Source organism: Musa acuminata, chromosome BXJ1-9 (genome assembly GCF_036884655.1).
Source record: "Musa acuminata AAA Group cultivar baxijiao chromosome BXJ1-9, Cavendish_Baxijiao_AAA, whole genome shotgun sequence".
NCBI classification, from domain to species: Eukaryota; Viridiplantae; Streptophyta; class Magnoliopsida; order Zingiberales; family Musaceae; genus Musa; species Musa acuminata.
Window position 1 is genome coordinate 37,212,185 of NC_088335.1, and position 72,089 is coordinate 37,284,273.

Below are 72,089 nucleotides of genomic sequence, written 5' to 3' on the forward strand. Positions count from 1 at the left end.
CATCGCTCTGTCCTTGATTCTAACTTATCGGGGTTGTGTCTTTTAACGTGGGCAGGGCAGCCCCAAATCTTAACAACATTAAGATCAGGCTTCTTCCCTTTCCATATCTCATATGGTGTAGACACTACCGACTTAGTTGGAACTTTGTTTAGAAGGTAAGCTGCGATCTCTAGGGCATATCCCTAGAATAAGATGGGTAGGTTAGTGAAACTCATCATGGACCATACCATATCTAATAGCGTATGATTCCTCCTTCCAGAGACACCATTGAGCTAAGGTGTATAAGGAGGTGTCCATTGGGATAATATCCCATGGTCCTTGAGAAACTGAGTAAACTCTATACTTAAGTACTCACCTCCTTGATCTGATCGAAGAGTTTTGATACTTTTTCCAGTCTAGTTCTCCACCTCATTCTTATACTCTTTGAATTTCTCAAAAGCCTTACACATATCCATACCTTGAGAAATCAATTGTAAAGGTAATGAAGTAGGAGTAACCACTAATGACATGAGTTAACATTGGTCCACATACATCACTGTGTATGAGTTCCATCAGCTTAGTGGCTCTCTCTCTAGTTCCACTAAAATGGAGAGTTGGTCAGTTTTCCACAAAGGCAAAGCTCGCAAGTTGCATATGACACATAGTCGAATAGATCTAGATATCCATTATTTAGTAACTTTTGAATCATTCCCTCATAGATGTGACCTAGCCTACAATGCCATAGGTATGCATTGTTCACCTCATCTCGTTTCCTCTTAGACACTTACATTCATGAATGTACCTGAAGCTTCATCAAGCTTTTGTTTTGCTCTTTCTACAAGGCACTCTTTGTAGTTCCTCTTCCAGTGCCCATCTTTGCCATAGTGAAAACACTGGCCTTTGTCCTTTGTTAGGTCTTTCTTAACAACCTTTGCTTTACCTAGTCTGTCCTTGCCCTTTCCCTTCTTAAGGGACCTTTCTGTTTTCCTTTTCTTTTTGGTCTCACCAATGTAGAGAACTGGCTTCTCTTTCTTAATAGTACTCTCTACCTCCCTCAACATATTGAGGAGCTTTGGGAGAGTCACCTCAAGCTTATTAATATTAAAATTCATTATGAATTATGAAAAGAAATCTAGTAGGGACTGAAGCACAATGTCCATACATAAGTTATCCTTTAGGACCATTCCTAGACTTGTGAGTTTTTCTATCCACTCAATCATCTTTAGGACATGGTTCTGAACTGGTGTCCCATCAGTCATCCTAGCACAAAAGAGGCTCTTGGATATCTCATATCGCTGAGTCCTTCCCTGTTCCTCAAACAATTTAAGGACATGTAGGAGAATGGATCTAGCATCCATCTTTTCATATTGTCTCTGTAACTCAGGTGTCATAGAGCCCAACATATAGCACTGAACAAAAGTGGAGTCATCAATGTATTTCATGTAGCGAGCGATCTTATCCTCGCTTGCCCCTTCTTCGGGCGCAGGCATCACTATATCAAGGACGTACACGATTTTCTCCACCGTGAGAACAATTCTCAAGTTACGGAGCTAATCCGTATAATTTGGACCAGTGAGACGGTTGACATCAAGTATGCCATGTAAGGGATTTGAAAGCGACATTTTCTAAAAATAAAGATGCAACATAAATGAATAACATACTAATTTTGCAAGAAATAAACTATCAATATATGGACTTCTATCTTAATATGCTCCCACTAATTTACTAACGAGTCACGCGACACCCTTAGCACATGAACGGAAGTCTCCGGCAGACTTCTAGTGGGGATCAGGATCCAATCAGCGTCTTAGTGTAACCTCGAGGGACTCAACTAATCACACTAAGCCTAAAAGGTAGGCAACTCTTGCCGATCACAACTCCTTGTGATTCCCGTCCTGTTCGGCCTCTGAATCACCATGGCCTCGAGGGACTCGACCAACCATGATGCTCGGTTAAGTCAACACCTTCGTTACAAGATGAGTCTGATTTGATGATATACCCTCGAGGGACTAGACCAAGCATACAATGTCCTCAGGTCACCGGTGACATCTCTATGTTGTAAGCAAGATAGCGAATCACGATATAGGTGAGTCTCGAGGGACTCGACCAACTCAACCTATACCGGGAATTGGTTCCTACTTATAACGATGGAAGGCCACATGGGTCAATCTAATTGCCTCACGTTTACCGACTTAATATTATCGAGAGAGATGTTTCTATGATTTGGTCTCCTAATATGACATGTCACACATATACATATTTAATATATATCTACATCGCATGCAAATATATATAAATATCTAGTATGTGTATAAACAATCACACCAGATGATCATGGACCACAATCTAATGTGATTAGGCCCGAGCCAGTAGGCCTAATCACTCACATCAAAATCTATGTGTGCCATGGTGCATCTCCATGCCCTGTGATCGTCCATCTCATCCTTGTTGGTTCCATCGACATCTTAATGCATCTTTATGCATCGCGATCGTCCGTCTCGTGGGTCCCGCTATCGCATCCACGCTCCCGCTGCATCTCCTCATGTGATTACAACTTAATCATAGGCACGTAGGTCCGACAATAAACGAGAAATATAATGGAGGCTCGCAGACCTCAATAATAATAATCACAAGTACACACATTACACGGTCCATGATCATCCGTCCACACATCATAATCACATGTATAAATAATCATCATCATGTAGGACTACTAGATAATGATAAAAAATAATAATCAATTAAACCTTTTAATTAATTAGTATTTTATGAAATCAATGACATATAGGAAATTTCTAAATTCATAGGGGTATTTTCATAATTTGGACAAAAGACAAAAATTGGAATTTCTCAAATTCCGAGGTAAAACTATCTTTTGCCTAGAAAACCCTAATGCCCTACTCCCCTTTGCTACTACCACCGTCGTCAACCTGCTGGCGACGGCCTGTGCGGCGGAGGGCGAGGCACTACCCTCACCTGTAGACGGCACGCCCGCTGGCGGCGCTGCCCCTACAGGTGGGCGCCCCAGCGGGTGCCGCCGCCTCCACGGGCAGTTCTACCCGCGGGGCAACGCCCGCAGGCGATGCTGACCTAGCAGGTGGGCGTCGCCGCCTCCGCAAGCGGTGTTGTCCCACCGGGCAGCCGCCCCTGCAGGTGGGTTTCGCTTGCGGGAGCAACGATGGCAAGCGCCGCTACCCTACGGCGCCTCACCCCCTAGGAGAAGCGATCACAGGTGCCTCTGCCCGCGGGCTGCCAGCCCAGCCGGTAGCAAGCCTGCTGCAAGCAGGCCGCCGGCCGACTGCTGCAGACGCAGCCCCTGTGTTGCTTGCTTGCGGCTGCACTACACGCACGCAGATCGTGGGTAGCAACTGTTGTTGCCCTTTCTCGCTATTGTGTCAACGATTTTGACATCAAAAGATTCTCCTAAACACAACACACGTAGTTCAAAACCAATCATTCGCACATACAACCTAGCTCTAATACCACTGTTGAGAAATCTTAGGGGGCGACATCAGATGTAAAGCGAAAGAACAAGAAATCAAAATCTCTGATTCCCAAAGAGATGTTCGTCGTCGTGCAAAGATTGGTGCGCAAAATCCGCGAAACTTAAAACTGCGTATAGAGTAGATAGTGTTACCTAGGGAGATCGTATATCCCTGTTTCCTTGCAGGTCTTTAGGAGAGGGTGAAGGAGGTCAAGCATCGTCCTCTCTAGTGGTGATCCACACAACAGGGCTGCGACGACGCTCCTCAAAACTCCAGGCCTGCTTTGAGGTGGAGAGTGGGAGGAGAATAGGAGAGGCAAGCAAAGGCTCTAGCCTTCGAGGCTCTGAATCCCTCATATTTATAAAGGTCCCCTGTCAAACCCTAATGGATCCTCCCATAGTGGGTATTGGATCTGCATCCAATAACCCAAGCCTTTTAGATTACTAGATCTCTATCCAATAATCTCTCATGGGCTCTTATTGGATCTCGTCCATGGGATCCAATAATTCAGGGGCTTATTGGATATCCAATAAGACAAGGGCTCCGTCGGATATCTCATATCCGAACCTCTACTCATCGCAATGCCTACCATTTGTGTGTGACCCTCTAGGCCCAATATCGAGCTGGTCGTGAGTCATACCTATCAGAACTCCTTCTAACTCAGTGAATTATTATCTCTGTAATAATTCACTCGACTCATCGACTACAGACGTACTAGGCCACTACGCCGTAGTCCCCAGACGATATAGGGGAATCCAATCCATTGAACCCGTCTATCCTCAATTACCGTGTACCTATAGTCCCTCAACCATTTAATATCCCAAAGACCGTATATCGAGCATGGTGCTATCAGACCCATACGGTTTCTACTCGAGTCTCGCTCTAATCGGATTCTCCCGGAGAACTCTTTCTCTCTCAACCCGAATGACCCTGGCCAGGGATTTTTCTGAGCAAGAACACATAAGATATTCCTCTCATGACGCCGAGAGTGGATGATCCTCTATCGACACTCAATAGCCCTCGTAAGGTCGACTACTACTCCCAATGACCAGTTGTACTAGATTTGGGACAACCTAACCTATAAGTCTGGTATCAAAGATTGGAGCACTCATAGAGGACATCCTTAGTGTCTCAAGTCTATGGATCAGATATACCACTAGAACTACGGAATCGCTGTCTGACAATAAGGCATCATCAACCATCCAGCATTCTGTAAGCGGATCAATCAATGAACTCATTCTCCAATAAGTACCTGTATCGTATCCCTAGTGTCCCTACACGAGCAGCTATGAGACCAGCTGCATCCATCATATGGACGGGTATACAGCACACCAGTTTATCCGGTTATCACGATGTCCCTCTTGAGTAACCTATGACCGGGATTATTTAGGATATGTGTTTAAAGGTGAATCGATCTCATTATCATGATCTCATTACGATCCGATTCCAATTGCGCAAATCCAAAGACATCACAATATATATATGCATATATGCAATAGTTATAAAGTGATATACGTCAAAATATAATAAGCAAAAAGATTCTGTATCAAGTCACACGTGTCATCACTCACGTGATTGGCTTGCTGGGCACCTATGACTAGCACCTCATCCATCTAATATTCCAGGGATCGTATATCGGGTATGGTGTTGTCAAACCTATATAGTTTCTACTCGAGTCTTGTTCTAATCGGATTCTCCCATATAACACTTTCTCTCTCAATCTTAATAACCCTAGCCAAGGATTTGTCTAAGCAAGAACCCATGGGACATTCCTCTCATGACACCGAGAGTGGATGATCCTCTATCGACAATAAATAGCTCTTGTAAGGTTGAGTACCACTCCCAAAAATTGGCTATACTAGATCTAGGACATCCAAACCTATAAGTTCAGTATCAAAGAGTAGAGCACTTATACAGGACATCCTTGGTATCTCAAGTCTAAGGACTAGATATACCACTAGGACTACAGAATCACTGTTTAACAATAAGGCATCATCAACCATCTAGTATTCCGTAAGCGGATCAATTAGTGAACTCATTCCCCGATGAGCACATGTATTGTATCCCTAGTGTCACCACATGAGCAGCTATGAGACTAGCTGCATCTATCAAATGGACGGGTATACAACACACCAGTCTGTCCGGTTATCTCGATGTCCCTCTCGAGTAACCTATGACTAAGATTATTTAGGATTTGAGTTTAAAGGCAAATTGATCTCATTATCATGATCTCATCATGATCTGATTCCCATTACATAGATCCATGGACATCACAATATATATATATATATATATATATATATATATATATATATATATATATATATATATATATATATATATATGCAATAGGTAATATAAAGTGGTAAATGTCAAAATATAATAAGCAAAAAGACTGCGGGTCAAGTCACACGTGTCATCTCTCACGTGATTGGCTTGTTGGGCACCTATGACAATCTCTCACTTGACCTAAAGTCAATCACCTATGTGTCTGATCCCCATCAGACCCTTGTGATGCTCAAAGATAATTTGAGACAATGACTTTGTTAGTGGATTTGCAATATTATCTTTGTATGGAACTATTTCCACTGCTACATCTCCTCCGGTCACGATCTCTCCAATAAGTTGGAACTTCCTCAAAATACTTCTAATAAGACCTGCATTCCCTCATTTAAGGAATCGCCCCATAGTTATCGCAATGTAAGAAAATCGGCTCTCACTACCCGGCATGACTCTCAAATCTGTGATGAACTTCTTCATCCAGACTCCCTCTTTTGCTGCCTCTACTATAGTAATGTACTTTGCCTATATGGTTGAGTCAGCAGTAGTATCTTGCTTGGAAATGTTTTAGTAGACTGCTTCTCCATTCAGGGTATACGCATACCCCAAATTTAACTTGCTATCATTGACATCGGAATAAAAACTCGAGTCCATGTAACCTTCAACCTTGAGGCTACTACTTTCATATACTAGTAAAAGATCCTTAGTCCTTCTCAAGTACTTAAGGATACACTTTACCGCTTTCCAATACTCTAAGCTTGGATCCGCCTAATACCTGCTCGTGACACTCAAAGCATGTGCTATATCAGGCATGGTACATAGGATTACATACATGATAGACCTTATTGTTGAGGCATAGTGTATCCTATCCATGTTAACCCTTTCTTCAGGAGTCTTTAGGGACATACTTCTAAAAAGTGATATCCCATGTCTCATCGGTATGAGACATCTTTTGGAATTTTTCATGTCAAACCTTTTGACAATAGTATCTATATACCTAGATTAGGACATGACAAGCATCCTCTTGAATCTATCTCTATAAATTTGAATCTCTAAAATATATGATGATTCCCCTATGTCCTACATGGAGAAGTGACTAGATAACCAAGTCTTCATTATGAATAATATTCCTATATCATTCCTAATGATTAGGATGTCATCCACATATAACACTAAGAAGATGATAGCGCTCCCACTTACCTTACTGTACACACAAGGCTCATTTTCGTTTTTAAAGAAGTCATAAGATTTGATTGCCTCATCAAATCTTATATTTCAACTTCGGGAAGCTTGCTTTAGTCCAAAAATGGATCTAAACAACCTACACACCTTATCTGAGTAGTCCTCGGACATAAATCCCTGGGGTTATATCATATACACCTCCTTCTTGAGGTTCCCATTTTAGAATGCGATTCTCACATTCATCTGCCAGATCTTATAATTATAGTGTGCTATAATAGCCAATAGAATTTGGATGGATTTTAGCATTACTGTGGGTGAGAAGGTTTCGTCATAGTCAACACCTTACCTTTGACGATACCACTTAGCCACTAGCATTGCTTTATAGGTCTCTATCTTTCCATCTATTCTGATCTTTTTCTTAAAGATCAACTTACAACCGATGGATATAATACTCTCGGGTGCATCAACTAGGTTCCAAACCTTGTTGGAGTATATAGAATCCATCTTAGAATTCATGGCTTCTTATCACTTCCTGAAGTCTATACTCATAATAGCCTCCTCGTAGGTCTAAGGATCAATATCCTCAACATTCTCTCCTCTAATATATTCCACATATCTCTCAAGAGGATGGGATACTCTATCGGACCTACGTAAAGTTGGAACTTGTGTATTAGGTACCTGAACAAACTCGGGCTATAGAGTGGTGCTTAAGCTAGGTTCTCCAACCTCACTAAACTCTATCATGCTCCCACTATCTCCGCCAAGAATGTGTTTCTTCTCAAGGAACGTCGCTCTCTTAGCTACAAAGACCTTTTGGTACTTGAAATGATAGAAATAACACCCATAAGTTTCCTTGGGGTATCCCACGAACTTGCACCACTCCGTCCTTAATTCTAACTTATCGGGGTTGTGTCTTTTAACGTGGGCAGGGTAGCCCCAAATCTTAACAACCTTAAGATCGGGTTTCTTCCCTTTCCATATCTCATATAGTGTAGACACTATCGACTTAGTTCGAACTCTATTCAGAAGATAAGCTCCGGTCTCTAAGGCATATCCCCAAAATGAGATGGGTTGGTCAGCGAAACTCAACATGGACTATACCATATCTAACAGCGTACTATTCCTCCTTTCAGACACACCATTGAGCTAAGGTGTATAAGGAGATGTCCATTGGGATATAATCCCATGGTTCTTGAGGAATTAGGTTTACTCTACACTTAAGTACTCACCTCCTCGATCTGATCGAAGAGTCTTGATACTCTTTCCAATATGGTTCTCCACTTTATTCTTATACTCTCTAAATTCCCCAAAGGCCTCGGACTTGTACTTCATCAAGTACACATGTCTATACCTTGAGAAATCATCAATAAAGATAATGAAGTAGGAGTAACCACCAATGGCATGAGTTGACATGGGTCCATATACATCGCTATATATTAGTTCCAATAGTACAGTGGCTCTTTCTCTAGTTCCACTAAATGGAGAGTTGGTCAGTTTTCCATGAAAGCAAGGCTCGAAAGTTACATATGACTCATAGTCGAATGGATCTAGATATCCATTTTTTAGCAACTTTTGAATCCTTCCCTCATGGATATGACCCAGCCTATAATGCCACAGGTATGCATTGTTCACCTTATCTCATTTCCTCTTGGACATACTTATATTAATGATATATGGAGTAGTGTTTAGCATAAACAAACTATTATGCAATATTCCTCTCACTAATCTCCTCAACTTTGCCAGAATCTATAATAAATTACAGATGTGATAAGCAATACTGGTATCCAATATTATAGCACTATCATAAAAATCTAACAATTGGAGATTGATCATGAATGTACCTAAAGCTTCTCCAAGCTTTTGTTTTGCCCTCTCTGCAAGGTACTCTTTGCAGTTCCTCTTCCAATGCCCATCTTTTCCATAGTGGAACCACTAGCCTTTGTCCTTTGCCGGTCCTTTTTAGTAATACTTACTTTACTTGGTCTGCCCTTGCCCTCATTAAGGGACTTTTCTGCTTTCCTTTTCTTTTTGGTCTCACTAGTATAGAGAACTAGCTTTCCTTTCTTGATAGTGCTCTCTACCTCCCTCAACATATTGAGGAGCTCCGGGAGAGTCACATTAAGCTTATTTATATTAAAATTCATTATGAACTGTAAAAAGAAATTTGGTAGGGATTGAAGCATAATGTCCACACACAAGTTATCCTCTAGGACCATTCCTAGACCTACGAGTTTCTCTATCCACTCAATCATCTTTAGGACATAGTTTTGAATTGGTGTCCCCTTGGTCATCCTAGCATGGAAGAGGCTCTTAGATATCTCATATCGTAGAGTCCTTCCTTGTTCCTCAAATAGTTTACGGAAATGTAGGAGAATAGATCTGACATCCATCTTTTCATATTATCTCTGTAACTCAGGAATCATAGAGCCTAACATATAACACTGAGCAAGAGTGGAGTCATTAATATACTTCACGTAGCGAGCGACCTCATCCTCACTTGCCTCTTCCTCGGGCATAGGCATCACCATATCAAGGACGTATGCAAATTTCTCCGCGTGAGAACAATTCTCAAGTTAGCCAATCTATATAATTTGGACTAGTGAGGTGGTTGACATCAAGTATGCCATGTAAGGGATTTGAAAGCGACATTTTATGAAAATAAAGATGCAGCAGAAATAAATAACACGCAGATTTTATAAAAATAAATAATCAAGATATAGACTTTTATCTTAATATGCTCCCACTTTTTTACTGGCACATCACGCGACATCCTCAGCATGTAAAATGAAAGTCTCTAGTAGACTTCTAGTCACGTCTTAGTGTAACCTCGAGGGACTCGACTAATCACACTAAGCCCAAAAGGTAGGCAACTCTTGTCGATCATAACTCATTGTGATTTTTGTCTTGTTCGGCATCCGAATCACTATGGTCTCAAGGGACTCGACCAACCATGATGTTCGATTAAGTCAACACCATCGTTACAAGATGAGTCTGATTCGATGATATACCTTGGAGGGACTCGACTAAGCATACCATGTCCTTAGGTCACCGGTGACATCTCTATGTCGTAGGCAAGATAATAAATTATGATAAAGGTGAGCCTCGAGAGACTCGACCAACTCAACCTACACTAAGAATCGGTCCCTACTTATAAGGATGGAAGGCCATGTGGGTCAATCTAATTGCCTCATGTTTATTGACTTAATATTATTGAAAGAGGAGTTTTTATGATTTGATCTCCTAATATGACATGTTACACATATACATATTTAATATATATCTACATCGCATGCAAATATATATACATATCTAATAAGTGTATAAGCAATCATACCAGATGATCATGAACCATAACCTAATGTAATTAGCCTCGAGCCAATGGGCCTAATCACTCATATCAAGATCTATGTGTGCAGCGGTATATCTCCAAGCCCTATGATCGTCTATCTCATCCTCATCAGTTCCATCGACATCTCAACGCATCTCCATGCATCATGATCATCCGTCTCGTGGGTCCAGCTATTGCTTCCACGCTCCCGCTACTCCTTCTCGTGTGATTACAGCTTATTCATAGGCACGTAGGCTCGACAATAAATGAGAAATAAAAATAGAGGCTCATAGACCCCAATAATAATAATTACAAGTACGCACATCACACGGTCCATGATCATCCGTCCACATATAATACATCACATGTATAAATCATGATCATGTAGGACTACTAGATAATAATAAAAATAATAATCAATTAATTTTTTTAATTAATTAATATTTTCTAAATTCAGGGATATGCATGAATTTTTTTGAATTCTGAGGGGTATTTTCATAATTTAGACTAAAGGATACAACCGAAATTTCTAAAATTTCGAGGGGTAAAATTATCTTTTGTTCGAAATGCCCTAAGCCCCTTTCTGTTAGGATCAGAGTGGCACTAAGAGGGGGGGGTGAATTAGTGCAGCGGATTAAAACTCGTAAGTTTGAAAACGATTTCGTAAATGTGTAGAGATTTCGATTCGACAAAAAATGACTTAGTAAAAGTAGCTCGAGTAAAGTAAGGAGATGAAAACCAAAAGCTTGTTACTAAGTAAATAAAGGTTTCAGAAAGTTAAACACTCACACATTCAAAGAACACAACAATTTAAAGTGGTTTGGTCAAATGACCTACATCCACTTGTGAAACCTTCTTCGATGAGGCTCCCAACTTCCACTAGCAAATCACTTTGAAGGGGAAGGATAAATACCCATCTTATAACCTTTTACAAGTGGTTCACACTCTTACAGATTTTCAAAGAGAAAGAGGGAGGTGAACACTTAAGCTATTGAAAATAAGACTTGCTAAAGACTTTGCTAAGGCTTTATCTCAATCTCTAACTTCTCAAAGTGTATTCTCTGCTAAGAATTGAGGGGTATTTATAGACCCTAAGAGGATTCAAATTTAGGCTCTAAATTTTGAATTCCTTTAAGTTCCCAAAGCTAGCGATTGCACTGTCTATCAAATGTCACATTGACCGTTTACTGGCGGTGCCACCGCCTGTCGGTAGCGGTGCCACCGCCTATCGGTAGCGGTGCCACCGCCCGTCCTTTCGGGTGCTTGGCGGTGCCACCGCCCAGTGCGATGGTACCACTGCTCGATCCTTCGGGCTATGGGCGGTGCTACCACCCAGTCCGACGGTACCACCACCCGATCCTTCGGGTTCTGGGCAGTGCCACCCCCTAGTCTAGTGGTGCCACCACCCGACCTTACGGGTCACTGGTTGGGCTTCAAATCTGGCCCAAACTAGGTCATATTCAGGCCCAATTGGCCTCTAACTAGGATATAGAATTATTTCTTAATCCAAACTCTAATTACATGTAAACTACGAAAACAAGACATAATCCTAAGCAAATCTTTTAACCGGCAACGTCGAGTTTATTTTCGGTGAACGTTTTGGCGATCTTCCGATAGACTTCCGATACACCCTCGGATTTCTTCCGGCGGACTCCCAGTAGGCTCCCGATCTTATGGCGAGTTCAGCGAGTCTTTGGCCAGTAGCCAAGTCTTCTCAGTGATCTCCATGAACTTCTAACGATCTCTTCGGCGGATTTCCGAAAACTTTGACAAGTCCCCGATTTCTTCTCAGTTGGTTCCGACAGCACTTCCGACGAATCTTCGGACTCTTAGCGGACTCTCGAACACCTATCGAACTTGACTTTGGTAGACTTGCTTTATGTCTTCAAGCTATCGTAGTTAATCCTGCATAAGTAAAGCAAAACTTCGATCTAGACAATTACTCCTAAGCAATCAAGTTGTCCAGCATGTCATTGGTCCCTCGACGCTTCGTCCAATTCTTCGGCGCATCGTTTTCTCTTGCGGCCTATTGTCCAATCGGCCATTTGACTCCGTAACTCCGATATTCTTGGCACAATACCCGCTCTTCTTGGCTCGATGCCCAAATCTATGGCTCGGAGTCTTCTATCGATACGTCGACCGATCCATCGGCCCGACGTCTAATCTTCTGACATGTTCCTCCAGTCCAACATGATTTTCCTGCTTTGATTGTCTCATTCTGATCGAAGTATCCTGCATCACTCAAAACATAGATTAAAACATAAACACATATCAAGTGGTTTCATCATCAAAATACGAGATTCAACACTTTCTCCCCTGCTTGCTATGGTTGTCGCCCTGTGGGTGGCGCTGCCCCCATGGGAGGGTGCCCCTGCAGGTGGCGTTGCCCCAATAGGTTGGCGCCCCCGTGGGTGCCACCAACTCCACGGGCAGTTTTGCTTGTAGGCGGTGCTGCCCCGTCGAGTGGCACCCTTGCAGGCCTGCCGACCCTGCGGGTGGTTCTGCCCGCGGGCGCAGCGCCCGCAGGTGCTACCCCTTGCCAGGGCGGTGCCCACCCTTGCAGGCACTAGTGCCTACGGCCTGCTGTAGGTAGGCCGTCAGCCGCTGTACACAAATGGCCAAAGGCTGCGTGGGCAGCAACAGTTGCTGCCCTTGCCTTTGTTGTCAATGATTTTACGATGAAATTCCTCCTAAAACACAACACACGTAATTCAAAACCAATTTTTGTATGAATAACCTAGCTCTGGTACCACTGTTAGGAAATCTTGGGGGCGACATCATATGCGTAGTGGAAGAACAGAAGAATAAAATCCCTAAATTCCCAAAGTTGTGTTTGTCGTCATACGAAGATTAGTGCGCAAAAATCAATGAAAGTTAAAACTGCATATAAGATAAATTGTGTTACCTAGGGAGATCGTATATCCCTAGATTCTTACAAATCTCTAGGAGAGGGTGAAGGAGGTCAAGCGCCCTCCTCTCTAGTGGTGATCCATACAATAAGGCTGTGACGATGCTCCTCAAAACTCCAGGCCTGCTCTGAGGTAAAGAGGGGGAGAAGAATAGGAGAGGCAAGCAAAGGCTCTAGCCTATGAACCACTGAATCCCTCCTATTTATAGAGGTCCACTATCAACTTAAACTTAATGGATCCTCCCCTATTAGGTATTGGATCTCCATCCAACTACCCAAGCCTCTTAGATTAGTGGATCTCTATCCAATAATCTCTCATGGGCTCTTATTGGATCTCATCCATGGGATCCAATAATTCATGGGCTTATTAGATATCCAATAAGATATGGGCTCTGACAGATATCTCATTGTTAGAACCCTTGCAGATTCTAAGCTTAGGGTTGATCTCTTTAGGGGATCGACCTCCTTGGAACTCTATAGGGGTTCCTTCCTCCAAGTTGCTGCTCAAAGGCTGTAGAAAAGATTCATATATTGCTTGTTAAAAGAGGATGAATACATGGTTATTTATAGAGCTTCTAAACCCTAATTTTTAATATGACTCCAACTCAAGACTCCTATTCCTTTACAACTCCTAATGCTTCTCTAAGTACAATTCCTAATATGACTCCTACTCAAAACTCCTATTTCTTTATCACTCCTAATGCTTCTCTAAGAAATAACCTCCTAACTCTAGTCCGCCTCTTCACCTCTTTAATAGGGATCGATTAAGTATGTTAAAATGAATGCCCCTCTTAACTAGGACTCTCCTAGCTAGAGTCCTAACAGACCCACCCTCTTCAAATCAGCCTTGTCCTTGAGGCTGGGATTCCATGAACTCAGGGAATCGGGTCTTTAGCTCCTTATATGATTCTCATGTGGTGTCTTCAAGTGGTAGACTATTCCAATACACTAGCACTTCAGAAAAGGGACGTCGGCGATGCATCACGATCCTACGGTCGAGGATGGATTGTGGTTGGGCTTGAATAATTCCATCTTCAGTGGTGTTGGGCAGTTGGATCTGGGGTGACTCGTATTTTCCCAACTTGGGCTTCAGGCATGATACATGGAAGACTAGGTAAATTTTGGCATCCTCAGGCAATTTAAGTCTGTATGCCATGGCTCCAATACACTTTGTGATCTGATAGGGCCCATAAAAATATGGGGATAGCTTCATGGAGGCTTGAGTGTTGATGGAGAGTTGCTTGTATGGTTGTTGGAAAAGATAAACCCAATCTCCTACTGAAAATTCACTTTCGCTTCATCGTATATCAGCTTGCTGCTTCATTCTTTTTTAGGTTCTCAAGAATCCAGAGTGCCATTTGTAGCGTAGATCCCTCGAATCCCAAGTGTAGTAGGCTATTGCACTTGGATCCTTCTTCCATTCTTCCCTAATATCCTTGAGGAAGCTGGTGGTAGGAAAGGAGATGGTTGAAAACTTGGCTTGCTCAGGTAGCCATGAGAGTGTATCTACAACAACATTTTCTTTCCCCTTTTTATAAATAATTTTATAATTAAATCTAAGAAGTTTGGTTGCCTATTTTTGCTGCTCAGGGGATGATATCTTTTGCTCCATAAAGTACTTGAGGCTTCTATGGTCGGTTTTAATTCGAAATCACCGACCGATTAAGTAGGGCCTCCACCTCGTTATTGCGTGCACAATGGCGAGCATCTCCTTATCCTATATTGACATATTTTGATTGGAGGGAGATACTGCCTTGCTGGTGTATGCAAGTGGTCAACTATCTTGCATGAGAACGGCTCCAATTCTGACTCTAGATGTGTTGGCCTCAATAATGAATGGTCAGTTGAAATCTGGTAGTGCTAGCACCGACGTCATCACCATGGCTACCTTAAGTTTGTCGAAGGCAGTGGAGGCTTTGTCCGACCATTAAAAGGCATCTTTTTTAGTAGAGAAGTGAGGGGTGCGCTAATCTTCCCATAGTCCTTAACAAATTTTCGGTAGTAGCCCATTAGTCCAAGGAACCCGCGTAGTAATTTCATGTTTGTAGGTTTCGGCTAGCCTTGTATTGCTTCAATTTTTGTTGGGTCTACCACCACTTCTTATTCTGAAATTATGTGCCCAAGGTACTCTATTTTTTGCTGGAGAAAACTAAACTTTGGCAGCACAAATTTACGAAGAAATCTCTGAAAAATATTGTTCATGAGACTTTGGAAGGTTGAAGGAGCATTAATGAGTCTAAAATATATTACCAAGAATTCATAATGGCCTTTATGCATGCGGAATGTAGTTTTTGGAATGTCGTCTTCACATACCCGAATTTGGTGGTAACCAGATCGGAGGTCCAACTTCATGAAGACAAGAGCTCCTTTTAACTCATCAAGAAGTTCATCCACCACTGGTATTGGGTACTTGTCCCTAACGGTGATGTCATTTAAAGCTTGGTAGTTGATGAACATTCGCCAAGTTTTGTCCTTCTTGCGTACAAGTAGCACCGGTGAGGAATAGGGGCTGCAACTTTACCGAATCACCCCTATTTCAAGCATCTCCTTTATGATCTTTTCAATTTCATCCTTCTAGAGGTGAGGATATCAGTATGGCCAAGTGTTCACTAGTGGCTTTCCTAGAAGGATTGTAATCTGATGGTCATGTTGTTGAGTAGGAGTAAGACCGCACGGCTCAGCAAAAATGTCAACAAATTCAAGAAGCAATTAGGCGAGATTTTGATCTTCAATTTCTATTTTCTTCCCCTCTGGTTATTGTTGGAGATGCATCAAAAAGCCACCATTTACCTTGTGCAAAACTTTCTCTATTTGTTGGGTTGAAACGGTGGTACATTGCTTCCACGCTTCCTACATAGAATGATATGTTTGCCTTTGCAATAGAATTTCATAATTAATTTGGAGAAGTTCCAAGAGACATCACCTAGCGTCGTCAGGCATTCTATGCCAAGCATAGCCTCATAGTCATCAATTGGTAGGAGGAAGAAGTCAACAATAATTTCTTGGTCTTGTAGTAATAGTTTCACCTGCGGACATCTATGGTTGAACTTTAGGATTCTTTCGTCGGTGACCTTTACATCGAACTTGATATTGAATCTCATATTTTGATGATGAAACCATTAATATATGTTTATGATTTAATCTACATTTTGAGTGATGTAGGATGCTTCGATCAGAATGAGACAATTAAAGCAGGAAAATCATGTTGGGCTGGAGGAACATGTCAAAAGATTGAACGTCGGGCCGGTGGATTGGTCGACGTATCGACAAAAGGCTTCAGGCAATGGATTCAGGCATCGGGCCAAGAAGAGCAGAGATTGTGCCAAGGATATCAGAGTTGCAGAGTCAACTGGCCGATTAGGCAATAGGCCATAAGAGAGGACGATGCGTCGAAGAATCGGACGAAGCGTCGTGGGACCAATGACATGCTAGACAACTTGATTAGATGCTTAGGATTAATTGTCTAGATCGAAGTATGTTTATATGTTTAGGATTAACTACGATAGCTTGAAGACATAAAGTAAATTTACCAGAGTCAAGTTCGATGGGTGTTCAAGAGTCCGTCGAGAGTCTGAAGATTCGTCGGAAGTGGTGCTACAACCAACCGAGAAGAAATCAGGGACTTGCCAAAGATTTTGGAAGTCCACTAAAGAGATCGTCAAAGGTTCATGAAGATCACCAAGAAGGTTTGGTTACTTGCCAAAGACTCGCTGAACTCGCCATAAGATCGGGAGCCTGTTGGGAGTCCACCGGAAAAAATCCGAGGGTGTATCAGAAGTCCACCGGAAGATCACCGAAATGCTTGCCGAAAGGAAACTCGACATTGCCAGTTAAAAACCTACTTAGGACTATGTCTTGATTTCATATTTTACATATAATTAGAATTAGGATTAAGAGTTAATCCTATAACCTAGTTATGGGCCAATTGGGCCCTAATATAAATTGGTTTGGGCCAAATTTGGAGTCCAACCAGTGACCCATAAGGACGGGCGATGGCATCACCCAGAACCCAAAGGATCGGGTGGTGGTACTGCTGGACTCGGTGGTGGTACCGCTTGACTGGGCGGTGGCACCGCCCAACACCCGAAAGGTCGAGTGGTGGCACCGCCAGTAAATGGTCAATGTGACATTGACAGGCGGTGGTACCACCAGCTTCGGAAACCTAAAAGAATTCAAAATTTAGAGCCCAAATTTGAATCCTCTTGGGGTCTATAAATACCCCTCAATTCTCAACAGAGAAAAACCCTTTTGAGAAGTTAGAAATTAAGAAAAAGACTTAGCAAAGTCTTATTTTTTTCAATAGCTTAAGTGTTCACCTCCCTTTTTCTCTTTGAAAAATTTGTAAGTGTGTGAACCACTTGTAAAAAGGTTGTAAAAGGGGTATTTGGTCCTTCCCCTTCAAAGTGATTTGCTAGTTGAAGTTGTAAGCCTCATCGAAGAAGGCTTCGCAAGTGGATGTAGGTCATTTGACCGAACCACTTTAAATTGTGGTACTCCTTGAATGTGTGAGTGTTTAACTTTATGAAACATTTATTTACTTAGTAGTAAACTTTTGGTTTTCATCTCCTTCCTTTACTCGAGCTATTTTTATTAAGTCATCCTTTGTCGAATCGAAATCTCTACACATTTATGAAATCAAATTCAAACTTATGAGTTTTAATCCACTGCAGTAATTCACCCCCCCCTCTTAATGCTACTCCGATCGTAACAATTGGTATCAGAGCCACAGTTTTCTACTTTGGTTTAACACCCAAATAGAAATGGCTCTTTTCGGCATTTAAAAGGGTTACTCTCTCATTCGTCCGTCCTTTTTCAATGGGACAGACCACACTTATTGGAAAACTCAAATAAGAGTTTTCTTACTTTCTTTGGATTTGAATTTATAGCACATAGTCGAAAATGGATTTGAAATGTCTTCTCTTCCAATAAACCATTGGAATGATTTGGAGAAGAAGATATTTTCTCTAAATGCAAAGGCTATGAATGCCTTATATTATGCACTTGACAAAAATAAATTTAATCCTATTTTAATTTATGATTCGGCTTTTGATATTTGGAGAACTCTTGAGGTCACTCATGAAGGCACTAGCCGAGTGAAAGAGTCCAAAATCAACATTCTTGTGCATTCTTATGAACTTTTCCGGATGAAACTAAGTGAGTCCATTGGAGACATGTACACCAGTTTCACGGATGTCATCAATGGACTCAAAGCTCTTGGTAAAGATTTTTCTAACTTTGAACTAGTAACTAAAATTTTAAGATCCCTTTCAAAGAGTTAGGATCCAAAAGTTACGGCCATTCAAGAGGTCAAGGACTTTAAAATATTTCCTCATGAAGAACTTATTGGGTCTCTAATGACCTATGAAATGACGTTCAATACATATGAAGAACTTGAGAACCACCTTCCAAAGAACAGGAAGGATTTGGAACATAGAACACATGAAGACCACTCGAGCATAAGCTCAAGTGATGGTGAACTTGAACTTGTAAAAAATTTAAAAAGTTAATAAAACAAAAATTAAAGAATAAAAAGAACATAACTACTTGCTTTGAATGCAAGAAGAAGAACATAAATTGGGATGAATCGAGCTCCTCCGAAGACGAGGAGAAAATCAAGAAAGACGAGGTAGCAAACTACGCCTTTAACGCTTTCAATGATGAGGTAATCGAAACCCTCCTAATTTACTTTGAAATTACATAAAGCTTTTCATAATGTATTTTTTTTTGTAATTTAGTTTTGAATCAATTTTCTTAAAAATAAATATTTAAAAATAAAAATGTAAAAATATAATCATGCTCATAATTTTGAAAATGACAATGAAAATTACATGTTTTATGTTAATGCAATAAAATGTTAGATATAAATCTAATGCTTGTACACCTAGTAAGATTAATCTTATGTATGTACTTGAGAAGCAACAATGTGTATTTTGATTATTTCCATTTTGATTTTCAATGATGATGCATGGCTTTTGTATGGAAGGCTTAATGATTTTTTTATGAACCTTGTATTTGGTTTTCAAACATGATGTATGGTTTTGACATAAGAACAAAACTTGAGCATGCTAATATAAAGTCAATCACATAAATTAAAACTAAATAAGTTTTAGTTATCTATAAGAATCATTCAAAATTATGTTCAATGAAACCAATGCATAATGATGTAATAAAAATATTAAATGTTTTGATACCATAATTGACAATTTTATGCATGAGATTTTAAAAGTTATACATGATTACTTTTGTGATTTTTTTTCGATCCTAAACAATTGATGCATATTTTTATTTGCCATAAAAGAAAACAACATGCATGTATGAAATAAATCACATGAATTAAAACAACTAAAAAGTGGAAAGGTTTCTTCTTAAAAAATTTATTTTTTTGACTTTATCGACTTTTCAAAAAGGGAAATTAATGAATCTATTTGTATCACTTTTGTGAATCTCTTGAAAATGATCTTGATTTGATGATTTAAATGAGCTTTATCTTGATTTTTTGAAATTTATAAATTGAGATTTCTTATGCTTAAGTCAATATTCTATATGCATAAATTAATGTCTTATTCTCTTACAAGATTTAATGAATTATATCTTTTTCATAATTTCCTAAGAGGAGATTTGTCAAAATGAATCACGATTTCTCTAGATTTTTCAGAATTATAACTTGAGTATTCATTTTATAAATCAAGATTGCTAATCATGATTCTCTCGTTTTATCAAAGAGAACATTTTTCAAAATGATAAGCTGTTTTCTCTTGATTTTTTGATACCCACAATTTGAGAAAATTTACCATGATGCATGGAACATTTTATGCATAAATTGATTTTCTTTATGATTCAATACTTCTTTGTAATTATGATATGTTTATCGCATGATATGATTGAATCACTGTTATAAAAGAAAAAAAAAATTGTTAGCTTGCTAATTGTAAAAATATATGCTAGCTTGAATGATAAAACATGAGATTATCTATAGTGCAAATTTATTGTTCTCATGATATGTAGATTGAAATAATGATTTGAATGTTGATGGTTTTTATGATAAAATTTATTTTTCGATCCTAAATGATTGATGATATATATATATATATATATATATATATATATATATATATATATATATATATATATATATATATATATATATATATTGGCACAAAAAGGACAAAGGCATGCTTGTATGAAACAACTAAATAGAGAAAAGTATTTTTCTTGAAAATTTATTTTCTCTATCTTATTGACTTTGATGAATCCATTTGTACTATTTTTATGAATCTCATGGATTATAAAAATGATTTGAATTTAATGGGTTTTATTGAAATCATGATCTTGATTTCTCGTAATTATAATTTGAATTTTCTATTGAATGAATCAAGATTGTTTTCTATTTAAAAAGAGATTGTTCATCATGATTCTTTCTTTGAATATTTAAAAAGGAGAATTTTCTAGATGAATCATGATTTTAGTGATTGAATATTTGATATGCATGAATTGAGATCTTGCTCTCCTACTATTCTTTTTGTTATTCACCAAAAAGAAGACTAATTCTAATAAACCATGATATGCTATATGAATTTTATTACATTCCTGAAGTAATATCTCATCACCAAATTTTTTTTTATATTCTTTCATTTGATGATATGAATGCATAAAACACTTATGATATGATTGTTATACAATTCCGTGTATTCATAAAATATTTATCTCATTATCCAATTAATTCTTATTGATATTCCTAATGTGATGAAATGAAATTATGCATAAAATACAAATGGGGAGAAGTTTTGATCATGCATGGTAGGATGTAATTTGACAAATTAATACCATCATGATTTGAAACATTTATGATTTGAAATTATGCATGCAATTGCTTTTTATTATGATGATATATGCATATAATGTGTATCATGAATGTTCTAAATGGTGAATGCTTGGTATCATGATCAAAATATTGATAAATGCTATGATTTGTTACCAAAATGATGTATCATGTATGATATGCCCATAGTGATTAATTTATTTGTATAATGCATGAAGTTAGGATACAAATGTAAAGTTTTGAAATTATGTATATTTTAATTTGAAAACATAATGATGTATAAATAAGATTGATACTTACCCTTATCATGATTTGAATATTATAGTAAAGTGAAATGAATTATGCTATCGTATTGTTATTCATTTCTTTTTGCTAGTGACAAAGGGGGAGAAAGAGTTGCTAATGTGCTATCTTGAATTGATATAAAGGGTCATCTCAAAGAGAAATTAGCTAACTTGCACAAGTCAAGAAAATGCAAAAACTTGCTTACTTTCTTGCACATCTAAAGAGAATATGCAAATATAACTCTTGCCAAATCGTTTGCTTGCCTTATGTAAAACATTGTCTCTTGCTAGTTTGGCATTTTGCTAAGGAAGCAAAAATGACACTTCTCAAAAGAGAAGAAAGAGCTTGCTATCTTGAATATCACAAGCTTGCCTATCTTAAGAAACAAAAATTGTAAAAGTGCTATCTTGCCTATCTCAAGAAGCAAAACTTGTAACTTGCACATTGCAATAGGAAGCAAGAATCATGAGCTTACACAAGAAAGATATCTTGCATTTGCTTTCGAAATTTTTGCTAGCTTGTATGTAGCAAAACTAGCATATCGTAAAAATTGCTAGCTTATAGCCTAAAGAGAAGCAAACAGTTACTAAAGTTGTACATCTTTAATTGTTAGATTGCATGATGATAAAATTTGATACTATGTTTATTATGTAATGATTTGATCTTTTTATCTCTAAACACATAAGAGTTGGAACTTCTCCTTTTTGTTGATGACAAAGGAGGAGAAGTATGATGACATGACATGTTATGCATAAGTTTATGATAACATGTTGCTTGGAGTTTTGAATCCAAAAGTTTCTATCAATAAGCCATATTGATATTGGGAGTTTGTTTAAACTCTGGGAGTTAAGGTTAACTCCGCCATCAAGTGGTTGTCATCATCAAAAAGGGAGAGATTGTTAAATCTCGTATTTTGATGATGAAACCACTTAATATGTGTTTATGATTTAATATGTGTTTTGAGTGGTACAGGATGCTTCGATCAAGATGAGACAATTAAAGTAGGAAAATCATGTTGGGCTGGAGGAACATGTCAGAAGATTGGACGTTGGGCCGGTGGATCGGTCGACGTATCAACAGAATATTTCGGGCCACGGATTCGGGCATCAGGCCAAGAAAAACAAAGATTGTGCCAAGGATATCGGAGTTGTGGAGTCAACTGGCCGATTGGGCAATAGGTCGTAAGAGAGGACGATGCACTAAAGAATCGGACGAAGCGTCGTGGGACCAATGACATGCTAGACAAATTGATTAGATGCTTAGGATTAATTGTCTAGATCGAAGTGTGTTTTACATATGAGGATTAACTACGATAGCTTGAAGATATAAAGCAAGTTTACAGGAGTCAAGTTTGATGGGTGTTCGAGAGTCTGCCAAGAGTCCAAAAATTCATCAGAAGTGCTGTCAGAACCAACCGAGAAGAAATTGGGGACTTGCCGAAGTTTTTGAAAGTCCGCCGAAGAGATCGTCGGAGTTTCGCGGAGATCACCAAGAAGGTTTGGCTACTTGCCAAAAGACTTGATGAACTCACCACAAGATCAGGAGCCTATTGGGAGTTGGCCGGAAGAAATCCGAGGGTGTATCGGAAGATCGTCGGAAAGCTCACCGGAAGGAAACTCGATGTTACCGATTAAAAACCTGCTTAGGACTATGTCTTAATTTCATAGTTTGCATGTAATTAGGGTTACGATTAAGAGTTATTCCTATAACCTGGTCAGGGGCCAACTGGGCCCTAATATGAACTAGTTTGGGCCAAATTTGGAGCCCAACCAGTGACCCGTAAGGACGGGCGATGGCACCGCCCAAAACCCAAATGATTAGGCAGTGGTACCGCCAGATTGGGCGGTGGCACAGCCCAGCATTGGAAAGGTTGGGCGATGGCACTACCATCGACAAGCGGTGGCACTACTAGTAAACGGTCAATGTGGCATTAATAGGCGGTGGCACTGCCACCGACAGGCAATGGCACCGCCGTCTCCGAGAACCCAAAGAAATTTAAAATTTAGAGCCCAAATTTGAATCCTCTTGGGGTCTATAAATACCCCTCAATTCTCAGTAGAGAAAAAACCTTTTAAGAAGTTAGAAATTTAGAAAAAGACTTAGCAAAGTCTTTAGCAAAGTCTTTTTTTTTTCAATAGTTTAAGTGTTCACCTCTCTCTTTCTCTTTGAAAAATTTGTAAGAGTGTGAACCACTTGTAAAAAGGTTATAAGAGTGGTATTTGATCCTTCTCCTTTAAAGTGATTTGCTAGTAGAAGTTGGGAACCTCATCGAAGAAGATTTCGCAAGTGGATGTAGGTCATTTGACCGAACCACTTTAAATTGTGGTGTTCCTTAAATGTGTGAATGTTTAACTTTGTGAAACATTTATTTACTTAGCAGCAAACTTTTGGTTTTCATCTCCTTCCTTTACTCGAGCTATTTTTACTAAGTCATCCTTTATCGAATCGAAATCTTTACACATTTACGAAATCGAATTCAAACTTACGAGTTTTAATCCGCTACACTAATTCACCCCCCCCCCTCTTAGTGCCGCTCCGATCCTAACACTTGCTGCAACCTTTGATGCAGAGTGTCATCTGAGTAGCAACCTTACTATTTAGAAAGTTATTAGTGCTGCCCATGTCAATGAGAATAGTGATCAGTTATTATTTGAGAAGGCCTCCAACTTTCATCGTTTGCAGGTTTGAGTAGCCAACTAGTGTGTGTACTATATGTCAAATCATTATGCATCATTAAATCTACAATATGATCAATTTCAATTAAAATGATTAAGTGAATCTAACTTATCATACTTAGTGTTAGGAGTTAATATGCAATTGTCATGCTCAATTTTTTTATTTTTCAAAATCACTAGAAAGATAAGTATGATTCCAAAACTATTTTCATTACATCATTAAACATGCAATTTTAAAAAAATTATATATAATTTTTCTAAACTAAATTAAAAATAACTCATGAAAACATCAAGTAATTTCAAAGTAAACTAAGGGGATTTTGATTACCATGTCGTCGAAAGCCATTAAGGCATAGTTTGCCACCTCACCTTTATTGGTTTGCTCCTCGTCTTCGGATGAGTTTGATTCGTCCCAGAGTACTTCCTTCTTCTCGCGTTCATAGCAAGTAGTTGCATTCTTTTTAAGTTTACTTTTGTTCTTTGATTTTTGTTTTAAGAACTTTTTAAGCTTTATTATGAGAAGTTCAAGTTCATCATCACTTGAGCTTTTGCTCAAGTGGTCTTCTTTTGTTCTAAGTACAAAATCCTTCCTTTTCTTTAGAAGATAGTTCTTATGTTCATTAAGTTCATCATATGTCATTTCATAGGTCATCAAAGATTCGATAAGTTCTTCAAGTGGAAATTTATTTAAATCCTTTGTCTCTTGTATTGTAGTTACTTTTGAATCCCAATTTTTAGAAAGAGATCGTAAAACTTTATTAACAAGTTCAAGATTCGAAAAACTTTTATCAAGTACTTTTAAACCATTGACAATATCCGTAAAATGGGTGTATATATCTCTAATGGTTTTGCTTGGCTTCATATAAAATAATTCAAAATCACACATCAAAAGATTAATTTTAACATCTTTAATCTTAATTATGTCTTTGTATGTGATTTCAAGAGTATGCCAAATATCTAAAGTCGTTTCATAAGCAAAAACCTGATTAAATTCATTTTTGTTTAAGGCGCAAAATAGAGCATTCATAACTCTAGCATTTAAAGAAAATGTTTTCTTCTCTAAATCATTTCATTCGTTCATTGGAGTAAAATACTTTTAAAAATCACTTTCGACAATATTCCATAAATTCAAATCCAAAGAAAGTAAGAGAACTCTCATTCGAGTTTTTCAATATGTGTAGTCTGTCCCATTGAACATTGCGAATGATAGAAAAGCCCTCTTGAAAGTCGAAAAGAGATATTTCTCTTGGTTGTTAAACCAAATAAGAAAAGAACATGGTTTTGATACCAACTGTTAAGAATGAGTCAGCACTAAGAGGGGGGGGTGAATTAGTGTAGCGGTAAAAATATCGATTTCGAAAAATATTCATTCGTTAAAAACCGATCAAAAAGATATTAACTTGGAAGCATAAGGAAGTGTAGTGAAAGCAATAAGAAGCTAAGGCAGTTTGTAGTAAAGGTAAATTGCTCAAAAAGAAATGTAAACCAATTTTATAGTGGTTCAATCGTCATAACCTATATCCACTCCCGATTCCTCTTTCATCCAAGCCACCAGCATCCACTAACAGTCTTCCTTCAATAGGCAAAGACCAATCTCCTTCTTATATCTCTATTCTCCTTTTAACAAGCTCAAGAGAGAACCTTTATACCCCCACAACCTCCTCTCTTAAACTTTCCTAACACTTAGAGTTTAAAAGGAGTTCACACAAGATTACAACAACATTTTCTTCCTTTTTCACTCTCAATTCTTATGTAAGTTAACCAAGGATGAGAGGGGTATTTATAGGCCTCAAGTGGATTCAAACTTGGAGCCTAAAAATGTTCATCCTGGGTCCTTCGGCTACTAGCAGTACCACCGCTTATGTTGGGCGATACCACCGCCCAGTTTTGTGTTACCACCGCTTGACACCCTACCAATCTAGCGGTACCACCACTTGACAGTCTCTCAGAGACTATGCCTGGGTGGTACCATTGTCCAGACTGGTGGTACCACTACCTGACATGGTCTCGAAGATTATGCCATGATAGTGCCACCTGTTTGGTTACTGTTTGGTCCTTTCACTTGGCCTAACATAGCCCAAACTTAGGCCCAATTGGCCCCTAATTAAGTTAGCTCATTTCTAATTCAATTATGTGTTCATTATGAATTTTAAGGCATACACTAAGCTAAATAAGTCCATAAGTCTAAGTTTCTTCTGGCAATCTTCCGGCGAACTTTTGACGATCTCTCAGAAATGTTCCAACAGACTCCCGGTAAGCTCTTGGACTTCATCACGATCTTCTTAGTGAGTTCCGATGAGCTTCTTTGGTAAGCTCCTAGACTTCTCGATCAATTCTGGCAGACCTTCTGACAAACGTCCGGACTTCCATCGAACTCTCGAACTTCCAACAAAATCTCATTCTTGACTCCGGGACTTTATTTTACTTTATGCCTTGATCGCTATCATAGTTAATCCTTTATACTTAAAACCCACTTTGATCTAGAAAATTATTACAAAGCTTGAATCAAGTGTTGTTTGGCATGTCATTGGTTTATCGATGTTTCGTCTGATTCTTCGACGTATCGTCCTCTCTTGCGACCTATTGCCCAATCAGTCAGTTGACCTCTGTAACTCCGATTTTCTTGGCCTAATTTTTGCTCTTCTTAGTATGATGCCCGAACCCATGGCCCGAAGCCTTCTATCAATACGTCGACTAACCCTTCGGCTCGATGTCCAATCTTTTGACATGTTTTTCTCCAGCCCAACATGATTCTTCCTACTTTAATTGTCTCTCCCTGATTGAAGCTTCCTGCATTACTCAAAATGTAGATCAAATCATAAACACTATTAATTAGTTTCATTATCAAAATTCGAGATTCAACAAAGGCAACCTTGGGGGCCAAGGAACCTTGGTCGCCCAAAGTAGTCTTGTTGCCGAGGATTCCTAGCTATAGGGGTAACCTTAGTAGCCAAGGTTTCCCAACCGCATGGGGTACCCTAGTGTAGGGTACCCAAAAGGTCTATAAAGTAATTAATTAAATATTTTAATTAATTAATTATTATTATTATTATCTAGTTATCTTACATGGTGATGTGTACATGTGATGTATGATGTGAACGAATGATCATAGGCCATATGATGTGTGTGTACATGTGATGCGATTATTATTATTATTAGGGCCTATGAGTCTCTAATTTTTTTCTCATTTATTATCAGGCCTGCGTGTCTATAATTAAATTATAAGTACTTAAGAAGGCACAAAAGGATCGTGGAAGCGGTAGCGGGATGCATGAGGTCAAGACGGATGATCATGACGCATAGAGTTGAACCAAAATATCGACAAAACCTATGAGGATAAGATGGACGATCACAGGGTATAGAAATATACTTATGCACACATAGATCGTACTGTGAGTGATTGGGCCCACTAGCTCGGGCTTGATCATATTAGGTCGTGGTCCATGATCATCTGGTGTGATTACTTATATAATGTATGATTACTTATATACCTACTAGATTTATGTGTGTGTATATATATATATATATATATATATATATATATATATATATATATATATATATATATATATATATATATATATATATATATATATATATACGATATAGATATATATTAAATATGTATATGTATGACATGTTATATTAGGAGACTGAATCAAAAATCCCTCTCAATAATGTTAAGTCGATAGACATGAGGCAATTAGATTAGCCTACGTAACCTTCCATCATTATAGGAAAAAATTGATTTTCAATATTTTTTGAATTAGTCGAGTCCCTCGAGGCTCACCTATATTACAATTCGAGATCTTGCCTATGATATAAAGATATCACTAGTGACTTAAAGACGTGGTATGGTTGGTCGAGTCCCTTGAGGGCATATCATCGAGTCAGACTCATCTTAAAACGATGGTGATAACTTAACTGGACATCATGGTTAGTCAAGTCCTTCGAGACCATAATGGTTCGAAGGTCAAATAGGACAAGAATCATAAGGAGTTGTGATCAGCAAGAGTTACCTACCTTTTAGGCTTAGTGTGATTGGTTGAGTCCCTCGAGATTACATCAAGACGCCGATTGGATCCCGATCCCCACTAAAGATCCGTCGGAGATCTTCGATTCACACATTGGAGGGAGTTATGTTTTACGAAAAAATAGTGGAAGTATATTAAGATAAAATTGTTAGGATCAAGTCGGCACTAAGAGGGGGGGGTGAATTAGTGCATATATAAAAATTACGTCAAGTCAGAATTCTTTATGTGATAAAAGCTCATATCATAAATGTTTAACTTTGAAAATGGTTGTAAGAGTGTGTCACTAAAGTAATGAGAAAATAAAATAGTTTGCAATAAAGGTAAATAACAAAACACAAATGTAAACTAAGTTTATAGTGGTTCGGTCATCGTGGTCTATGTCCACTCCTGATTCCTCTTCCATCGAGATCATTAGCATCCATTAATAATCTTCCTTTAATGGACGAAAACTAACTACCCTTTTACACCTTTTTCTCCTTTTCATAGGTTCAGGAGAGAACATTTACACCCCTCTTTTATAAGTGTTCTCTCACACACCTCCCTTAGGACTATTCCTTAGCTATAGGAGGAGAGACTCTACACTTTAAGAGTTTACAACCTTCGAATCATAGAATTTTTATTCTATTTTCATGTGTATACCAAGCAAAAATCTGTGGGGTATTTATAGACCCCAAATAGCTTCAAAACATGGAGCTAAAATTCAAATCCCCGGGTACTTGCGGTACCATCACCTGCTAGTCTGACATTGGGCGTTACTACCACTTGACATACTAACACTGAAAGACTATGTCTAGGAAATACTACCACCTAGTTTGGTAGTACCACCACTTGACATAGTTTTGAAGACTATATCTGGGCGGTACCACTGCCAAACAGGATATTGAATTGGCCAAACAATATGCCCAATTCAGCCCTAATTCAGGCCTAATTGGCCCCTAATTGAATTGGCATTATTTCATCCTAATACTGATTCAATTAAACCTAAACTAACTCGATCTAGATAAATTATTACAAAGCACGAATCATATATTGTATGGCATGTTATTGATTCTTCCAACGCTTCATCCGATCCTTCGGCGCATCGTCCTCTCCTTCGGCGTATTACCCAATTGGTATGTTGACTTCCTTAACTTTTGGTCTCTTTGGTGCAATATCTGATCCTTTGGCCTAATGCTCGAACTCACGGTATGATGTCTTTCTGCTGGCACATCGACCGATCCTCCGGCCCGACATCTAATCTCCTGACATGTTCAACTCCGGCCCAACATCTAATTCCTCCTACTTCAATCAATTTGCCTCTCCTTGATCGAAGCTAGTCCTACATCACTCAAAATACAGATTAGATCATAACATTATCAATTGGTTTCATCATCAAAATCTGAGATTCAACAATAAGATCATATCTTAGTTGTTTACTTTTTGTAAAGTCTGCATGTTATTTATTTCTGCTACATATTTATTTTTAGAAAATATCGCTTTCAAATCCCTTCATGGCATATTTGATGTCAACTACCTCATTGGTCCAAATTACACAGAATAGCTCCACAACCTCAGAATCATTTTCACGACGGAGAAAATCATATACGTCCTTGATACAGTGTTGCTTGCACCCGAGAAAGAGGTAAGCGAGGATGAGATCGCTCACATAAATGACTCCACTCTTGCTTAGTGTTACATTTTAGGCTCCATGACCCCTGAGTTACAAAGACAGCATGAAAAGATTGAAGTCATATTCATTCTCCTGCATGTCCACAAACTATTTGAGGAATAATAAAGGACTCAGCGATATGAGATATCCAAGAGTCTTTTCCGCACTAGGATGACTAAGAGAACATCGGCTCAAAACCATGTCCTAAAAATGAATGAGTGGATAGAGAAACTCACATGTCTAGAAATAGTCCTAGAGGATAACCTATATGTGAGTCTTATGTTTCAGTCCCTACTAGATTTCCTTTCTTAGTTTATAATGAATTTTAATATGAACAAGCTTGAGATAACTCTCCTTAAGCTCATTAATATATTGAGGAAGGCAGAGAGTACTATCAAGAAAGAGAAACCAATTCTCTATACTAGTAAGACCATAAAGAAAAAAAAGACAGAAAAGTCTCTTGAGAAGGGCAAAGGCAATCCAGACCGGGTAAAGCAAAGATTGTCATGAAGGACCCAGCAAAAGACAAAGGGCACTGCTTCCACTATAGCAAAGACAAACACTAGAAGAGGAACTACAGAAGGCAAAACAGATGCTTGGAGAAGCATCGGAGGGGTCGAATCGGGACACCCCTAACATAGACCAGTTGTGTAGGAACCCCGACGCCATCCATAGATATGGCCAAAGAAGTAACTCAACAGCTAGGGGAATCTAGCACTCCCACTCGACTTCACCATGCAATCACCTCTCCCAGTGATCCCTCTACATCGATCGACTACGTTAGCTCCCTTATCAATAAAGAGTCATTAGGAAAGGCAATGTTAATAAAAAGATGGAATTCGATTCGTTAGTCGATAGTTTCGTGTGTTAATCAATCAGTTTTGTGCTGATAACTCCTCTAAATCAATCAGGTCGACTCGTTAGTCGATAGTTCCGTGTGTTAATAGAGATGGAATTCAAGAGAATACAATGTTAATAAAAAGATGGAATTGGAAGAAAGGCAAGGCACTGAAAACGAACTCTGTTTTGTGCTGCAAAGTTTAGTTGAGGAATATAGCAAGATGGAATTTGAAGACAAGGCAAGGCACTGAAGACGAACTCTATTTTGTGCTGCAAAGTTTAGTTGAGGAATATAGCTTTGTTCCTGCTTGCAAAAAGAACGGGCTACTCCATTAGTTTATTATCCATCTACAACAACCCGAGGGATAGGGATGCTTAATCTCATATGAGACTGTGTTTGAAACCTTCAAGCTATGTCCTGGTCCTATATGGACATGAGAGCTACCAAGAAACTAATGTTTTGTTCTCCCTAAATTAACTTAAAAGTGCTACACCATCATCATCCTATGTTGAGCTCAAGCTTCAAAAAGGACATTTTTATGGGATTTCAGTTTGCATTATTAGCTATATTCTCAACAAGTCATACTGATTAATATTTCCGCTAGGAATATGGATGAATAAGGGTGTAACATTGGAGGCACAAAACATGGTTTTAGAGCTCAACTCTATTGTAATTTGCAGACCTGAAATGGTTTTTCCTTTCTTTTTTTTTTTTTTTGAAACAAAAGGAACACTTGTATTAAAAGAAAAATTTAGCCAGAGGCTACTAAATTAAGGGGCAGTGAGCCCCAACCCGCTTAATTTATATTACACATTTGCATTTTGGTGCCATGTGATGTCATGTAGCAACACATTTTATTTGATGATCTAAGTGTCTGGCTCTGATCTCACTGAAAACAACAAAGATAGTGAAGGTAATAGTTTTTGATTTTTCAGAGTTTGACTCCGTATCCTGACTTCAATATTATCCGAGGAAACTTGAACTTAACATACAAGATAAGGACTTGGATCTTATGCATGCATACAGGCTACAAGTATTACAGAACATGTACGTTGAAGATGGTGGACGTCAGTCCTCCAAAAAAATGCCTTCTTTCACACAGATTGCAGTTGTACTTGCACTTGGTTCTCTCCATTCCCCTCTGCTGCCTTCGCTGCACAGCTGCGGGCTTCCTTGTTCTTGCCCCACAAAAGAGAGTAGAGGCCAGCAATCACCAGAAGTGACCCCAAAACACTGCCAACACCACGAAAGAGAGCATGTAAAACCAGTAATGTAATCACAAGAAAGCAAGAGATGAGTATGAGTAACAGGACACCACGATACCTTCCGAGGTAAACCTGCTCATGGAGGATGGTGAAGTCGATGCCTGCCCCAAAAATCTGTACAAAAGGCATGAATGCTGCAGTGAAGACCGGCCCTCTTTGCTCCACGCACCAAGACATGGCCAGGAATCCCAGTCCAGATCCCGCAATTCCCTAAATCAACGTGAAACTCCATCACCACAACGACTTGAAACAAAAAATACCCATTCGAAGTCGATTGCTTTAACATGTATGTTGGTAAGGTTTAGGCTCTAAAAGTTGAAGCAGTGATTGGATCGCTGCGTTGCTTGTGCAGAAGTGGATGCAAATGCCGGACTGGAGGTAGCTGCTTTCTTCTTTGACTAAAGAACAAATGAGAAGTGGGTCGGCAGCATATATTCCCCTTACCCTCTCATAAAGTCTTGTCTGCTATAAAGAAGACCTTATGATCTAACTTTTGCTGCAGGATGTGTCTGAAACTTTTTCTTAGACTAGTTTTAATCGAAGTTTCGCTTGGCCACTTGCTCCTTTTTTTGTTTTCTAGCTTACTGTGATTACAACTGATACAAAACATAATGATATGATAGGATGAAAAAGTAACAATTTCTTCAATCAAGTGATTTGTAAGTAGCTTTTTCTTAGAACGCTCGCCATCAGAGAACACCAGATATATATATAATTAGGCCAGCTTTTCTTTATGCTAGAATTAATCTAGGAAATCAACCATAAGCCATGCTTCTTTGACTCCGGAGAGGACCATCATCGCTGGGCAATATTATGGCCTCCAGAGATGGTACAGCCTAATACATTGGTGGTACACATCATTTAGTTTGAGCATATCGCTACAGCATGTCTGTAAGGTTAAATGTGGCCCTTGAACAATCATTCATGAACTGCCTAGTGGAATTTATTCCTCCCCATACGTCATTGTCATTAAAACTTTCCATGTTTAATGTTGGACTGAGATGACACAAACAAAGTCTTTCTTGTAGGTCAATCTTAACTTAGATATGACATCCCGATTAATCTTATATTTATAATGCATAAAAATAAGATTGATTTGGAAATCATGAATGTATTACTATCAATTTTAACTTAAACATTTTAATCAATGACTAATCGATCAAACGAAATTGATGAATCAGTTAACATATCAAACACGAGTGACACGAGACATTCCAAGAAGGAAGGAAAAAGAGAAATTATGAAATCTGAGCAAAGTGTTTCTTACCGAAAAGATCACAGTAGCGATCTCCAGCTTCTTCCTCAAAAGCCAAACGGAGTGGCCCCTCACCGTGGCCAAGCTCATGGCGGCGGTCTGAAGGAAACTGAGGAAAAACATCAGTGCAGTGCAGGAGTAGAGAGCCGGGTACTTCTCGCCGAGTTTGGATTGCAGAGGGAACCACGAAGACAAACAAAAACAACCGGCGAGAAGCGCAAGAGACGCCATCAACCAAGTACTTGAGGTGTAGCTCATAGCAGGCGGCAACGGTGACTGTGGTTGCGCTGATGCCGTCGATCGATGAGGTGCTTGATTCAAGGCGACGCCCTTGTAGAACATCAGCACGATCACCCCTGTGAAGCACACTGTTGCTCCGATTGCCTTGGCAATCCCCGCCTTGGTCTTGGGATTCAGGGACTCCATCCTGCCGAAGCAACATCAACATCAACTCCAAGGAATGTGGCATGCACAGTAAAGTTCTCGAGATGAATGTGCTATCAAGAGGACGCCTAAGCTTCATCAATTCAGAATCAGTTTTATCTCTATTAAAAAGCGAAGATTTGGGGCTAGTAGCTTGAAGATGTATTTACAAGTTAAAAAGTTGTTTCTCGCATCCATCTTTTTGTAACTATGTGAAAACAGTTCACCATATGTGTGCTCCGGGGCACGAAAAGTACCGCAAGGCTAAGGATATGAGGAAGGTGAACACAGGAGAGACGTTGAGGAAAGCATATGCAAACGTCGCGGAGGTGTAATGCAATCCAAGAAAAAAGAGAAACTGCATCAGAGACACCCTGCAACCACAGTTTGTTTCTCTATCATATCCACTCATATATATATGTTGAGCAAAAGCACTTTGAACCAGAAAAGCTTTACTAAAATCTATCTATGGAGTTACCCAATCAATGCGCTAAAGAAGATATATACAAAGATCTCGACCGTCAGCTTTGGCCTCGTCTTCCTGCAATCACCATCCACTACAAATTAGAGCTCAATTCCATCTCTCAGGTGAATCAGTGGCAGTTGTTTCTATATATACCTCTCGTGGAAGTAGGCGATGGGAGCCATGAACAAGGTTGCTATCAGTTGTCTGAGGGTAATCAAAATAAGCTTATTCATCCCCTCTTCCATCACCTTCTTGACCATGGTGTTCATCACCGCAAGCATGACATCCACTGCCAGCATTGCGAAGACTGATCTCCACTCACTCCAATTACAGGCCATTCTTGCCGCCAGCCAGCCAGCCAACCAGCCAGCCACAACTAGAATGCTATATCGGTGTGATGCGAAGGGCGTAAGGATTCCACTATCAAATCGGGGGCTATTTATGCAGCTCACCTACTGCTTTTTAGCGTTCAAGTGCTGATATCATCTGAGTGCATCAGCACCGGAATCCTATTCTGACTGCTGATAGATTCACAGGTTTTACTGCTGATATCAGCGTGATTACGCCAGCTTTGAGGTGGCGCCCGTAACTTTTCCAGTGTAGCCATTTGCCCAATTGATTATTTTTATTGACCTACTAAAATTGGAGAATAAGAATTGTAATTCATGGCTGCTTGTTCTCCATCTGCGTATATGTAACATGCTGCAGTATAAGTATATATATATATATATATATATATATATATATATATATATATATATATATATATATATATATATATATATATATATATATATATATATATATATATATATATATATATATATATATATATATATTGAAGTTTTGGCACGGATCGACTTGGAACATCTTGATCAAAAGATTTATTTAGTGAATGACATGTACCTTTCTACGGATGGCGTTAAGCTAAGCGGCCATATCGGAATTGTTCCTGAACTCTGTCACTTGAGATCATTGATTCTATATGAACGGCTCGGCATTTTGGAAAAGGACATCCCACTCTATAGTTCCCGATCGATTTGCCAGTCTCTTTAGGCATCTATACTCTCCCCATGATCACAAATCCTGCAGTCGCCAATTTGCTAACATGGGTACAATGTTTCCGCCAAAAGTTATTTTCATCTCTTATTCCATAGAATTGGCACCTTGCATTTTATTGAAACAGCGAGTTCCATAATTAAAATGTTCGTGAGCTACTGTGGCAGTGGAATTCTTAGGATATGTAGATATAGAGGGCAGGAATCAGAATCACTGTCTTGTCATTAATGTTAGCCTAAGGCTGGCCTATACTTTTACCTCCATTAGGTATCGCTCGTTATCGACGACACACAATAAAGAAAGCGTTTACTTATTGACTCCTCAGTACCCAAAGATTGCTGATGCTTTTGTGGTGCTTCTTCGTGTGTACAAAGCAAGATGGACTTGGACTTTATATGGTGTACTCGGAAACTTCCGCTGATTAGGAATACTGATGGAGAGGAGGAGACGAAGTTGCGAAGGTGGTTCAGAAAAGATGCATGAATGAATCTAAAGCCACAAAAAAAGCTCCAAGGAAAGCAGTGAGCTACTGCTTCAACTTTAAGTTGGTCACGTACTGGGAAAGAAGAAAAGCGATCATTTTTAAAAGTCAGCTTCTACATTGTATAATCTACAAATAAATGCAGCGATAGAAGGAAAAGAAAAAGGTCGAGAATAGAACCAAATTGACGATCCAAACAAACTGGTTAAGCTTTTTGGTCAATGCCAATCTGTTTTTGGTGAAAAGGCTTGTTCTCACATTGGATTTTGCAGCAGGCAGAATAAAATGAAGTAGGCCATGCCACCCTTAAAAGAATAGAAAGCAAAAACCAAGATAACCTCTCGTTCTATCAATTTATGCCATTAATGCCGTGGAAAGCTCCAAGAACCAAGTGGAGGAGGTATAGGATTACGCCATAAATGCCATTCCTTAGGAATTGTATCATTGACAGAGAGTATTGGATTCTTCATCAATCTCAATGGCTTTTATATATTTGGTATTTAAAAATCAGTATCTAAGTGGAGTAGTGCTAAGAAATCTTGAGAAGAATATATATATATATATATATATATATATACAATCTGTGTCATCATAGTGTGAAAAGTGTTTGCCATTGGAAGGCACTGCATCAGAGAGTTTAACCATGCCTTTTCAGTTCTCATGGCATTGTCTTGGTGGTGCAGCCATGAATCACAAGGATATGAGGACCACCAACACCAGTCAGCAGTCACATTCTTCGTCATTGTTTTCTCAAAAGTAGTCCTACTTATCTTTACTACCAAAAGACCTTCTCTTTTAGAAAAGATAGTCAAGCACATGCATGAGGTTTTCGTCAAATGCAATGCAAAGTAAAATTGATGTATGCAGTCAGTCTCGCCTCCGTCAATAGAGTGATTGTTTCCGTATGACTTGGCTCTTTCTCTTCTTTCGAACCTATTGAACCATGAAGGATCCTCGGATCATCAATTAAGTGCTTGGAAAAATGTAAATTTCAAACTTTTCCAAAGATTTGCTCTCCTTTTTCCTTTTTTTGTGATCGACTAAAAAGACTATTGGATCTTGGCAATTTTAGTCTTTGGAAATCTATCCAAAATCTTATTGTTATATGTCAATAGTTTTGGACGTATCGTAACCCTTTGTATCAATTTCTTAAAATGAGGTGCAATTGCCCAAAACCTTTCGTTCTCATTCTACATGTCCACAAGCCCAATACAATAGGCTAAGATTTGAAGGTTTTCTCAGTCAAAATATGGGCTTTGGGTTTTTCAAAATATGGGCTTTGGGCTTAGATGGGACAATTGGGTCTTTTAAACCTAAATCAAAGAAAAAAAAAAAGGAAAGAAAAATGATGCACGCAGCAATGGAGAGAAGCGAACGTGTGTAGCTAACTGCGGTGGCCCACACAGCGAGAGGAATGACTAGAGAGAGAGAAATTAGGATTTTTAGTTTTTTACTTCGTGATCAGCTTCACGATCAGCGGTTAAGTTTTATCAATTTTGACCCAAATTTTATATTAAAAATATTTACAATAATTTCTATAATCCTTACAGTAAATTAATGATATTACTGTGATTCTCTTATTATTCTGTAGAAAATTTATTATAGACATATTATTATTAGATAGTAAAAAATTAAGATGGACTATGATCTTATGATTTTTTTTCGCATTGAATTTTTCACGTTATAAATTTGGTCTCACTTTATGATTGATTCATTGTTCTGTTATTTATATTGTTCTAGTTTATATGTGCTTTTGATATCAAATTGATATTTTGATATCAAATTGTGTGTTAGAAAAGAATTATTCTACTCTAACATATTTTTCTCAACATTTTTTAACCTTGGATGAATATTGGTAAGATTAGAAAAAAGAACAACTTTGGTTGACATATTTAGAGGGCAGCTAGCTTCTATCATTGCCTTGTCTTTCGGAAATTTTGATGTATTTTTAGTTCGGAAAAGCTTTTGAATTGTATGTTGGGCTTATAAAATATCATTGGCATATGTTGGGATTATTTTTTTAGTATAATAATAAAAATTATTTATTTGAAGTTATCAGAGGTATTTTCTTCGTTGGATGGGTGAGATGATATTTTTATGCATCGATATCACGTCATAACTGTGATCAAAATTGATAAAGTCCGATTCGATAGGATCAAATCGAATTTATAGTATTACTGATTGGAATTGTCATCCCTATTCACAATCAATAGTGCTTAAATTTGCTGGTGACAATGTACATATCCCGAGTCTTAACTCATCATTCCCTAACACAATAACTAACATTGACTTGTTCTTCCACTGCGGTTCGATAACACATACTGATAAGTGATGATTTTGGCATAATATGGATTCTGTTTCTGCTTGCTTATTCTGATGACTTAATCGCCACCTTTCAGAAAAAATAGATGTTTAATTAAGTGATGATTTACAAAAAAAAATTTCGGTTTTTTGACGAACGAAATAATAAAAATAAATTATTTTGTTTTGGGAAGCAAATAGAGTTTTAAGGGAAGCATCTCTTTTGACTCGATGTTGGAAGTTTTGGCACGTGAATCATCGGAGTAGAAAAGTTCGAACTAAATTCAATGCATTTCTAGAACATGTCGAAGACTTCGTTCCGACACGGCTGCTTAATTCTACACCCACCACAGTAGCATATTTGTGGAACTGGAGTTCTCTAGCAAACGCATCTCACTGTGATCGACTTCCAAGTGTTCGGATGGAAATGACATGCAGCAGCAAGTTCAGCTTCTTTTAGCTTTGAAGAGTTACTTACTCCATGACAAAAGCAGTGGGCACATAAAATTTCTTCTTTCATAATTCTCTCTTTGTGGAGGGAAGAAATTTTAGGATGATTTGCAAAAAATTTTCAGCTCGATTTTTCTTTTGTTTTTGATTTTTCAACGAACGAAACAATAAAAATTAAATTATTTTGTTTTGGGGAGCAAAAAGAGTATTTAAACTCTACACGGAAGCCCCCCAGGCCAGAAGCATCTCTTTTGACTCACCCATGATGATGTTGCTAGTTTTCGCACGTGAATCAACGGAGTAGCAAATTCCAAACCAAACTCTATATAAATAATCTTTATTTTTTTTTCTCCTATTAATTAATTTAAGGGCGCCCTTCAACGGGTGGTGCACGTTACAAGTGACGATTGGTGGTCAAACACCTACGCTTCATTTTTCTGTGGAGGGATTGACGGCTTCCAAGCTCATAATTGCAGTTCCTTTGTCGTCGAGACAGATGACCAAAGCAACGTGACAGTTACTCATTGTGATCCATATAAATCATACCTCGAGTTCTCTTCTCTTCGTCCTCCGCTATCACCACACTTCTTCTGCTACTCTTTGGTGGACATGGGATCACTCAAGGACGTGATGCAGCTGACCCCCGAGGAGGATGAGGAGGCGTGCATCTACGCGATGCAGCTGTCCGGCGGCTCCGTCCTCCCCATGGCCCTCAAGGCGGCCACCGAGCTCCAGATCCTCGAGACTATCGTCAAGGCCGGACCCGGAGCCGAGCTGAGCCCTGCCGACATCGCCGCCCAGCTGCCCACCGAGAACCCGGGAGCGGCGGCAGTCATGGTAGATCGGATCCTCCGTTTACTCGCCGCCTTCCGCGTGGTCAGCTGCACCGTCGAGGACGGCGACGATGGCCGACCCTCGCGCAAGTATGCCGCCGCGCCCGTCTGCAAGTACTTGACCAAGAACGACGACGGCGTGTCCCTGGCCGCTCTGGCCTTGTTAAACCAAGACAAAGTCCTCATGGAGTGCTGGTACGTAACTTAAGAGAGTTCTGTCGATCGCTGGTCGACGCCAAACTTCGATTGGTTTGGTCCTTAACCATGCTGGGAAAATGATGGCAGGTACTACTTGAAGGACGCGGTGTTGGAAGGCAGCATCCCTTTCAACAAGGCCTACGGGAAGACGGCGTTCGAGTACCCAAGCACCGACGCCCGGTTTAACCACGTGTTCAACGAGGGCATGAGGAGCCACTCCACCATCTTTACCAAGAAGCTGCTCCAGAACTACCGCGGCTTCGACGACGTCAAGGTGCTCGTCGACGTCGGCGGCGGCACCGGCGCCACCCTCCGCATGATCACCTCCGAGCACCCTCACATCAAGGGCATCAACTTCGACCTCCCTCATGTCATCTCCGACGCACCGCCCTGTCCAGGTCCGCCAATTACTTGACATGGAAACAACAGCTCGATAGTATTAGTTGGCTTACGTTGTCGGCGATATGTTGGCTGCAGGTGTAGATCACGTTAGTGGAGACATGTTTGAGACCATTCCAAGTGGAGGAGACGCAATCTTTATGAAGGTCAACTCTTCTTCTTCCGCTTATATTGACAAAGTCTTTGATTTGACGTTTAATATATTTTAAATATAATATAAAATTAAATAATAATATATTATATATATTAAAATTTAAAATCAAATAACAATAGATCAAAATTAAGAACACACTCCAAATACAACGACATAAATCTGAAATAAAATTATATATATACACATATATATACATATATATGTATATATACATATATATATACATATATATATATATATATATACATATATATATATATACATATACATATATATATATATATACATATATATATATATATATATATATATATATATATATATATATGACAAAGACATTGATTGTTGTAGAAGATTAGGTTTGAAATTGACGAGGGTATCGTCAATCTTGTCATTGTCACAATTATTGATGATGGATGTTCCTATCGTAGATAAAAAAATTTTACCTTGGTACCATCAATCTTGTCTTTGTCACAATTAGGATCTCTTCCTGCCGGAGATGAAAAAAAATTACCTTTTTAGTTTATTGATTTAAGATTAATTATATATTCTTGTTCTAACAATATTTCATTTACACTCTAAACTCAACTATGAAAGAATTAAAATATTTTTTTTTAATCTTTTTTAGAAACCTAATAAGCATGTTCGCTAGATATTGAAATTTATCAGCATCTAAAGTATTCATCATATTTTGATTTCTCTCATCAAAACTTAAATCTACATAATATATTTATATAAGAACTAAACCTTAATTTTTTAAAAAAAATTTCTCATAAAAATTCTTTCTCGTATTAAGAGTGTTTGTCCTTTTAAAATACTAGTCTCAAGAATCCTAAAAAACTTATTAATCCTAACAATCTTTTACTTACAAGTCATTTTGTCCACTTTTACATCTCTTAAAATGAATATACTTTTATTTCAAGCTCTTTTCCATCTTATTGAATGTTTATTTATTAAAATTTTTGGACTCAGATACCATTTTATTATAAAGAGAGAGAATGTTCATATATTGAAAAGAAAATAAAGCCAATGAATATACCAAAAAGTTAATGCAAAATTACAAGAATCTTGAGTATCCTGATTCAAGTACAAGAAATGTAGGAGCACCTAAAGTATTCACCATATCATATTCTTCCTCATTAAGATATATATATATATATATATATATATATATATATATATATATATATATATATATGAGGTATTTATATAAAAAATAAACTGTAATTTATAAGATTTTTTTATTTCACAAGGACATCGTATTAAGATGTCATATTCTCATAGAATACTAACTTCAGAAATCTTAAGATATTTATTAATCATAATTGTCTATGTTATAATGGTGTATACGATCTGCAAATTGGGTCAATGAGCCTCTGTCACTAATTTTTTCTGCCTTAATTAGATGAATAATGAAAATTACAAAAAAATTTACGTCGACATTGATATGGCATTAATGCAGTGGATTCTTCACGACTGGAGCGACGAGCACTGTGCAAAGTTGCTAAAGAACTGTTGGAAGGCTCTGCCTGAGGATGGAAAAGTGATAGCGGTGGAAAGTATTCTACCAGCAGTTCCAGAGCCCAGTCCTCTAGCCCAGAGTGTCTGTATTGGAGATCTGGTTATGTTGGCTTATAATCCTGGAGGCCGAGAGAGGACCCAAAAGGAATTGCAACACTTGGCAAGAGAAGCTGGCTTCTCAGGATTCAATTTCACCTATGTGTTTGCTACCACTTGGGTCATAGAATTCACCAAGTAGATTAGGATTTCTATTGTTGGCCGATCCATCCATGCTAATGCTGCTAGTATTATCTTGCTTGATTTGCTTTGAGTTCCTTGATCACTTATCTACGAGAATAAATTTTAGTTCTACCCTATTGCTCGAAGTCTTTTATCTTCTTCAGTTATCTACGAGAAAATCTCTCTATTTTGTTAAAAAAAAATTTTCTTTCTGTATAAATAAGAGAAGGACATGTTAATGTATTCAAGCTAAAACTAATTTAATAAAGTTTCTTCAATAAAACTTCTTCAATGATTGTTCTTATCTTCTATTCTTTCCATCATGGTATCAGAGCCGCTTACCTAAAGCAAGCTCTCTTTTCTGTCGTTAGGCCGTCGGTGCGACAAATCCTTCCTCCTCAACGAACGGCAACTGTCTTCTCTGCTGCTATTTTGCGCTAATGTCTATTCCCTTCCGTTGTAGCGTCTCTAGTGCTGCTGCGAGGGCATGATAGCATAGCAGATAAGATTTTCTCAACTATACGAGGAACTCTATAAATATGACAGCTTAATATATTCAAGCTAAAACTACTTTAATAAAATTTCTTCAATAAAATTTTTTTTATAATTATTTTTATCTTTTATTCTTTTGTTTCATATGTTGTATACCTATTTTTAACATCTCACGTGCACATGACCAATGTTATGATGGGTAGGCTCTTTATTTAAAGTCGTCATGATATTATGGCACCCATGCGTTGGCAGGTTGGTCATCTAATCTAATTGGATTCAACCTGGCTTAATGTCAAAGTTTGGTAATGGAGATTAGTAGTATGGGTAAAGAGGAGCCTAACTATTCTTGACTCAGAAATGTACTTCCGGAGAAGGTCAGTCAAGAGACGAATCGATTGCACGAGTCTAGTTTGAAGATGACACGGCTTCTTAACCTACAACTTCAAATAGCGTTAGGTTGATTGGATGAAGAATATTATGGCAACCGTGCGTGCCTCCATATAATATTTACATCGGGAATATCTCCGATTACATTAAAAATTTTCCAAGGAGAAACTTTCGATTGAGGATCTTTACAAAATGAGTGGAGTCGACCTCAATATGAATAATCGAAATGCCCTCCCGCAAAGCCATATGTGTAGTCACTCTCTGACTGCAACTGCTTCGCAAAATTAAGCTGATGACATTTGTGGTAAAATTATAACTTGTAATCAAACAACTATCATAACCATTTCTAACCAAAAAAATTCATCACTCTTATTATTACCCCTTTGACTGCAAGAATCATGACTATTGACTTTGTGACAACCTTTATCGGGCCTTTCCCATCGGACAGCTATGAGGGAAACCAGCCTCCTAGACTCTTGAATGTGATGAGGACCAAGTATATGTGCTGAAAATCTAGCAAACAACATTGTTGTCACAATGTGACAATCCCCACAAGCAACATTATTGCCATAATGTGATAAAAAAGAAAGCCAACCCAACAAGTAAAAAAGGTTCTAATTCCAAATCTACTATTGAGAGATTTAATCGTAGCATGCATCAAAAAGGAGTCGGCTATAGATCTTTAATCACACACTTCAATATTTGGTACACTTCGTAACGTAAAAATTGACAGCTTAAATTGGCTACTATTGACAACACCTCGTGGATGGCCGGCACTATTTAAAACGACTTCACAAGTGTCGCTGTCTTCGATCGAGATGACACAGTAAAGCACAAGGCCTTACGGACAATAAATGTCACTGTGATCGATGTAATATGTCGCAGATGCCCGTCATATAATGAATCAAAGGCATGTGTTAGCCACTCACGACGATCCATATAAGACCATCGTTTTGAAGTCCTCAGCTATCGCCACTAATCCTTCACCTCCTCCGCGACTCTCGGACGACATGGGATCCATCAAGGACGTGCTGCAGCTGACCCCCGACGAGGACGAGGAGGCGTGCCTGTATGCCATGCAGCTGCTTGGCGGCTCTGCCCTCGGCATGACCCTCAAGGCCGCCGTCGAGCTCAAGCTTCTCGAGACCATCGTCAGGGCCGGCCCTGGAGCCGTGCTGAGCCCCTCCGAAATCGCCGCCAAACTGTCCACCGATAACCCGCAGGCGGCCGTCATGGTGGACCGGATCCTCCGACTGCTCGCCGCTTTCCGCGTGGTCAGCTGTACCGTCGAGGCCGGCGACGGTGGCCGAGCCTCGCGCAAGTACGGTGCGGCGCCTGTCTGCAAGTACTTGACCAAGAACGAGGACGGCGTGTCCATCGCCGCTCTGGGCTTGGCGGGCCACGACAAAGTCCTCATGGAATCCTGGTAATTTACAGACTTCGTAGCATTCGCGCTGGCACCCGAAGCCGCAGATTGGTCGGTTTTACTTTAACGCGCCGGTAAATGATGGCAGGTACTACTTGAAGGACGCGGTGTTGGAGGGCGGCATCCCCTTCGACAAGGCCTACGGGATGACGGCGTTCGAGTATCCCGGTACCGACGCCCGGTTCAACCAGGTGTTCAACGAGGGCATGAGGAACCACTCCACCATATTCATCAGAAAGCTGCTCCAGAAATACCGCGGCTTCGACGACGTCAAGGTGCTCGTCGACGTCGGCGGTGGCACCGGCGGCACCCTCCGCTTGATAACCTCTGAGCACCCTCACATCAAGGGCGTCAATTTCGACCTCCCTCATGTCATCTCCGACGCACCACCTAGCCCAGGTCCACCATTAAGTACTAGACAGGATGGAATCAGTTGGCTTACATTCTTAAGATGTATTGGCTCACTGCAGGTGTAGAGCACGTCAGTGGGGACATGTTTGAGAGCGTGCCAACCGAAGGAGACGCCATTTTTATGAAGGTCAGCTTTTCTTCTGCTCGTAAATGGATTTTGCTTACAGATTTGAAGGTCAATACATCAAAAGTCTTGGTTTGATACTCCGCAGTTGTCTAAAGCTTATTACAAATACATGAGACATCAAATACATGCTCGATAAATTCCCGTTCACGATCGCGTGATCGCCATTTTGATATGACTGCAAGTGGCAGAGGCATCGATTCCCGTTCACAACCACACAATTTTAGCTTTGAGAAAGGAAAGGGAATCTTGCATAATTGCCTCTCATTAGTTTATTCACTACGGTAGCATCCGATACCCGCTCTTTTTCCTCCTTCAGCGCCTGTAATCTGGAGAAAATCTATGGTAGATTCTCTAATGAGACTGTGAATTGGATCAATCCCTGCATGAGTGCCCTTTTTTCGCCTGATCAGTGGGCGGATGTTTGGGTCAGAAAGTTCGACCTTCTGTCTCATTACTTCCTCACAGTCAGTCAGATAAGGCTCAATTCCTCTCCTTCCATATTAATATTCCTGTCAATATCTTACTCAAGCCCAGACTCGATCCAGGTTCTCGGTCCGTTCCAGGATCAGATTGGTCGACTTTACTCCCTCAGCTATAAGAAATTAATCTTTTTAGATAAAATTGAAGCCCAAAAGCTGCTATCAAGATTTAAGTTCAAGTTCTTAATAACTAAGGTATATACTCAATATTTGTTGATAAAAACAAATACAATTACAAAAATAAAGTTATGTATCAGAAAATTAATGCTTAGTTTTTTAATAGTTTAATTTATATGTTTAAATATATACTATATTGGTGATTTATAGGCCTCGTTTTCGATTTATTAAATAATTTGATAACAAATCTATGTATAATGAGTCTTTATTAATTCATCAGCTTATAAACTAACTTATTTATAAATAAGCTCGATCATGAATCTATAATCGAGCTTGTTCGCAAACTCATAATGAATTAGATCGCAATCTTAAAAAAGTCTGAGTACTATTGATTTCTGTCTTGTCTTCTTTAAAAACCAAATTACAGAATTAAGCAGGCTCGAGCGAGCTTTTCATGAGCCAAACATTTAGCTGCTTGAGAACAACTTAACTCATTTGTCACCTAAGTTATTTAATTTAGGTTTTGAAAAGCATATAAAGATAATATTATAATACATAAAAATTCTTCTAATATTAATGATTTTTTATAGAATAATTTTGTCAATTAGGGTTTCCACTAATGATGCAATGAAATATGTATAAATTTTTGGATTTTACAATACTCTATATGCAAAACTTAAATTAAAAAAATAAAAATGACTTGCTTACGAGCTTAGAATCTTCAGTATCACACAACGAAATGATAGTATATATTCATAGCTTTTCTTTTCAGTTTGAATATTATATATCAGAAAGCACCTGATTCTAACATCGACTAGCTAGTAATGATATGGCAGTGGATTCTTCATGATTGGAGCGACGAGCACTGCTTAAAGCTACTGAAGAATTGTTGGAGAGCTTTGTCGGAAGACGGAAAAGTGATAGTGGTGGAAAGCGTAATGCCAGTGGTACCAAAGCCAACTCCACAAGCTCAGAATGCTTGCGTATCAGATCTTGTTATGTTGGCATGCAATCCTGGAGGCCGAGAGAGGACCGAGGAGGAGTTCCAAGACTTGGCAAGGGAGGCTGGATTCCTAGGATTCAAGTTCACATATTTGTTTGCTGGTTTTTGGGTCATAGAATTCACCAAGTAGGTCATAAAAGTCGAGCATTCTCTACTTGTGCTGGCAGTGTTGTCTTGCTTGGGGTTCCTTGATCACACCTGCACCTTATATCCACAATGAATAATTCCAAGACATGATAGTTCCTAAATCATTGGTATAGTATGCTGGCCATCCCAAAGTTTTGCACACTTGTGATATTCTCTTAAGTTAAAAGAAGTTCAAATAAGAAATCAAAATATTCCTCCTAGTTTATATCAATAATATATATATATATATATATTCATTTATATCTTCTAGCAGAGTCTTCGTACATCTCTCTATCTCTCATTATACCATTATTATTAGTCATCTTTTCTTAAGTATAACGTCTACAAATCATTTATGACATGTTGATGTACCATTTATTATCTCTTATTTTATTTTGAAGTTATACGTAATCATTCATAAATATAATTTTTATTAATCTTGCCTAATAACTTCATATGTTCAATAATATAAAATTTTTTAGATATACTGCCCAATGATGAGATCCATAAGATATTGTTGGAGTGACAATTATCTTATATTTGCTACATTTATAATCTGTGAAAACATGCAATTTATTGGATGAATCTTTCGGCCGATCCGATTATGACGGAGTGGTTCTAGAAAGGTACTACTAGAATAAAATTAAAATCAAGCCGGCATGAATTCATGATAAATAATCAAGATGTATTTACTAACAATGATCTGTGACATGTATTTCCTTGAGAAGCACAACTCATTAAAGGTTTTGGAGATAATGTGACTCTAACATCATAGATGTGCGTATTGTAAGTGTGTTTACAAATATTGTCGACATCTGGGTAAGTTAAGAAGGTGGGTTTTGATCCTAAGATATTATAATAATTTGTTGAAATTTTTACCCGATGTCTTTGTGATCTCATTTGAGCCTGTCGAAATCCTGATATCACAACATGACTTCGTTCCAAAAGAGTCTTATAAAACTACATTCATAGCGTACCTAACAAATAATGTAATTTTAGTTTCTAAAAATTGAAAAACAGAATCGAACCACATTGGGTTCTTTCGAATGGCTAGTTTTGTTTATTAAAATAATATAAAATATGAAAAAAATCATAATTTTATTTATAAGTTTTGAAAAATAGATGTATATGGCTCATATAATAAATAAGTATTTATTTCCACTTATACACCTTTATTTAATCGCCAATGCATATTTGAACATATTTCATTCACTTTGCATCCCCTGATATTGAAAGTTTATTTCGCAACTATTGTTAATATTGGAGATGTTAATATTCATCTAGTATTGGTACCGAATTCAAAAGAAATGGCTACATAAATTTCAAGCTCGGAGTTTAAGCCTAATAATCTCTACAATTTTTTTAGTCTTTGCAATAATTATTTTTCTCCCTTATTATTATATTACTCTCGCTAATTTAATCGCTATTATTCTATTCTATTCTATTACTCTCGCTAATTTAATCCCTTATTATTCTATTACTCTCGTAATTTATTTCTCTATTTCTTTCACCAATATCAACATCTAATCACTTAAGCCATATATTCTAATACAAGGATAAAACACAGAAGCAACAAGATAAGTTGATAAAAGATTAAGAAAATAATTTATCAATTTTTTTTTTTACCATGATGATTATACTGAAAAATCTTGGAGGCGACATCACATGCACAACGGAAGAACAGAAAACAAAATCCCCAATTTCTAAAGATATGTTCGTCATTGTGTGAAGATTGATGCATATAAATTCACGAAATAAAAAACCACGTGTAAGATATATTATATTACATAGAGAGATCATATATCCCTGAATCCCTATAGATCTCTAGGAGAGGGTGAAGGAGGTCAAGCGTCATCCTCTTAGCAGTGATCCACACAGCAGAGTTGTGATGACGGTTCTCAAAACTTCATGCCTATTCCGAGGTGGAGAAGGGGAAGAGAATGGGAGAATGCAACCAAAAATGCTCTAGCTTATGAACCACTAGCCCTATCTTATTTATAAAGGTTCTATGTCAACTTAACCCTAATGGATTCTACCCTATTAGGTATTGGATCTCTATCTAATTACCCAAGTCTTTTAGATTTGTGGATCTCTATCCAATAATTTCTCATGGGCTCTTATTTTATCTCATTCATATGATCCAATAATTCAGGGGCTTATTGGATATTCAATAAGATAGGGGCTCTAGCGGATATCTCATATTCAAACCTCTACTCATCGCAATGCCTACCATATGTGTGTAACCTTATAGGTCCAATATCGAGCTGGCCGTGAGTCATACCTATCAGAACTCCTTCTGGCTAAGTGAATTATTATCTCTATAATAATTCACTCGACTACGGACGTACTAGGCCATTACGTCGTAGTCCCTAAACCGTCACGAACGCTCACCACGCACTTACAACAACTTCGTTCAACGAACCATTCATCATTTTTGTATGCTTGTACCAATACATGGCATCATGTTTTGCTTTAGTTTCGTTTGTTTTTGCTTGTAAAAATACATGTTCGAACAAGTTACAGTGCTGTAGAGCGACTACTCACCGCATCAAGTCGAACTACCCAAAACAACTCCATTTTCGCATGTTCACACGAGCAACTATGAGACTAGCTATATCCATCATATGAATGAGCATACAACACACTAGTCTATTTAGTTATCTCATTGTCCATCTCGAGTAACCTACAACTAAGATTATTTAGGATCTGTGTTTAAAGACGAATCGATCTCATTATCATGATCTCATCACGATTTTATATATATATATATATATATATATATATATATATATATATATATATATATATATATATATATATATATATATATATATATATATATATATATATATATATATATATATATATATATATATATATATATATATATATATATATATATATATATATATATATATATGAAACAAGCAATATAGAGCAATAAATACCAAAATATAATAAGCAAAAAGACTACGTTTCAAGTCATACATGCTATCACTCACGTGATTGGCTTGCAGGACATATATGACTAGCAAGTCATGTTCAAATATTGATCATGTTAATATTATTCTAAAGCTCCAATAGCATATAATTAAAAATATATGAACAATAGGATAATAAATACTAACTAACATATGAGTATCATTAAACACTTTTAAAATTTTTAAATTTTTTTCACAAGCATTCCAATATTATGCATATAAATTTCCTTGTTTAACTTTATTTATAATAAAAGTACTTAATTATTATTTATATTTAAAATTTTTATTAAACAATTCATAAGTTGAATTCCATCATGTGGAACGACCCTATAAAATCTTTTGTGTCATTTATCATTTGATTTGTAAAATGATAAAATAGTATGCTTTGTGGATGACCCCACAAGAATGAAATAGTATGCTTAATAGGAGAATGAAAAGTTTTAAGATATCTAAGACCTTCATATACATATAAATTCAAAACATGACAAAAATACCTAATATAAAAAAAAATACTATTGAAAGTCAATTGACACACTTTTTTGTAATTCAGGAATATAAGTATTATTTATAGATGCATTATCAAAACTAATTAAATTTTTTTTAAAAACCATATTATACTCTTCCAAAATAGTTTTTATTATTCTATAAATATTATCAGTTCATCAAAAACTCTAAAGGCAATAACTCTTTTTTGAATACTCCAATCACCATCAATCCAATGACATGTGATACCTAAGTGGGAGTATATTTTCCAATAATCACTTAAAATATCATAGCAAATAAAAACACATCTATCAAAAGATCAGAATAAATTTTATAAATATATTTTTTTGTAAAAATTATGCATGACATGGGTACGAGTAGAACAAGGAACATATCTGTCATAAAATATTCATGGTTGAGGAGAGATTAAAAAGTCACACGTGAATAGGGGAAAAATGTTAGAAAATATTCATATGCATAGAGAAATTTAATAGAAGACTAAAAATATAATATCATATTAGTAAATATTGAGAGAGTTGGGTAACATATATTTGAGTCTATTCTACGATCTAACCACTTAAGTCTTTGAGTTGAATTGATATCGAACTCAATATGTGTAAACTCTAACTATTTTGATTCATATACATCCTTAATTGATTTCGACCATAGTATCAGAGACAAGTTTATAAATAATATGACAAAAGAGCTAAGGTTGCCGTGTGAATAAAGCTATTTCCCTCATCAATTAGGTTATGATTGCAAACAAAGATGGTCACATCATCTATCCTCATAAATAAGAGAACAACGATTAAGCCATATACGAATAGGGGTATATTAAAAATATTTATATATGAGGAGAGATTAAAAAGCCACATATAAATAGGAAGAGAGGAAGAGAATGTAAGAAAATATTCATATATGAAGGGAGTTTAAAAAGATAACTAAAAGAATAATCATAAATATCAAGAGAGTTAGATTTGAGTTTAATTTATAATCTAATAACTTAATTTTTTGAATTGAATTAGTATTTGTCTCAAGATATTTGTGAAAAGTTTCATATCTATCTCCTTCTTTAAATTTAAAAAATTGAGAACATAGTTGCAAATCACTTAGAACGAGCCATTGATATTTCTAACCTTGTTAAAACGAAGCTTAAAAATATTCAATTGCTTTTGCCACTGTATCAAATTCCTCTGACTTAAGGGTGACGTGTTGGCTTTCTTAGGTTGGTATAGTTGAGCTTTATTATCATGGGGCATGAATCTCTCGATGAAGAGCATTCGAGAGAGAGAGAGAGATCAGAGAGCGTCATAGAGCATAAGAGAGCTTTAAGGGCATTTAAGAGAGTATAAGAAATGCTTAATCAAATATGTGAGGAAGAAGGAAGGGTTTTAGAGTATTTATAGGAATTTTGAGAGACTTTTTTTTCCTAAAATTAGTCGTTATTTAACTATTAAAATGGACAAATTTATCTTTTTTATTTTTTTAATTTTAAAATGATCAAAATACCTTCATATTTATTTATATGCCCCTTCATCTCTCGAACGATCGGTCGCTGGACCATTAGTGCTCAAATAATTGTCCTAATATTTGATCGAACTCATTTGACTATTTATTTTTTAAAAATATGAAATTATCGATGCTAGTTCAAAAATAATTAATTCTAATTTCTAAAACCAAATATTATATCGGATCAGATCATCTAAAGCTGATTTCAGTTCAATTTAAAACTAGAAAATCACTATCCAATTTGATTATGGTTCTAGTTCAATTCAAATCAAACTATGGTGAGAGCTATAACAAAGTCCCCTTAAATACTTTAAGTTATGAACAAGAACATAATATAGTACGTAAGAACATAATATATTCTTACTTGGGTAAAGTAGCATACCTGAGATAAGAATGCCTCTGTACGTAAGGGGGTTTGAAGAGTTGGAGTATATTCTTACTTGGGTAAAGTAGCATACCTGAGATAAGAATGCCTCTGTAAACGTTAGGATTAACGAAAGTGTTAGTACGGCCGATCCTTGCGAAAGTACGGCGCCGCGCCTGTCTGCAAGTACTTGACCAAGAACGAGGACGGCGTGTCCATCACCCCTCTGGGCTTGATGGTCCAGGACAAGGTCTTCATGGATTGCTGGTAATATGTAGAGAACTTGTATCAGTGAAACCGCACATCGATTGGTATTACCTCAAAGAAATGATGGCAGGTGCTACATGAAGGACGCGGTGTTGGACGGTGTTATCCCCTTCAACAAGGCCTACGGGATGACGGCGTTCGAGTACATGGGCACTGACGCTCGGTTCAACAGGGTGTTCAACGAGGCCATGAGGAGCCACTCCACCATCCTCATCAGGAAGCTGCTCCAAATCTACCGCGGCTTCAACGACGTCAAGGTGCTCGTCGACGTCGGCGGCGGCACCGGCGGCACCCTCGGATTGATCATCTCCGAGTACCCTCACATCAAGGGCGTCAACTTCGACCTGCCTCATGTCATTTCCGACGCACCACCCTGCCCAGGTCCACCATTTAGTACTGGACATGGAAATAGAAGCAGCAGCAGCAGCTCATCGCGATTAATTGACTTACATTTTCTTAAGATGTATTGACTCGTTGCAGGCATAGAGAATGTCAGTGGGAACATGTTCGAGAGCGTACCGACCGGGGACGCCATTTTTATCAAGGTCTTCTCTTCTTGTGCTCATAAATGACTCTTTGCTTATTGTTCCGAAGATTTCTTGGTACATAAAAGGTATTGGTTAATATATCGGTTAAATTGAGACATCCTGATTGATTAATCGATGTTTTGTTTTTGTTACACAAGTGATAGATCTTAGATTATAAAGATCTAATTTGATGTAATAAATTTTTTTAGAAAAAAATATATTCGTTAAATTTAAAGAAAAAAATTTAATCACTTATTTTGAAGGAATATAAATGCATGCGTAATTTTACCTAAAATAAATAATACTAAAACTATTCAATATATATATATATATATATATATATATATATATATATATATATATATATATATATTTTGATTCGACTCGAGTAGATCTATTAGAGCACTCAGAATTCTCAGCACCAAACATCAAATTTATAATTTACTTTTAGAACTTTTCGTTTCCTTTCTCCGTTGGGAGTTTCTTATCATACATTAGAAGGTACCTGATTCTGACATCCGTTAATACATTGTAGTGGATTCTTCATGATTGGACTGACGAGCACTGCTTAAAGTTACTGAAGAACTGCTGGGAAGCTTTGCCGCAGAATGGAAAAGTGATTGTGGTGGAAAGTATTGTGCCAGAATTGCCAAAGCCGACGCCGGAAGCCCAAAATGTCTGTCTTGTAGATATTGTGATGTTGACTGCCAATCCTGGAGGCCGAGAGAGGACCGAAGAGGAGTTCCAAGAGTTGGCGAGGGAGGCTGGCTTCTCAAGATTCAATTTCACATATGTGTTTGCTGGTTCTTGGATCATAGAATTCACCAAGTAGGTTATATAGATCTGATTAACTTTCGGTTGATCCATTTCTACTTGTACGTAGTATTATTATCTTGAGTTCCTTGATGACAGACAGCTACATCAATTGTCTCCAAAATAAATTTTCACAAGAGCTGGATGGTTCCTACCCATTGGCAGGATGACAATCCAAAAGCTTGTGTTTGTGTCATTGCTAGACTCTTTTTAGAATGTAATATTAGGCCTAGTGCCGAATTAATCACAGCATTCTTTGGCATTAAAAAAAATAAAAAAAATCTGGTCACAATTTGTAATGTTCCAACTATTCGATGAAAAATAATACTATTAGTTAAGTTCAATTATATAAAACTTTTACCGTAATACTAATTGTCTTATAAACTTTTACCATTAATACTAATTGTCTTATAAACTTTTACCGTAAGTGCACTTGTTATATGTTCATGCAATAATGAGCAATTTTTTCTCATTTTATCTTCTATGTAAGCCATATTAAATAATTTAAAATCATGCAATATTGATTATCAAACACTTACATCCATATGGAAGTATTAAAAATATTTAAAAACATGACATGTTAAAGTCGATAATTTATTACTTACTAACACCGTTATATGTTTTGTTAGTGCATGTTCATATCACCTCGAGCTACTCCCTTCGTTTTATCTTAAATCTAATTTATGCTTAACTACATATGAAATAATATTTTTTTATCTTTTAGTAACTATATACTTTCACCTTAACATTCTTACATATGAATTTATATATATATTAATTTAATCATTAAATAATCAGATTCATAATATAATATTAACTTAGCATTTATTTATAAGATTTCCGCTTTTAATTTAAAAGCTATATGATGATTAAAAAGAATTTAATATATATATATATAAATATAAAAAAAGATAAAGTTGTCGACTAATACTAATATGTGTAATATAATTTTATGGAACTGGCGAATTGACGCTTCTTTTTCTCTCTCTCTTATATTTTTGTCTATTTTTAATGAAAGGTGGGTAAAAAAGGCCTCGTCCGGTAAGGCGAAGGTGTTCGTACTCGTTGGGCTTCTCCCCCAGACACATGGTTTCTCTTTGATATATCTGTCAACCGATCTGATCATGAATGAGAGGTATAAAAAAAATTAGATGTTGCAAATAATTAAGATAGGTTTTGCTAACATGATAAATCATTCCCAAAACTACTTCAAATATTCATTATAGGTTAAAGGGGTAAAGTTTGTTTCATATGTGCCTCTAGCAAAGGGACACAAATTTCATGTGTTTTCGCAAATATTGAGAGCATTACACACTTGAAGTTATATTTTTTAATAGCATAGTTTCATCTCGAAATCATAAATTTATCATCTATTTAAAATAATTGTAATAAATTTTGGAAGAATTTAGTTATATTTCGAAAATACTGTCGTTTTGCGGGATACTTACATTAATCGTGATGCCAAAATGGCAACCTCATGATGTCCACAAGAAAGTGACTGCCGTCTATTTGTGATGCGGTCTCACCCAATTGCTACGCTATTTAATGTACATATGAGGGTAGTTTGGTGATTTACTCTATTAGACTTGCTTAACTAGACATCTTATTTATGTATATATATATATATATATATATATATATATATATATATATATATATGTATATGTATATATATGTATATGTATATATAATGTATATATATATGTATATGTATATATAATGTATATATATATGTATTTCCTCTTTACTTATTACTTTTTCCAGGGTAAAAATATCTATTATTGCAGTTAAATAATCATCGTAGTAACTAAACTATTACTAATGTTTTTATTCACAGTCTATTATTATAGTTGTGGAACTATAATGATATATGAACTATTAATACAGTTTTCATTTGTAGGGAAAAAAAAAACATTTATTGCTATAGTTGAATCACCGCAATAACATGTAGACGTTTGAACTATATTTTTAAAACTAATGTTTTAGTAATGGTACTTTTTGTTATGGTTTCTAACTGTAGAAATAAAACTTGCTGTAGTTAGAGATATATAAATGAAAATATAATTTGGTGTTAGTATACATCTCCTCTATCGAGATTTGTCTCACCCTAAAAATTCACATCCTAAAAACTCAATCTCGGAGATTGTGCCACTAGCGATGCCACCACTTGGATCGATGGTGTCATTGTCTAACCCAACTTTTAGGTTATTGAATGAGTTTTTCTATTAGCTCAAAACAGTCCTAATTCGAACTTAATTGGCTCCTGATTGAGTTAAATTAATTACATTCTAAATCAACCCAATTATGATTTAAACTAACTTAATCTAGATAAATTTTTATAAAGCATGAATCATTTATTCTCTGACATATTATTAGTTCTTTTGGCGCTTTGTTCGATCCTTCGGCGCATCGTCTTCTCCTTCGACGTATTACCCAATCGGTATGTTAACCCCTGCAAGTTTCGATCTCCTTAGCGCAATTTCCGATACTTCGGCCCGATGCTCGAACTCATGGAACGAAATATTCTATTGACACGTCGAGCGATCCTTCGACCCGACATCCAATCTCTCGACATGTTTAACTCTGGCCCAACATCGATTCCTTCTGGTTCAATCAATTTACCTATCCTTGATCGAAGCTAGTTCTACGTTACTTAAAACACAGACTAAATCATAATATTATCAATTTGTTTCATTATCAAAATCTGAGATTCAATAATCTTCTTCTTTTTTATGATGACAACCAATTTGATGACGGAGTTTAATTAAACTTACCCTATCAATATGCCATATTGATAGAAACTTTAAATTCAAATAAAGTATTTCACCATTGCATGCATCATTAATATTGAAAGAACCAATTAATTATATTATTACATGCAATATAAAATCATGTATAATCAAAATTTTAATACATCATTCCATACATGATCATCATCATAATTTCTCCCACTTTGTCATCAACAAAAAGGAAAAATACAACTAGCAAGTCTTTGAGATGTAATTTTAAATAATTATATTATAATCTCAAGTTTTTCAAACATCATCATGACAAGCTAGTAATATTCTTTCCAGATATGCACACTAGCAATTCTTTCCCCCTTTTATCATTAGCAAAAAGAAGAAATGCAATTAGTAAATTTTTAGATATGCAAGCTAGTAATATATCAAGTTTTGAATATGTAAACTAACAAGTTTTTCACTTATGAAAGTTAGAAATACATCTTTTTGTTAGGATATCTTACTAGCTTTCACTTATGCAAGCTGGTAAGATATCCTTTTGAATATGCAAGCTCCAGTTTGGACGGTGCAGCTGACGACAGTGTTGGCGGCGAGCAAGCGGAGCATTCGGTCCACCATCGTGGCCGCCTGCGGGTTCTCGGTCGGCAGCCGGGCAACGATCTCAACCGGGCTCAACATGGAGCCCGGGCCGGCCTCGACGATGATGTCGAGTAGCCGCAGCTCGATAGCGGCCTTGAGGGTGAAGGGGAGAGCGCAGCTGCTCGCTAGCTATAACGCGCACGCGCCTGCCTCCTCCTCCGAGAGCGTCAGCTGCTGGATGTTCTTCGTGGATGCCATACTACTAGCTAGCTAGCTAGTTTGCAGAACGAATGATGGTGGAGTGCTATAAGATGTGGAGGAAGACTGGTTGAGCTTGGAGTGGTATAAGAGCGGGTTTCGATCCAGATTTATAGTGCGGAATTCCTGTCCTACAGAGAGGATCGTGTTCTTTTGATGTGGCAAGTGTTGGGTGTGGAAATGCATTTGCTTTCAGACAACTGCACCACAGCAATACGGAAATCGACCCCACCCCCACCTCTCTCTCTCTCTCTCTCTCTCTCTCTCTCTCTCTCTCTCTCTATATATATATATATATATATATATATATATATATATATTTATGTATATATATATATATGTATGTATATATATATGTATGTATATATATATGTATGTATATATATATGTATATATATATATACATATATGTATGTATATTTATATATGTATGTATATATATATATATATGTACATATATATATATATACATATATATATATATGTATATATATATATATATATATATACATATATATATATATGTACATATATATATGTATATATATATATGTATGTGTATATATATGTATGTGTATATATATATATGTATATGTATATACATATATATATATACACGTATACATATAAAATATATATATATATATATATACATATATACATATATACATATATACGTATACATATATATATATATATGTTTATATATATGCATATATACATATACATATTTATATAGATATATGTATATGTATATATATGCATATATATATGTATATATATGTCTATGTATACATATATATATACATGTATATTTATACATATATATATGTATATATATATGTATGTATGTATATATATGTATATATATACATGTATATATATGTATATATATATATATATATTTATTTATATTCTTAATAAGATAATGTCATATTAAAATATTTGATGAGATAAAATATTTGATGCCGTATTAAAATATTCATTTAAAGAATCAATCTTAAAAAATTAACATTCTAGAATAGGATACTATTTATTTATATTCTTAATAATTGATAATTGTTAAAGAAATTTTTTGAGTTTGATACATCAAATGCACATCAACCTGTTCTTCTTTTGTGACTCAAATTTCTTTCTATTTTATTATTCTCAACTCAAATCAACCATCGATAGATAGATCATGTGTCATCAAATACAATCATAGGGACATGTTAGTCAAATAGCATTTATTATTTCTCATCAACTTATTCGGAAGAAGATCTCCAAATCAGTAATTTACAGTGAAATGAAAAAGATGCAAAGAATATTAAGTGGCAATAATAATGAATAAGAATAACAGACTTGCTTGTAGACAAAACTTTGGAGGCATATGAGAGTCTATCATTTGCTAGATGATTGAGCGGTTAAATTTTATTGGTTTTGGTTCAAATTTTATGTAAAAAATCTTTACAACAAGTTCTACAATCTTAATGATATTGATAGTTTATTCTTTCTAATATGTTTTTCTACGATACCTACTTTGTGAGACCTAAAATTTCTTTTCATAAAATCAATTTTTGATGATGATGATATGTTAATGTTGAGCCTGTGTTCTTGATGTTATTATGATTCTTTGGTTATTCTAGATAAGACTTATTATAAACATGTTATCATTATTAGTGATAGTGGAAGTTTGAGGTGGACTACGGTCCCGTGATTTTTTTCGCATTAGGTTTTCCATGTAAAAATTTGGTATTTCACTTTATGATTGATTCATTGTTCAATCACAGAGGTACTTTCAGGTTGTGTTTATGTTTTGGCAATGATGAACTGTGCTAGAAGGGTACACAGCAGACATGGTAGGTGATACTGATTCTAGGAAGTCCATTTTGGGATTCTTGATGACATTTGCAAGGGGAGCAAGCTCTTGGTAGTCTATAGCAAGTTACAGAATTGTGTTGCTTTAACAACCACAAAAGCAGAATATATAGCAATTACTGAAGCCTGCAAGGAAACTTTATGGATAAAAAAGTTTTTAAGGAAGTAGGCTTGAAATAGGAAGGATATACTGTTTACTGTGACAATCAGAATATCATTCACCTCTCCAAGAATTCAACATACTATTTTAGATCAAGCATATTGATGTTAGATATCACTGGATTCGTGATGTGCTTAAGATAAAAGAATTGCACTTAGAAAAGGTACATACTAATGAGAATGGATCAGATATGTTGATAAAGTTTTTGCCTAAGGAGAAACTTAAAGTATGTAGGCGAAGAGCGGGCTTAGTACAACCCACCGTATGAGCTAGAGGGGGAGAATTATTGAGACTAACCCATATGTGGGCTTGGACTAGATGATTTGGATAGTAACCCCAAATTTGATTTATAAAAAAAAAAAATGAAAAGAAAAAGGAAGAGATGTGTATAGTAAAGGTAGCAAATAACGAAGGTATGTGTGCAGCGAATAGTGGCTACGTGAGAAAGAACAGAGACTCAAATTTTATATAAAGAATCCTTGCAACAAGCTTTACAATTTTAACGGTATTGATCTACAGTTTATTCTTTCTAAATTATTTTCCTACGATACCCAATTTGTAAGATCTAAATTTTTTTTTTTATGAAATCTATCTTAAATGATGATGCTATGCTAATGTTAAGCTAAGATATATACTTTTGATGTTATTGTGATCCTTTGGTTATTATAGAGAAGTTTGAGATAGACTACAGTTTCGTAGTTTTTTCTGTATTAGGTTTTTATATTTTGATAATAAGTTGGCATTTTGATAAGAAACCCATTTTGATACATAAAGATGAAAAATAATTATTTTACTATAATAATTTTTCCTAACAATAGGCCTTTTAATTGTAGTTTTAAAACTAATGTTTTCGTACTGGTACTTTTTGTTATGGTTTTTAACTTTAGAAATAAAACTTGTTGTAGTTAGAGATATATAAATGAAAATACGGTGTTCATATACATCTCCTCTATCGGAATTCCTCACGTCCTAAAAATTCAGTGCAACCATTTGACTATTGCATTTATCATAATAATTAATATAACTGAATGAACCATGCATTAATATCGATGCATGACCTTCTATATATCCATCTAGTGTTATAATTTTGTATCATCGTTCCCTTGTAAATCCTCAGTGGAATTTGTCCAAGTCATACAACTCTTCGTTGCGATCATAACAGTGGACTCTATACGTTATAAAATAGTGATGATGTGACATTTATTATCGGATGAACAAATCCATTAATTCATCGAATTTTGCATGCATAAATTTCATTCCCTGTTGGATGACATGGAAGTCTGCATCATCCAACATTAGAGCAGTGCAGTTTGTATTATCCAAAGCGCTGACGGCATGAGGTATTTTGTAGCGTGCAAGTTCATCAACAAGCATAGGTACATATCTGTTAAATGTCATTGTCATTCAACACATCAGATTATGGCATGACATTAATTGTCGGACACAAATCAACATGCATAAATTTCATCTACCGCTTCAAGGACATCCAAGTCTTCATCATCCAACATCGCGGTTGACTGTGTATTGATATGACTTGAGGTGTTTTGTAGCGTGCATATCCATCAACATGCGTAAGTTTCATCTTTGTTGATGGACATCCAAGTCTTCATCATCCAACGTTGCAGTGGCCCTATGTATGATGTAAAATACTGATGACTTGATACTTTGTGGCATGCAAACCCATCGACATGCATCAATAGACAACTTGCAGGTATCACAGAAATCTAAATCTCCCATCTCGATGATACGTAGTTCTGATATTTTTATTAGGCTTTCAAGAAAAATAGGTCTATCTATCATCTACAGATTGTAACAACGATAAGACTTGATTGTCCTCCTCTTTTTCACAACTCACTGTTTGAAAACATGGCGTGGCTACATAGAGGAGGACACTGACGTCCCATCAAAACCTGAATTGTACTATTTGTTGTAGATGATCTTTCCAAGATAAAAAAATCAACACACTATTACAGTTAAATACGCTTCTTTTCAATCAAATCCAAAGCAAAGAAATCTTCATCAGATTCACTGCTCGGCTCAATCATAAGATATTTTCTAAAAGTTTGATATGATGAAGATTAATATCACAGCTAATAGAAACTTTCAAGCTTGCGGCGATTTAAAATAAAATAAAAATATAAAAATTGTAAAATAAAATTTATATGATTCGATTCTAACAATCTCCATCTTTATCTTTTCCACTTTATGTTTCAAAAAACCTTTAAGTTATTAGTATGAAGAATATGCAGTAGCTAAAATAATCATTTTATAGTTCAAAACTTGAATTATAATTTTAGGACATTGATGAGATCTCTTTGCTATCATACGAGCTTCATGTTTTACTAAGAACTTATTTACATCTAATAATATTTTGTGAAGTGATAGATGAAACTAAATATCAAATGTTGTTATATACTAATTAAGACATCATATTCTTCACTTGCACTAGTGCGAAGAATGTCGACCTTGAGAGAATGTAGATGATTCAACGGTGTCAAAAATAGGATGAGAGATAGCAAGAAAAAACTTCTTAGGTTTGAATGTCATGTTTAGCCCGAGCGATCCTTTGATGACTTAAGTTTTTGTGATGGTGGTGTTAGTGGCAATGAGAGATATATCTATGAACTCTTTGATAGGATCACTGATGTCACTCTCCGAAGTAGAATAGGTAGAGCCAATGTAATCGTACAAGATGAGTGGTCGCTACAAGGAGATTAACGAGGAGGGGATATGAGCTATATGAGAAGCATCGGGACTGATCAATGAATTTTTGTCTAGAATTTTTTTCTGGATCCATTGAGATAATTGAAATAAGAAAACGAGGAACATCATATAAATTCCAAAAAAAAAAAAAAATAGTGTTCATATGACTAAAGTGATGTGAAGATAAAATAATTTTTAATAAATCGAATATGAAAATTTTATTGAAGGATTATGACTGCTACCGAGGACTAAAAAAAAAAAAAAATTTATGATAATTGATATTTTTTTTCAAATAACTTCTCAAAAGATTTTGAAGATTTAAGATTAGGGTTGAAAGATGATTGATTAAATAGATAGTAGGTGTTACGATGAGTAAAGGTTCGGACATGAGATATCCGCTAGAGCTCCCTATTTTATTAGATATCCAATAAGTCCATTAATTATTGGATCTTGTGGATAAGATCCAATAAGAGCCAATGAGAGATTATTGGGTATAGACCTACTAATCTAAAAGACTTGAGTGATTGGATAGAGATCCAATATCTAATAGAGCAAGATCCATTAGGATTAAGTTGACAGAGACCTCTATAAATAGGAGGAAACCAAATGAGCATAGGCTAGATTCTTTTTAGCTATCACCTCATATATTCTTCTTCTCTCTCTCTTCTTCTCAACCGACAATTACAATTTGGGGAATATAAACAACAGGAAGAGCTGGCATCTTCTTGATAACGTGATGCATATCGAGAGGAGAATCATGTAGTGTTTTAAGAAGCATCTTCGTCATATCTGTAATGTGGGTCATCGCTAGTGAGGAGGACAGTTGACCTCCTTCATCCTCTTTCATAGATCTATAGATTTTCAAACTTATACGATCTCTCTATGTAACATATCTTTTACATATACATAGTTTTTAATTTTACGGGTTTTTATGCACTAATCTTCGTACGACGATAAGAAATTTTTTTTGTAAAAATTTGAGATTTTATTTTTATTCTTCCACTGCATATGTGATATTGCCTCAGGTTTCCTAACACCTTAAGCATCTACTATTAAGATACTATCTTTTACTCCTAGATCTTATTTCGAGATATACCTCACCGTTAAAAGCCATTAAGGAATATAGTTTACCAATTCTTCTTCATTGATTTACTTTTTTATTTCTAACTTTGAGTGTTTGTTTCTTCTTTTGGGTTAATGATTTCTTCAATTATGGAAATTCATATTTGAAGTGTCTTGGTTTTTTTACATTCATAGCATATGATTATATCTTTCTTGGCTTTACCTTTTATTGTTTCCTTCTTTTCTTACTAGATTTATCTTATTTTTTCTTATAAATTTTTTGAATCTTTTGTAAGAAGTGTCATGTCTTCGTCCTTATCACTTAGAGCTTTTGCTCGACTTTTCTTTTCTTTATTATATGCTTTGCATGTCATTTCATTGGTCATTAAAGATCATATGAGTCTTTTTAAGAGGAAGATTGTTTAAGTCTTAAGCTTCTTAAATCACTATAACCTTTGGATCTCAATTTTTGGAAAGAGACTTTAAAATCTTACTTACTAATTCAAGATTAGTATAAGCTTTAATAAGAGCTTTTAATTCATTAATAATATCTATAAAATAAAGGTTTATATCATCAATAGATTCATTTGTCTTAATTTTAAACAATTCATAACTATGAACCAAAAGATTAATTTTGGATTCTTTTACTCTATTTATACCTTCATGAATGATTTTAGGATTATGCTATAGATCATGTATAGTGTTATAAGTAGAAACTCTGAACTCATTTTTATTTAAAGTATAAAATAAAATATTAACAACTTTAGCATTTAAAAAAATGATCTCTTTTCAAAATCATTCTATTCATCCATCAGTTTAGAATATTTTTAAAAATCAAACTCAATAACATTTCATAAATCAAAATCTATAGAAAGCAAAAATATTCTCATTTGAGTTTTCCAATAAGTATAGTCTATCATATTATAGTAGGATCAAGAACGACACTAAAAGAGGGGTGAATTAGTTTGTAATGAAGTAAAGTAGAATGTAGTAAAGAGAATAAGCAATAAGGAAAGAACACATCGAAATTTATAGTAGTTCGGTCATAGTGACCTACATCCACTTCTGATTCCTCCTCCGTTGAGATCACCGGTATCCACTAAAGGTCTTCCTTCAATAGACAAAGACCAACCACCTCTTTACAACACCTTTTTCTTTTCACGAGTTTAGGAGATAACCTATATAAGTCACTCTTTTACAAGTATTCCTTCACACACCTCCCTTAGGACTAACTATAAGCACTAGGAGTAGGGAACTCAAAATTTTGACAGAGTTTACTTAGTTTTTTCCTTAAGAATTCTCACTCCTTTCTTGTTGCCTAAGTAGGATAGGCCCCAAATGGTTTTAAAAATAGAGTCAAAATTTTAAATTTTTAGGTCTTCCGAGTACGGGCGGTACAACTATCTGCACTAGGTAGTACCACCGCCTACAGCCTGACACTGGACGGTACCACCACCTGACACACTGTCACTAGGTGGTACCACCGCCTAGTGTAGCGGTACCACCACTTGATAGTTGTGAAGATTGGGTTTTTCGTGTTTTTCAACTCATAAGTGGTTCCATCGCTTGACTCAACTTTTGAGTCACTAAATGAGCCTCCTAATAAGCCTAAATCAATTTCAATTAAGATTCAATTGGCCTCTAATTGAGTTAGCATGATTACACCAAAAACTAACTCAGTTAGCCCCCTAAACTACTTCGATCTTAGATAAATTATTACAAAGCATGAATCCTTTGTCCAGCATGTCATTGGTTTATCCAGCGCTCGTCCAATCCTTTGGTACATCATCCTCTCCTTTAGCATATTACCCAATTGGCATGTTAACTCCCACAATATCCGATCTTCTTAGTGCAATGTTCGATCCTTCAGTTCGATGCCCAAATTCACGGCATGAGTCTTCTACAGACACGTCGACCAATCCTCCGGCTCGACATCCAATCTTCTAACATGTTCACTTCGGCCTAATGTTTGATTCCTCATGTTTTAATCAATTTGCTTCTCCTTAATCGAAGTTAGTCATACATTACTCAAAACACAGATTAGATCACAAACTTATCAATTGATTTTATCATCAAAATTCGAGATTTAACATATTGAATATAGGAGGATGAGTGACCCTTTTGATTGCTTGAAAAAGTCATTAATTCTCTCTTGGGTATTAATCCAACTAAGAGAACATTGCTTTGATTACAAAATATTAAGATTTTAATGACACTTAGAGGAGGGATGAATTAGTACAGTAGTATTTTATAATCAATTTCTAAACTCAATCAAAATATTAACATATTTCAAAAACTTAATTGATTAAGTTAAAATTACGAGTAAAGAAAATAAAAATAAGTCACAAGTAAAGAGAGGCAAACTAGTTTATAATGGTTTAGTCTTCCTGATCTATGTTTACTCCTGATTCATCTTCCCTCGAGGCCATCAGTTTCACTACCAATCTTCTTTGATATGAGCAAGGATCAGCTACCATTATTATAATTCTCTTTTTTAAGACTTAGGAGATAATATTCATACTCTTTTTATATAAGATCTTTCATCTCCTATAACTTAGAATGACAACTAAACTCAAGGGAAACAGAAGACTCAAACTATGCTCAAAATGAGAACTTACATCAGTTCACTAGCTTAGGAATGAATGCTCTATTAACTAAGCCGATATTTATAAGCTCTAAAAGATTTTAAGAATAGAGTCGAAAATTTAAATCCCAAAATTTTAGGGTACAAGTGATACTACTGTTATAACTTGATACAACCATAATTTTATACTATAGTAGTATCACATGCTAGTCATAGGTACCCTATAAGCTAATCACGTGAATGATGACACGTGTGACATGACCCGCACTCTTTTTTACTTATTATATTAGATAATATTTTATCATTTTATATTGCTTATTGTATGAATATATATTATGATGTCCATGGATCTATGCAACGGGAATCGAATCGTGATGAGATCATGCTAATGAGACCGATTCACCCTTAAACATAGACTCTAAATAATTTTAGTCATAAGCCAATCACGTGAGTGATGACATATGTGACATGATTTACAATCTTTTTGCTACTCAAAACTTGGGAGGCTGAACACAGAAGATTCCAATGGCGGAATGGGTGCTTTAAACTTCTCTGACTTTAAACAAAAAATAAAATTTATTAGTTGTATATAATTTAATAATAATTAATCTAATCTTTAAGTTATTATATATATTACTTGTACTAATGGCTTTAGCTATCTTCTTTCCACCAAGTCTAAGGGATCTATGTAATGGCATCATTATGCATATACTTGTAAAATTAAAAGTCATAAATAGAGGAATATTATATCCAAAGTTTATGGGATAATAAAAAAAGATAAATTCAGACATAAACATATCACAAACTATATTAGAGAGTTCAATATCCTTATATTTTAATCAATTAATATGCCTAACTAAATAAATTAAAATCAAGTATGTGAGTGAGTATAACTTGAGTGTAACCCCTATTTGACAAAAGTATAAATATGAGAATTGTCCCCAAAGCTATCCAAACTTCTCAAAACTATTATGATTTTAACATATTTAGTATCACTTATTATAATTATCCCTAATTTTAGAATAATTAATTATTAAAATATAAGATTTTTATATTGAATATGTGATCAAGTATAATGTGACTATAACCCCAATGTAACTGAAATTTAAATATAAGAATTCTCTTCAAATCTACCCAAACCTTTCCAAAAGATTAATAATATATTTCTAAGTTTTGTATCATTTTTTTGCTTGATTTTTGAGTGATTAATTGGTGAAATAGGAGATTCCTATCATGAATTTACTATATAGTATAGCTCAAGTGTAACTCAAATATAACTTATATGTAACTCAAGTGTAAATATATCTAATTTTCTTTAAATCTATTCAAAAATTTTTTAAACTATAATAGCATGTTTCTAACATATTTTGTATTAATTTTTTTATATTTTTCTTGATTTTAGAGTCAATAGGTGGTGAAATAAGAGATTTTTTCCAAGATACATTAGCTTTGACATTTTTTTGGTTATTCAACTTAGTTACAAAGTTTTGAAGAAGACATTAGTATCAACATAAAAAATTAAGTTTTTTTCAATATCTTATTTTTGCAGTTGGTGATGCAATATTATCGTGAACTTTGCACCATTCACAATCGGAGAGAAGATGAGGTCACTAGGGATGTGATGAGATTATCATCGTTGGAGAGAAGATGAGGTCATGACAAAATTATAAAGGATGCTACCGGAAAGGACCAAAGGATACCACAATAAAAAAGGAGCACAGGTTACACTGGCCTCGAAGAGGAGAGGATGTTATTTCCATTCAAAGGAGAATGCTACCATATGAGAGAGGAGGATACTACTATTATTCATTGTTGAAGAGAAGAGGACCGTTTGTCACTACCCTCTATAATAAAGTTACACCTGTTCAATGTAACCCTAATCTCTCTGTCTCTCTTATTTTTTGATTCAAATCCAACCCGACTCACAATTTGATTAAATACACTTTGAAGGAATTGACCCAAATCGATTCAACTTGGGTTCGTGATCTATTCCGGACAGAACTAACCTTTGGATCGATGGAGTTTAAATTAAGTCGACAATATCATGATTGAATCGAGTAGAAGGGTATTTTTTAAATTTTAAACAAAAATGATGCCATTAGTGAAAAAAAAAATATGGGGCCACTAAATGATAAAACTCCAGGGTTTTTTTTTAAATGCCTGAAACACATGGTTTTCTTTTTCTTGGATTAAGAAAGAATATTATATTACCAACCTAATAAAACTATCATAATTGACTCCACCACATGTGTTACTCACCTCTATATACTTTGATCGACAAAGGAATATGTTTGTACGGAAATATAAACCAGAAGTGTAATACAATTCATTTAAAAAATATTGAGCATTCTAGCTCAGAATTTTAATATTCATTTAATATTCTAGCTCACAATTTTTGGACTTGTAATATTGAGTATTAAAGAAACGTCCGGGCGTTACAAACTTAGTTTGTATCAGGAATTTAAAATGCATGCATAAGGTTTGATAGTCTAAGGATTCACACATCCCTTTCGGCATGGCCTGGTCGTTATCGTGGCCAAGTTATTCGTGAATGAAAACAGTGGCGCTTGTTGTCTCTCTCAAGACTGTTTCACCAATCTTGCGGATGCTTCACTGTTCCACATGATTCACTAATTGATCGTGTTCTTCTCGCCACCTCACGCAGTAGATGATCTTTATGATCGCCTGCATAATTTCTAATGATAAAAAAATAAAACTTTCGCTATATAAGGTGATGGAGTTCAGCAAGGAGGCATGCAAGAGAAGAAAACAAGCCACAAGCTGCAATGGCACTTAGCTTCCTCCTCCTCCTCCTCCTCCTCTTCGTTTTCATGCTCCTCTACTTTGCTTTACATTTCCTTCCCAAGCTAAGGTCTCGGAGTCAAGGGAAAGTACCACCCAATCCTCCACCCGTTCCCATATTGGGCAATCTGTGGCTCATCAAGTCCTTCTCCCAACTCGGCCACATCCTCCGCCACCTCAAGGCTGCCTATGGCCCGATTGTGACAGTCTATATCGGCCGCCGCCCGGCCATCTTCATCATGGACCGCACCTTTGCGCATCGCTCCCTTGTCCAGAAGGGCGTGGCCTTCTCGCACCGACCACCACCCCTCAGCACCTCCCGCGCCCTTGGTGCCAATGTCCATACCATCAACATGGCTGCCTATGGCCCTCACTGGCGCCTCCTTCGCCGGGCACTCTCGTCCTACGTCTTCCACCCTTCCCACCTCGGCTTGCAAGCCGACGCCCGTGCATGGGCCCTCGACGCGCTCCTCCAGGAGCTTATCTCTGAAGCCGAAGCTGGTGGAGGCATCGTTCAGCTCAGCGAGAGACTGCTGTTCTCTGGCTTCCGCTTGTTCACGCTTTTATGCTTCGGCGATAAACTTGAGGAGGAAATTATAAAGTCCATAAGGGACGCCCTAATGGGCTCGTTAAAGATCGCAGTTATGCTTCGCGTCTACAATCTTTTACCAAACCTTGCTTTGTTGGTGTTCTGGAGGAGATTGATCAAGTTCCTACGCATCCGGCAGCAGCTGGATGATCTTTTTGTCCCTCTCATCCGAGTCCGTCAACAGCAACGTCAAAGCCAACGTGAACCTTCCCTAAGCCGGTCATCCTCCTACGTCGACACACTCCTGGAGTTCAGGCACGTCGACCAAGGAGGAAGAGAGCTTAGCGAGGAGGAGATAGTGGGCTTGTGCTCCGAGTTTCTCACCGCGAGCGCTGAGACCACATCCACGGGTGTGGAATGGATCATGGCTAACCTTGTCAAACACCAAGACATACAAGAGAAGCTCTGGACGGAGATCGAGAGCGTCATGTGTGCAACACAAAGGGCGACGGTCGAAGAAGAAGATATACGAAGAATGCCCTATCTGAAGGCGGTGGTGCTCGAAGGGCTACGACGGCACCCGCCGGTGCATCTCCTCTTGCCGCACATGGTGGCGGAGGAGACTGTGTTGGACGGCTACGTGATACCGCGCGGAGCTATCGTGAACTGCTCGGTGGCGGAGATCGGACGGGACGGGAAGGTGTGGAGTGAGCCGTGGGAGTTCCGGCCTGAGAGATTCTTGGCTGGGGGCGAGGGGGAAGGCGTGGACCTGACGGGGAGCAAGGAGATCAAGATGATGCCTTTCGGGGCAGGGAAGAGGATGTGTCCAGGGATGGGCATCTCCGTGCTGCTGCTGGAGTACTTCGTGGCCAATCTGGTGAGGAAGTTCCGGTGGAAGGGCTTGGCGGGGAAGGAGGTAGACCTGTCTGAGAAGCCGGGGCTGGCTGTGGGAATGAAGAATCCATTCCGAGCTCGCATAGTGGGCAGAAACTAGTGAGACACGCCGTGGCTTGGATGCTGTCATCTATTTCCCTTAGATGATGTGTTCCCTCTGAAGCCAGGTTACACCACCCCCCACTGTTGCTTCTGCTCCACATGATCGTGATGTAAGTGTTGGATATATCGTTGTCGCTCGTGTACTATCGTAAACCAACGAAGGTGTTGTCATTTTTCTTTTGTTTTCGTTATTCTAACGCCAAAACCCATCCCTCCCACCAAATATGGTGAGTGAGTAGCGATAGATTCAATCATGGAGACTGAGTGACCATTCGGGGTTACCGACATCCAACGGCTGCTGTTGGTCTAATCACAACTGTTCTTCCCATTCATTCAATCTCAATATTGTTCAACAGTAATCTCCAAGGCCCAATTCAATAGATCACATGACTCGGGAATCTCGACGTAGGCAATATAAACAGTGGTAATAATAGTATCACTAATAATAATAATAATAATAATTACTCATAAGGGATATCAAAATGGTTATCGTGCTCAAAGTTACTAAAAAAAAACAGAGAGTGATTTTATTTTCATTGATATGATTATAAAAGAAAAATAAACTAATTGATTAAGTAACAAAATAATTACATTAAAAGATTACAACAACAACAAGAAGACGCTATAAAATTCCACCTGCTTAGTGTCGTCTATTTCCGGTCATAATTGTGATGCCGTCTCACGCAATTGTTATATCATTATTGTTCGCGCGAGGACAGTTAACCAGACATTTAATCGGATTTAACCAGGGTTAAGGCTAATGTTTGGCAATGGAGGCTAATAATATGAGTAAGCTATATAATGAAAACACTCTACTATATAAGCTAATAATATGGCATGTTATCAAGAACTTACCCATCGCTTATAGTGTCAACACTCAACGCTGGAAACTGTTACACCATCAAATTCTTACTATTGATGGATTGACCAATTTGGGTTTACAAAAAGGAATTGTCTTATTATTTAAATAAGAATCATAATGAGTCTATTGCTCATTTGTTTTTCACTTGCTCTTTAGTGTAATTTGTATAGTTACTTTTTGAAAATATTTTGAGTACTCAGTTTAAATTTTTTGTATTATGGGAATAAGATAATTGGTTCAATTAGAGAGATAATCTGACAGACAAAAAGTTTGTGATCATGATAGTCTTTGTTGTGATAGTATTATGGCTCATTTGATGGGATGAGAATGATACTAAATTCTCAAATGGGATGAGTAGTGTATGATATAAACACTAGTACTATTGCTTACTTGTGAGATTATGTAGATAACAAAGAATTTCACTAGAGCAAGGGTAACATAAACTCAATAATAATGGCTCAGATAACATGGAACAAGTGAGAGGTGTTAGTTTCAATCTCTTAAACATACATATACAGTAATACTACACTTTTATTTGCATGCCATTTGGAAGCAAATAGCATATAATGAAACAATTTTGCTAATAGCCATGGGGGGTAGAGGATCTTAGTTTTGCTGGATTCTTTACCCTTTTGTATGACTTATCAATCACCACGAAGCCCCTTCATGATATTTAACTAATGTTATCGGATATATTTTATATTGTTTGACTTTTGTTTAAAGAAACAAGTTTAAGAAGAAGATAAATGCATCTGGGAATGAAAGCCACATGATAAATTGACAAACAAATTATGCTATATGGTGGATGACTTTTGAAAGGACTATACTTGGTTGTTTTGATTAGAGGTAATGATTGTAATTGCTTTTTAATAATAATATGGTATCTTTCTTTGGAAAAAAAAACTTGACAATATAAATATTTTTAACTTCAAGCTAACAAGGTACAATTAGTAGATCGAATTGGTTGGAAACATCGTTTACAATAAATAAATATGATGATGATGGAGAGATGCGATGTGCTTATAAATGCACGAGTTTTTAGTGGTCGGCAGGCATCGTGGTGTTCATGGTTGAAGCTCCCACTATGCCCACGTATTGCAGCACAGCACCATTCCTTTTTATATCATGGCCTTCGCACACTTGTTTCATGTGTGTTGCATCCCTCGACAACAAAATATTTGATCAGATATGGACTCTGCGAATAATGTTTATGTCCACAAAAAGTGCAAGCATATTAAATGATAGATGGATAGAGAGAGGGTAAATTATGCGATTAGAAAGGTTTTACTATTAAGGATTATGATCAACCCAACTTGAAGGAATTGATTGGATACCAATTCATTTTTGGAGTATTATTGATTGCATTTAGAAAACAGAAAAAAATTTGCATTATATTATATCGTGACATTAAAACAAAGAATGACACAAATGAGTTAGAACCGATCGCCTGTATGGAATTTGCATTATATTATATTATATTTCACATTTAAATGGCTTGAAACATCACCTCCCATATAGCAAGAAAAGGAACATGGATCTTAAGTTAATTGTCATTTATTAAATCACTCACTGTTAAGTTGATTTGGACTTTAATGATATTCTTATTTCTCTAAAAGTCAGTCAGTAATTTCCTACCTAACAGTTAGTAAAGATCTTAAATTATTGATACTGTTGATTATTTATATAATATGACTATAGAGTCAAATTGATCCCACTGACATACATAACATTATACAATGTAATCCAAAATTTTAAATTATTAAGTTGAATGTCAACCGTAATATAGGTATCCTTTGCTCTCTTTTAATCATGAATATTTTCATGGCATTTCTCTCTCTCTCTCTCTCTCTCTCTCTCTCTCTCTCTATCTTAGTGATGATATCATGTTTAGAATTTAGATTACATGAATATGAGTCAAATTAATTCACACTAACGTACGTAGTACGAACGGATAAC

The 72,089-nt window shown here is 36.8% G+C and overlaps 5 protein-coding genes across 6 annotated transcripts; 4 read left to right on the top strand and 1 right to left on the bottom strand.

Moving 5' to 3' along the window:
* Positions 1 to 31,372: 31,372 nt before the first annotated feature.
* LOC103974274 (WAT1-related protein At3g30340-like) lies at positions 31,373 to 34,267 on the bottom strand. Of its 2 annotated transcripts, XM_065083568.1 has the most exons (6): positions 34,027 to 34,267; positions 33,886 to 33,948; positions 33,665 to 33,781; positions 32,997 to 33,411; positions 31,788 to 31,939; positions 31,373 to 31,697 (listed from the first exon to the last, which is right to left on the bottom strand). In XM_065083568.1, the coding sequence occupies exons 1-6, from the start codon at positions 34,209 to 34,211 to the stop codon at positions 31,559 to 31,561; spliced, it is 1,071 nt and encodes a 356-aa protein (XP_064939640.1). In that variant the 5' UTR covers positions 34,212 to 34,267; the 3' UTR covers positions 31,373 to 31,558. The 2 variants fall into 2 exon arrangements, with proteins under 2 accessions (XP_064939640.1, XP_064939641.1); XM_065083569.1 differs by lacking the exon at positions 33,665 to 33,781.
* A 4,449-nt stretch (positions 34,268 to 38,716) lies between these two features.
* LOC135593481 (tricetin 3',4',5'-O-trimethyltransferase-like) lies at positions 38,717 to 41,625 on the top strand. Its single transcript, XM_065083567.1, has 4 exons — positions 38,717 to 39,192; positions 39,283 to 39,593; positions 39,673 to 39,740; positions 41,211 to 41,625. Exons 1-4 carry the CDS (start codon positions 38,774 to 38,776, stop codon positions 41,505 to 41,507), a joined length of 1,095 nt encoding a protein of 364 aa, XP_064939639.1. The 5' UTR covers positions 38,717 to 38,773; the 3' UTR covers positions 41,508 to 41,625.
* A 1,668-nt stretch (positions 41,626 to 43,293) lies between these two features.
* On the top strand, positions 43,294 to 46,220 carry LOC135593483 (tricetin 3',4',5'-O-trimethyltransferase-like). Its single transcript, XM_065083570.1, has 4 exons — positions 43,294 to 43,793; positions 43,882 to 44,192; positions 44,264 to 44,331; positions 45,764 to 46,220. The coding sequence occupies exons 1-4, from the start codon at positions 43,378 to 43,380 to the stop codon at positions 46,058 to 46,060; spliced, it is 1,092 nt and encodes a 363-aa protein (XP_064939642.1). The 5' UTR covers positions 43,294 to 43,377; the 3' UTR covers positions 46,061 to 46,220.
* Positions 46,221 to 51,544: 5,324 nt separating this feature from the next.
* Positions 51,545 to 53,020, top strand: LOC135594325 (caffeic acid 3-O-methyltransferase-like). The gene is made up of 4 exons (XM_065084720.1): positions 51,545 to 51,660; positions 51,731 to 52,041; positions 52,141 to 52,205; positions 52,723 to 53,020. The coding sequence occupies exons 1-4, from the start codon at positions 51,629 to 51,631 to the stop codon at positions 53,017 to 53,019; spliced, it is 705 nt and encodes a 234-aa protein (XP_064940792.1). The 5' UTR covers positions 51,545 to 51,628; the 3' UTR covers position 53,020.
* Positions 53,021 to 67,576: 14,556 nt separating this feature from the next.
* Positions 67,577 to 69,451, top strand: LOC135593484 (cytochrome P450 89A2-like). The gene has a single exon (XM_065083571.1). It carries the CDS (start codon positions 67,731 to 67,733, stop codon positions 69,267 to 69,269), a length of 1,539 nt encoding a protein of 512 aa, XP_064939643.1. The 5' UTR covers positions 67,577 to 67,730; the 3' UTR covers positions 69,270 to 69,451.
* Positions 69,452 to 72,089: the final 2,638 nt, after the last annotated feature.

Coding starts and splice junctions, on each gene's coding strand:
- LOC103974274 (XM_065083568.1), bottom strand. CDS start 34,211: ATGGCCTGTAATTGGAGTGAGTGGAGATCAGTCTTCGCAATGCTGGCA. Junction 33,949..34,026: donor ATCGCCTACTTCCACGAGAG/GTATATATAGAA, acceptor TGGTGATTGCAG/GAAGACGAGGCCAAAGCTGA. Junction 33,782..33,885: donor TTCTTTAGCGCATTGATTGG/GTAACTCCATAG, acceptor CTGTGGTTGCAG/GGTGTCTCTGATGCAGTTTC.
- LOC135593481 (XM_065083567.1), top strand. CDS start 38,774: ATGGGATCACTCAAGGACGTGATGCAGCTGACCCCCGAGGAGGATGAG. Junction 39,193..39,282: donor AAAGTCCTCATGGAGTGCTG/GTACGTAACTTA, acceptor AAATGATGGCAG/GTACTACTTGAAGGACGCGG. Junction 39,594..39,672: donor CGACGCACCGCCCTGTCCAG/GTCCGCCAATTA, acceptor TGTTGGCTGCAG/GTGTAGATCACGTTAGTGGA.
- LOC135593483 (XM_065083570.1), top strand. CDS start 43,378: ATGGGATCCATCAAGGACGTGCTGCAGCTGACCCCCGACGAGGACGAG. Junction 43,794..43,881: donor AAAGTCCTCATGGAATCCTG/GTAATTTACAGA, acceptor AAATGATGGCAG/GTACTACTTGAAGGACGCGG. Junction 44,332..45,763: donor GAGACGCCATTTTTATGAAG/GTCAGCTTTTCT, acceptor ATGATATGGCAG/TGGATTCTTCATGATTGGAG.
- LOC135594325 (XM_065084720.1), top strand. CDS start 51,629: ATGGTCCAGGACAAGGTCTTCATGGATTGCTG. Junction 51,661..51,730: donor AAGGTCTTCATGGATTGCTG/GTAATATGTAGA, acceptor AAATGATGGCAG/GTGCTACATGAAGGACGCGG. Junction 52,042..52,140: donor CGACGCACCACCCTGCCCAG/GTCCACCATTTA, acceptor GACTCGTTGCAG/GCATAGAGAATGTCAGTGGG.
- LOC135593484 (XM_065083571.1), top strand. CDS start 67,731: ATGGCACTTAGCTTCCTCCTCCTCCTCCTCCTCCTCTTCGTTTTCATG.